Source organism: Homalodisca vitripennis, chromosome 3, assembly GCF_021130785.1.
Source record: "Homalodisca vitripennis isolate AUS2020 chromosome 3, UT_GWSS_2.1, whole genome shotgun sequence".
Classification (NCBI taxonomy): Eukaryota; Metazoa; Arthropoda; class Insecta; order Hemiptera; family Cicadellidae; genus Homalodisca; species Homalodisca vitripennis.
In genome coordinates, this window is record NC_060209.1 from 162,560,800 (window position 1) to 162,632,888 (window position 72,089).

A 72,089-nucleotide genomic window follows, 5' to 3' on the forward strand; every position below is an offset into this window, starting at 1 on the left:
GAGTATAAATTATATTAAAAATTAGTGAAAGTATATAATAAATTAGTGATAATATTAACTTAAATACACTACTGTAAGATGTGATACCATATGGAGGAACAAACAGACAAACAATAACAGTGCAAATAAACTATAAAAATTATTAACAACAATGAAAGATAAACTTTAAATGAGTAACAAGAGTAAAACATATTGCCATTAATGACTGATAGTGGTAAATAAAAAAAAATTGAAAAAAATAAAAAATATATAACTTAAATGCATGCACATTATTGTCTAAGACGTGACATATGAATAAATAAAGAGATAAATAGTAACTGTGCAAATAAACTATATAAAGTAAACAACAATGGGGAAAAATACTGTAAATAAATAACAAGAGTAAAATATATATAGGTACCAACAGAGAGAAAAAACTATAAAAACAACAAATGCAAGCAATAAGTTAAATGTAAATATAATAACCAAGAGGCACAGTCGTAATTATAAATGTGTAACAAAAGATAAGCAGAGACAATAACAGAGCAACACAACAAGAATAATGGGGTAAAAGTTCAGACGATATGTAAGTCATGACAGGCCAGTCTCAACTCTCTCTTGAAGGCATCACAGCTCATGTTAAAGAAGTCCAGATGTCTGGGGAGGTTGTTTGCCAGGCGTTGAAGACGTGGAAAAGCACTGTGAAACATGTACTGTGTGGTGTAGTGCCGCCTTGCAAACAGCTGGGGGTGACGAAGATGACGTGATGCCCGGAAGTCCAGCAATTCGAGCAGATCAGGTGCATCAATAACAGAGCAGATCAACTTCTTCAAGAAAAGCAGATCATGAACTATACGTCTTGAATGGAGAGGTTCCAAGTTAAACTGAACTCGAAGGTCATCAGTCGGCACATTACGGTACTCAAAGCCCAGCCGCAGCCCAATCAAACGAATGAAGCGGTTCTGTATGTTCTCAAGCCTATCAATGTGACCAACAAGGTAAGGGTTCCAGACAGTAGAAGAATATTCAAGTATGGGTCGAACAAGGTGAACGTAGAGGATGTTAAGGGCTCGGACAGAAAAAATATCACGACTGGTCCTAATAACAAAATAGAGTGCTGCATTAGCCTTTTTAGAAACCGAGCCTTAAGTTCAAACTTTCAATCCGACACGCTAAACTCAGTGTCATCCCGCTGGGTAATATCCACCATGCGTAAAGTTAAATATAAGACATATAAGTTTTTAAAACCCTGCCTACTATTCCTGTAATTTCATGTGTGAATGTGTAAAATATATTTAAACCCATGAAAGAAAATATTTTACTACTTTAATTTACCCAGTTGCTTTTCAAATAAATATAAATATGCTTTCGTTGTTAACAATAACAACACAGAGAACCTCGATTTTCTTGATTTATACTTTTTGTGAAAAGACCCATTATTTTTCACTAATATTCTCCTTTTATCGGTAACTGTATAAAATGCGTGGATTAACATTACAATATAATTTGTCTCCTACCCAAGCCTACCCATAAAATTGCCCTGCTCACTTTTTAGGACACCTGTCATATTCTGTTTTAGCATCTGCCTTAAGTACAAGCTGGCCAGCGATGAGCCACAAAACCAAATCATCAATAAAAACCACTTCTCATAGAACAGTAGTACTTATAATGTGAATCTTTAATATCTACTGAACAGTTTTAATACTAACAGGAGTCATTGAGCATTGTTTAAGTGCTCGAAAATTCCGCTAAAATATGCTTATATTTCCTTTTTTTTTTAGGAGAGGTCAATCCCTTTTAAATCTTATTCTACTAGACCTCTGGAACCATTTGTCTGTGCGGAGATCTTATCAAACCGAATAAGAGAGAGAGTTAATATACGAGTATATGGTCGATTGTAGTGATAAAAAGTGCTATGGTCACAAACAGGATTCAAACCTGTATTGCCTCTAGGTCAGGTCCAGAGTCCGACATCTGAGACCACTCGGCCATCGGGACTTCCAACCATGCTTAACATTAGCATGTTAACTATAATTGTTTTAATGTATACATTGAGCATGGCATTGATATAAGCACCTTTTTCTCCGCCGTTCCCCATATAAATCGTCTTGCACCCCAAAAGAACTTAAATTTCAAAATTAAACTTCATTTTCACACTATCTTCCAAGTTTTTTTTAAACTTTATTCAAATCATAAAAATCGTCTTATACCTATCTGTAGATTAGAACCAATACATATTTCACTTTTATGTTAATATGAGAGCAACAGTCAAACTCACTTTTCATGTAAAAATCACAAATAATGAAACTTAAAAAATTGTGACTATTAGTTGAAATGTACTAAAATCAGAAGTTCTTATATACAAGTTTAGTATTCATTGTTTATATTTAAAAAAACCTCTTTCAGTTCAGTTGCAACCTAATGGATTTCAAGTGTGTTTAAGCAGTAGGTGTTTGTTAGGTTCAATACTACTAAAAACATATTTAGCATATGCAACCCTAACCGAAACCACATTCGACTGGCAAGGAAGCCATCTTAACTCCGCGGAGTAGTCTGACACAGTATGCAAGGACATACTCTATGAGTAGTTTCAGTTTACAATAAAAAGGTTCGATGACAGATATATCATTACGCCGGCTTCGGTTGTGAGCACTGTATGAGAGCGTGTCCCGGGAACCGCAGCGGTTACTTTCACTGTCAACAGAGAGTAACTGTTCCTGTCATTAGCGAGGAGGTTTGGTGCTTTCGTACTCTTCAGCCTTGACCTACCGACGCTGTGCGGCCTAGTACAGTGGTAAGTCAGGTACTTTTCGTGTGTCTTCGTCGATTTAATATTGATATATCACATCGGAGATACTTAAGGGTCCTGGCAGTTAATTTTTACAACTCTGACGTTATGATAGATTTTTAAATTATTTTCAAACTAATTTAAAGCTCCACTATCCTGTGATTGTCTTCAATCATTATAAACACATAATTTATTTCTAAAAAAAATATTTTTTTACATTTTATACACCATAAGGTGGTCATAAAACTACGATAACAATATTGTATGAGGGGTAAAGGTCATTGTTTAAGAGCATTGAAATTAATATTCTGTTGTGCAACAGATAAGAAAACTTATTCGCAAATTAAGATAGTCGTCACAATAATGACTCTCAATTAAAGGGATAAATCTTTAGAAATTATGAAATAAAATCGTGTAATTTTTCAATCATTTAACAGTAACGCTTGTAAGCGTATTCACACGGACCACTTGACGTATAATTTTTAAAATTTACTACATTTCAACCTTACAGAATATCAAGCTGTTCAAGAATAAAAGCAGTAGAGTTGGAATTGAATCACGTTAATGAAGCCTATCACTAGATTGCTGGAAAAATTTTATTTATATTTGTCTATCGGCCTGTTCGCACAATATTTTGCCACCAAACTGACCTATAGACTTTAAATTTCTAATCAAACATTCATACATAAGCAATACTGAGTTTGATGATGGATGGGATTTGGCTAAGATTTAGCAACTATATTTTCATTGGCGTTATGAGTACCCATGATGGCAGCAAGAAAATAGTGGGATAAATAAATTTGTAAAGAAAGTGTATACAATTATATATTTTAAAAGTGATACTTTCATTCAATGAGTAAAACTAAAATACATTAGACTGGAGTCAATGTTAAAAGTCGGAGACAATATTTGACTTCAGTGCACTCTTGCGTTGTAGTACCCTCGCAAAGTGCCAATATATCTCGAGGAATATTTGATCTGTGCACTTTGAATTCTTAATGAAATTTCATTTCAACAAAGTGGAGGTTCTATGCACATGTCCAACCTTTTGCTTAGCGTCATTAATGCCTATCACACAGAAGGCTGACACAATTTCTTTTTGTCTACCGGGAAGATGTAAACATTTATCTTTTGCATATTAAATGTTATTTTCGGAAACTCACAAAAAAAACGCAGGAAACTCATACCATGCATTGTTAAATGTTTCTTTGAAAAGATAATAACATTTCAGGCGTTTGACATCTTTATATGTTACTAAATGTATCATAACATTGGATGTTATACATTTTGTAATATAAAGATTGAAATGTCTGAAATACTATTATCCTCTCAACACAAAAAATTGATATTAGAAACCAAATAACCTAAAGACGCTTTTGAAAAATGAGAGTTAGAAATCTAATTAAACCAAGAGAGTACAATGTCTGGAAACGTATCTGGATCGTGTTAATAAAACTAATCTCTAAAGATATCAAATGTATGAACGCAAGAGTAAAGATGAAGATCTCTCACCTGGGCTTGCTCTTGCACTTGCGTGCTCTTTTATACCATTTATAGAAGTCTGGATGGATCTAGATTATCCAGAACCTAGAGGAATTGCAATGAAAGATAGTATACAGAGCCTAGGGAAACACAGACACTGGGTGACCTTAGTCAGAAAAATGGGTGTTTCAGGGGGATAAGAGTCTTTAAGATTATAAAATAATAGTCCCGTTCCAGCTGTGTTAACAGGGCTATAAAATAATGCTTGGGACATGGAAAGAAGAGGCTAGAGCGTTAGGAGTGAGATCGTTATTTGAAGAACATTTAAGTATGTCATTAAAAATTGTGTACCAAGCAAATTCAAATATAAAAGTAAAACATATTTCAAGTACACTTAGATCGTTTGTTTTATAATTTTAAGATGGGTAAACCAGGCATCCTACGTTCTCGTTATTTAAACAGATTAAATTTGACGGTTTTAAATTATGCTAACGTACAAGGCTTGAAGTTCGGAATGTTATTTATGTACTATTAGCTGAGCCATAAATTTCTCCATGATCTGTAGAACACCACAACTTAAATTACTTAGCCTAAACTGTCGGGAGCCTTGATGGGTGATTCATGCTTATGAAACTTGCCCAAATATTTAATGTATACTTTTTCGGGTAATTGTATTACTATAAAGTAAGATCTGTTTAGTTAGATGCTTAGTTATTTTTGTCAACATGAATTTTTAATTGTGACATAAAATTTTACTTTTTCAATATTGATTTATAATATGTAGGACGGTGTTTATTTGTTTCAAACCGTTTTAAAAAGCTTCCGTATCATTTACTATAACCACCAAATGTATAAATAAAATTTAACCATACTATCTAAATTGTATTCATTATATCAAATGTACAGTCGCAACTCTATACCATCGGAAGGTTAATGAACTAGACGATATATCAATAACTTACAACTAAAGATTTATTCTAAAAGCATCATCGTTACAATTCTTTAAAATTACATAATATGATCAAAATATGTAACGGCTTGCAAATTTATTGGTTCATGTCAACAATGAGTTAGTGTATAAAAACTATTCCAAGGCCCTATTTCATTATCACATTTTCTTGCGGGTTACTAGGCAAAATTGTGCATTTGACCTCCTTGTTCTTTGTGTAGCTCAAAGTACTATAATGTCATAAAACAACACCTGTGGTCATTTATCAGGAGAGCATCACATGTCGTGGTGTTGCAAATCCAGGTAGTCAGGGACCTGCTAATCAATACTATTAATTACAGTTGGTGGGTGGTCTACAGGCATTTAAGCCCCGTCCACATTTCAAAGACTATTTAATTGAATTTCAAGGCAAACACCCGAAATATTCGTGTCCCACCATAACAAACGGAAAGAGGGTGAAAATGGAAGAGGCAATGAGGGCACTGCTAGAGACAATATTAGTCTTTTCTGTTTCCCCAAGTGGAATGGGATGGACGGACAGTCAGACCGCGTCGTGCTCATGCACTGGCGTCTCTCAACCATATACTAAATAGTGTATAGTAAAATTCGTATTATTGTCTCAGATACCCTTAATGTTTAATGAAACCTGCTAATCAATACTAATAATTGCAGAGGTGGGTGGCCACAGGCATTTAAGACCCGTCCACATTTCAAAGACTATTTAATTGAATCTCAAGGCAAACACCCTTAGCGGCGGTGGACGACGATATGACAATGTTATCAGTTGCAACACAATACTCCTAAGACAGAGCCTATAATAATTACAATTCTAGATACTAAAGTTCTTATTACTGTCTCAGAGATCCTTAATTTTTATCCCCGTTAGGAGACTAGGTGACGGTGGACGTCGATATGACGATGTATCAGCTGCGACAATAACCCTAAAACACAGCCAACCCGCAACGCAATCATCTGTTACTCTGGTACTTGGTGACTCTAAATGTGTAAACTACGTAACTCAGGAACTTCACCAACAATCTGAGTGTCATTGACATACAGCTAGGACATTCTTTTGCATACTGTATCGATAATATCAGAGTGGCAGTTTAATGAAGTAGTTTTAATGGCAGTATAAATTCTATGTTCTGTTTTTGTGTGGAATATTTCTGATAAGTATAAACGTTCTTCGGTTATTCGTTAGTTATTTCATGAACCAGCCACATTACATAAAAGCAGATCTAAGCATAAATGTGATCCTCATGCGAAATTTTTACCAACGAAATTAGAAGACAACCAGCGGCAGCAGTTGTGTCAACACAATTAAAATTAAAATTGCCAGTAATTTGTCAGATGTTTACAGGTGGAGTTTCCAGTCAAATTTGTAGCATCCGAGTGAGGTGATGAAGAACTTTCCGTGCAGGTAAATATAACACTTATTTTATATAAATTATAGTGCTTGTATTAATTGACAAGCAAAAATACTTATAATATAAAAAGTTCTAAAATGTTTATCAGTTTAATATTTTCAGCGTTTACAATTTATTAATACTAGATGTACGTAGTAATAAACCAAAATTCAGCTAAATCGTCTTAATATATTAAGGATTAAAAATAAAGATTTCGGGGAGAGGCATGAAGATAGTTAAGCACATTAAATTTAGATATGTAGTAATTTTCTGTAATAGAAATAAAACTGCCACATTGCATCTTTAGGCCTATAAATAAGTGGCTACTAGAATAATTTAATTTGAATGTAATAACTTAATTCATAATGTCCAATCAAATAAATCCTAAATTTAATTATAAGCTGGAATAAGATAGTCAAGTTAAAATGTGTAAATAAATCACTCCACTTTGTTTCTTGAGAGTTGTGCCTCTAAGGTACTAGTCGAGTGTTTTCCAAATTCAGATGTTATCAAAATTCATATATAGTGTTAAACTTAAGTATCGTGTACTATAATTCTTTGTGCGTTGATCATGAAAGATTTTTACCAGTGTGTTCAATTATGTTATGTAATATTTTAATTGATGATACGATTAGGTTCATTAATGACAGCAGTACATTAATGAAATCTGATGGCTAAGAGCACAAGGTGATAACAGTTATCCACTTAATAGGGCCGTTAAAATGTTAATAATTGTTGGGTATTAAATCTTAAGTTGTTTTATGATGTCTAGATGTTTAAGTACATGGAAAAATTAACAAGGGCAAATGGTTGACTCTCAAGAGAAGCGTAAGGGTGATTAATAGATAGATTCACCGAGGCTACTTACATAATAGAGTTAATCAGGTTCAAGAGTTTAAGAAAAATTCTACGTTCTTTAAAAATTGTTGGAATATAATTTTTAACCCTTTAACAAAGAAATGAATTGGTTATGAAGGTAAGTTTCTGCAAAGAATAAGTTACAGTGAGTATTACTTTGGCAGAGCTATATGTTAGAAGACGACTAAAAACCTGTGTGAGGCAGTTTTTAATTGTCAGCCATTAATAATTTAAAGATACATTAGAGTGCTAATATTTTAACTTTACCATCGTAATAAATGGTTCATGATAGGTTTAAAGTTATAATAATACAGATTACTAGTACTATAACAAATAAAAATATACAATTTAATTTGATTTAGTAGAATATTTGATGATTTACTTGAAATTTTAACTGGACTTTAGTTCATATAAATATTAACTTTTATTGATTACTTTTATTAGGATCAATTACTAATTTAAGTAATAATCAAGAAATTTAGAATAACGAAGAAACATTGTTGGTCATGGTTGGTTCATTATTTTTAAACGCAGTTTTAACAGAATTTGTTTGAATGGAAATCGAAAATCTATAGATTCCGCGTATGAACTTCATACACTTTTTTTAAGAATTCTTCGCGTAAACATTGGTATTATAAATAAACGGCTAATGCTTATGTAATGGAACCAATTTAAGTTTCTTTAAATGCAGTAATTATTATTGTTGGTAACACAATGCTTAAACTTTACCATAACTTGATTGAGTAAATAAATGTACTTACTGCGGTTTGCATCTCACACCAGTTGATTGGCAGAGGCTCAACACTACTGGCGGTATTTGACGTCCGGACACATTAGTAAACACCTTTCCCATTAACTCACGTACACAAAATAGCTGCGGGCCAGTATTACTAACCAGGAATAGCTGGCCTAGGTTCATCAATGGAGGATCTTCTTTCTATTTCTATGCGCTTAAGTAATGAGTACTGCTTAGAATTAAAGAATGGTTTGCTAAAAGCAAAACATGGTTCCTACCTTGTACTTTGGTTTTAAAACGTTCCTTAACATACTTAAAATACACATTTTAAGATGGGTGCCCAGCCTTCGTTTGTTTTTGTAATTTAAGCGGATTAAATATTACTGTTTCCAATTATGCTAATTTACCATGTCAGAAGTTAAGAAATTTATTTATTTCCCATTAGCTGAGCCATTTTTTATTGATTTCAAGTAGATTTCAACAGATTTTTAAGGGACTTTTCAATTATTTTTAAGGGATTTCTCATTGATTCCAAGCATATTTTTTACTTTTTTATAAACAAAAGTTTTACTTTAATTCCCTGCAATTTTTTATCCAATTCGTGACAGATTTATTACTTGATTTTTATTTTACTTTGGGCAGAATTTTACATTGGTTTACTGATGTTCCCAAAAGTGAGCCAGGAATCCCATATTACTATCTACTGATGGGTATCCAGGCATCCTATGTACTTGTTACTTAAGCAGATTAAATTTGGAGCTTTGTAATTATACTAACGTACAAGCTTGAAGTTCGGAATGTTATTTATGTACACGTACTATGAGATGAACAATAAATTTCTCCATAATCTGTAGAACACCACAACTTAAATTACTTGGCCTAACTCTCAGAAGCCTTGATGGGTGATTCATTGCCTAAATGTTTAATGTATAATGTTAATTAATTAACTATAAGTACCTTTTTTGAAGTAGCTTAGCTATTTTTACTAACTTACATTTTGTGTATATTTTATAAGTTTAATTGTTAATATTAGTTTATTATATAGGGTGAGTCTGACCACCCGTGCACTATTTACAGCTGTCTTAATAACTGACTTCCACACTTTTTCTATCTCTTTTCTCCATAATTTGGCCTCTTCTAATCCGATAAACTTATTTTAAATTTTGAAAAATGCCCCTAAAGGGCCCAATTTGGGGGGTAAGGGTGCTTTTTGGGGAATTTTCAAATTTAAACATGGCTCGTGTGATACATCAATTTAAAGGTCTAATTACACCGAACATTTTGGGGCAAACAAAAGTTACTTATCTTTAACGGTATGTACAGGGTGTACCAAAACGTTTTGAAATAAGTAGACCTCGCGCCCCTTGGGCCGTAACATGGGCTCTTATGGGAGGGAGAAATTCCCTCATTTGCTGGAGAAATCCCCTCATGTGAGGGAGAAATTCCCTGCTCACACTCTTATCCTATCAAAATGTTCCAAATTCTGGGTGTTTTGGGGTGATTTGGGGTGTCAAAATCGGTGTTTTTCGGTAAAATCGGTGATTTGTTGGGTCCTCACACTCCCCGTGAGGGAGAAACGAGGGACGGAGGGAATTCCAATATGGCTACCCCCATGAACTGGCGGGAAAAATTGGCAGGAACAGGGGAACCTAACCTCACTTTCTTGGTTTCCCGCGTATTCAATATGGCTGCGCCCATGAATTGGCGGGAAAAATTGGCGGGAACAGGGGAACATAACCTCACTTTCTTAGATAGCTGCGCCCAGTTGGCGGGAAAAATTGGCAGGAACAGGGGAACCTAACCTTACTTTCTTGGTTTCCCGCGTATTCAATATGGCTGTGCCCAGTTGGCGGGAACTGGGGAACATAACCTCAATTGTGAAAAGGGCGGGAACATAACCTCACTTTCTTAGATGGAGTAAACAAGAGAAATAAAGACGAATCGTACCTTATTGTGTGATGATTGAGTCGATGTGGGCCTGGATGTGGTTTCGGAACATCCGCACTACGTATAGTACCCAGGTTAAACATTATCCAGTATAGGAATTGGTCCAAAGAGCTGGTAGACATCCTACGACTGGATAATGTCCCGTCCCTTGGAAATTAAATTTGGAATATAAATTTTGAATGTGAAGCCAATTGAAGAAGCTTAATAATTAAGATAGAGGTAGAACTCTACCTGGGGAGATATATTGTGAATCTTCCCACAATCAGCTCACGGCACGTGGGGCATCTATCCCCCACTCTGTTGGAGCATGGACCACAGAGTGTATGCCCACACAGTCGTAGAGCGATTGTTGGTAGATTCGCAAAGCAAACGGGGCAGGACACTTCGCGGGGTTGAGTGGCAGGGGTTGATTCGTTGGACGGCGCAGCGGTGTTTCTACGTCGGGAGTCCTCCTCCATGCGGGTAGCCGTCTCGTATAGGAAATCCGCGAGGATGCTGCGGATTTCCTCCCAAGCGGCTGGAGCGGCGGCACGGAACTCCTCCTCGTCGGGTCTCCGCACCATCCACGGTTCGCTTTCGTAGATGGCCCCCTCACCAATGTGATGCACCTGAGTGATTAGACTCAAGGACCTTGACACCACCCTCATTGCCTCCCATTGGGGATCTCTGTCCTGTAACATAGGTAACTAATTAAACAGATGAAACACTACGTAATTTAAAATAAAGTACCGTGTTACCCTACCTACAATACGGAACAGCTCCAGATTGTTTTCATAACTTGATATTGACCTATTTTTCAATGAAATATGTGGTACGGGCATTTTTCACTGGATTTTCTAAATTTCTAAAAAAAATTAACTAAAGCCCCTAATGTAAAGAGTAGGAGTTGTATTGCAATTTGCAATTAAGTAATGAAGGAAATTAAATATTAAGTGGCACATTAATAAATATATTCTATCAAACACATCTCAACACTTTTAATTCAGTCCAAAAGCGTATCTCATTTATGACAAGATAACAGACTTCGCTGAGGCTCAATGCTAAAAGTCTATAGATCATTTCATTACTGACAGATGGAACGATAGACTATAATACGACAAAGGCATTTTACATCCTCTAACACACAAGATATGAATAGTGTCAGCTTACTGAATGATATACTTCAATGACCCTCAGCCAAATCCCATGGGTGGACATGCAACATCATAGAACTGATTCTTGTTTGTAGAAAGGGTTTCATCCATAATTTCAAATTTATAGATTTCTTACCACATGATACATTTTTATTTTTATTTCATAAAATGTGTTTTAATACTAGTTTTAAATAAAAGCCTACTCACCAAATAACCAACCATAAAACCATGTTGGAATAACTAGCCTACATTTGTTAATATATCTCATTTTAAACCTCCTGAGTGTAATGAGTTTGTTTACAAATTTATTTATTCCGATATTTTCTCGTTGCTATCATGCTTACCCATACGACAAAATCCCAAAGCAAAATCAAAATATTTGCTAACGCTCATCCAAACCCCATGGAATAACATGCACCGTAATCGAACTCGGTATTCCTCATAAGGAACTTAAGCTTTATGTACAATTTCAAGCCTATAAGTCAGTTCGTTTTCGTGATAACGACAGACAGACAGACAGACAGTCAGAGAGAAATTAAATTTTTCCAGCCCCACGATAATAGGTTTTGTTAATCCTCACTCAATTACTTAGACCACACGAACAAACATATCTTTTATCAAATGGTACATAATTATAACATTATTCAAACAGTGAAGCGTGTGCTGATGGCAGATACTGGAAAAACGTGTTCACAAGCTATCAAAGGATTTAAATTAGTTTTACGTTCAATACGTATGTTATTCCTTTTTGAATATGGAGGAGAAAGTATTTTTGGAAGTAATGTGTTTGTAAGGCAAGTAAAAATTGTATTTTAAATCTCATAATATCACATTATGTTTATACTTTCAATAGTATGTATGTGTATGTGTGCGTTTACGCACGCGCGGTTATGCGTAAGTCGTGTATTTTATTTCACTAATCATCTTAAGAAGAGATCAGATACTAGCTCTCGCAACGGTTTGGTTCTACTGTTGCAATATAACGATTGCAAATTTCCTTGATTCTTTTATTCTTTAAAATAATTCATCCTAAATAATGAGCTTTAAACAAAAAACTAAAATATGACAGAGGTATTAAGGCTCTCTGCTTAAGAAAGTCAATACAAGGTTTAGAAATCACTTCGTACATGGAACTAAATGCAAGTATTATACAAGTATTTCTCTCAAATTTATTTCATAATATTTCACTCTAAATTTAATGTCATAAATATCTGCCCTCGCCAGTATGACCGTGCCATGCGGCTGGCTGTATTTGTGGTTGATGACCCTTTAGAAGAAACTATTTGCGCAAAATCTTTGGGACATGATCCTGGATAGGGAGCTTACCCGGAGTGCTAATTTGGATATGGTTTGTGCTAGAGTAACCTTAGGCATCTGTGCCCGGCAGAATCTTCCCCGTAAATTTTAAAACTGGCATATTATGGCTTAATCGATTCACATTTTGCGTATGGAGTGAGACTTGCTTGTGAGGAGGTTTTACTAAAAAGAAAATAGAGCTAGTTCAAAATTAAATTACAAAAAAGGCTATTAGAATAATTGGCTTAATGAATGAGTCGTGTAGGGAGGCTTTGAGAGAGTTAGGATTGCTGACTTGCCTTGAATCTATATTCTTGATCATGTACTGCAGATTTAGATGAGCTTTAATTCTTGGCAGTGATGTCCGTCAATATAAAACAAGAGACAGAGACTTTAGAACCATCATAGTACACAATTACCTCAACACATACCGCAAAATGTTTTGTGACAAACCAATAAAAACCCTGAAAGAATACAAACTCTTTTAAATACAAAATAAATTAAATCGATTTAATACTCGTCTCAAACTCCTTTTGGTGTCCAATGCGCTTTGCTCTGTTGAAGAATTCATGATGAGCCGCTGGGATATTTGAAAGTGCTGGATCTGAAGTCAGTACGACTGAAGTGAATGTATCTGAGTGCAAATCTAAATCTGAATGTCTCAATGAAGGGACGACTTATTAAATGAATAAATTTATTGACCATTGTGGCTTAATTTATATTGTGAATATAATGCAATAAAAGGATTATTATTACGTAACGGTACTAAAACATAGATATTATACTCGTGTACCAAGGAAGTTTTAAATAGGATTAACAAGACAAGTTTTCTAAGTATGGTAAGTATTTGTATTTTGCTAATGTCTCCAAACTATTGTTTCCATTTATTTAAATATATTTTTTTAAATTATAAACTGCTTTTGCAAAACAAATCAAGTTGATCTCCAAAAGACCCTCAACATGTGTATGATATATGGAGTAATGGAATATTTAGGAAAATCAGCGTTTATATCTAACCTATAAAGAAGTTAAAATATATGTTGTGAATTAGTTTAAATTGATAATTTTATTACAACCAATTCTGAATTTTGCCTAAATGATAATTTTAATTTTTTAAAGTTAAAGTACATAAAGTGCACTTGCAGTTATAGTTATGATGAAAAGATTTTAAAGATAAGACTAATTGTACTATTACTATTACAAAACAATATATACAAATATGGATTTATAATACAGTTCTTGTATTATTGAATATGTATGCTTCATAAAAATTGGATTAATTAAATAGTTGATAGGATTTCAATAGTTGACAACCTATTACAAGAACATGCAGCGAGCAATAAGGAACTGAACTCAAGGATGTGCAAAATGACAAGAATAATGAGTTTAGCGGAAGCGTGGGGGAGAAAGTAGCGAAAATCGAGAAGCTAGTGGGAGATGGCACTGGCATGGCCCAGTACAGACAGATTTGCGGGAGTAGTGAGAGTAGTGTATCAATACTTGTATTGTTGTCAGGCCTCAGGATACAGTCATTGTGGAGGTACTAGTTCAGTTTGTGTATCACACGTATATTAGTTATTAATATCCAGTTTGGAAATAACTTATTTTTTAATTTTTATAATTACTTTATTATTGACTATTATTATTTTATCATTGATAATAATCAATCACACAATACCGAGGGGAAGCAAAACACTTTCCACACCCGGTTTTGTTAGTCAAAGTTACAATTTTCTTTTTAATTATATTTATTTTTCTAATATATTACTGTTGTTATTTTGAGATACAATTTATAAAATTCCTAGATACTTTGTAAATACAAATAAAAACAAAAATGTCAAATTTTAATTGCTTAAGTAAGTTAAATGATTAAGATCCTCTCAGTTAATCATGTCGCAATTTGAGTCTTGGGTATACATTGAGGTCTTAAATTCACTTGTAAAATTATCAGATTGGAGTATTATTTACCCTATGTATAATTTATTTGATGCTTTAGCTTCTATAACCTCTTATGTTAAAAATTCTTGTAAACAAATTAAATCCAGGATTTTAAACCAATTTTAGACATCGGGGGTTCTTACGGCCAAGGAGCCATATATCAGTAAGTTTAACGAAATGCAGCAAATTTCACAAAGATTGTCTAAACCTCTGAGGCAAACGAATAGATAGTATTTGTGTCAAAATAAAACTAATTTAAAACACAACATTCGTCCTCTAAAGGTCCTCTAAAGTTAGAAAACTTCTCTTTTATATAATAAATATACTATACAAATTCATTGATACGAATCGGGGTTTCCATGTCATGGTTGGCTTTATTATAGCTATCATCTTCTGATGATGAAGTGATGGACAAGTCATGATAGTTACTGCGTTTAAGATCTGGTTAAAAAAGCTTAATCTTTGTTTCTGACTTTGTGATGTACACAATAAATTAGTGAGAGGGCGCTTACGCGTGTGCATCACGAAGCCGATTGTTACAATGTTTCATTTGACATGAATTCTTTACTTCTCGTACAAACATTACTGTTGGGACTATTGTTGAATGTAGGGACCTCGATGTTGATTAGAGGCTATATAATTACTTCCTCCAATAATCATCATTGATTTATAGTATAATTTGAATATGTGTTCGTACCTAGAGCATTCGAGACTGTTGGGTGCTTTGTCGGATAACAACAATTTCGTTTAGAGACAAAAAAATTACAGTTCTGAACGCTGAGTTGGTAACATATGATTTTGTCGTTTGGCCGCTACCTCCGTTGGAGGTACACACGCAGAACCAGATGCGCTTGGGAGACCATGTGAAAAACACTTTACATTCACACATGGATAGATTAACTATACTAAAGTATAGTAATATATTTTGCTGTATTACGAGATTGATATATCCTCAAAATAAAACATTCTACCAGAATCACTAAGTTGGTCCAATCTTTCAGAAAATTAGTGCTGTTCAAAATTTAATATTCTTATTTAACAGTACATAGTATTTTATGTACATATTACTTATTAAAGTTCTTCTTAAAATCATGTCGTTGTCTATATGTCGTATATACTGTAACTCTTGATATAAAGGCATTTGAATCTTCGCACATAGGGTAATCTTGGTGCAACGAAGAATCTTCTGTCGGACCCTTCAATTTTCAAGGGTATCGGTTTGTTCTGGGTAACTAATATTTTGTCAAGTTTGATCTAAAACTCCTTGTATTTTACTTACCAAGTCTGGAAGAATATAATTAAATAGAAATTGTGAATGAGATAAAGAAAAATTGTAAATAAATTTGGAAATTTAAATTTATAAATGGGACCTATTGTAAAAATATTGATGTAAATATGAACGTACTTATGAAAAGTATTAACCAAAATAAAATTCTTGTGTATCTGGTGTCCGAATAAAACATTTAAACAAAAATAATGTCTGTATAGCCAGAAAGTAAGTTTTGGGGCTAAGAGAACCTTACCGTTTCTTTAAAATAATATTGGAAATTAAGTAAAGAAAATTCTCAGCCTCCAGAAAGAACAGTGAGCGTACTCCTAGTTATATATAGAGTGTGTTAACGAGTGACGTATTCGTCTCCTCCAAGCGTCGTCGTCACGAGACAAAGTTTGCGGAGTTTCCATTGTTGACAGGCCGGGAGAGACCGCACCTCTACACTCCTCACCTCTCTATAGCCACAGCACGTTAACTTCTCAAGGACTTCCCAGTCACCTAAACAAACCGCTATGCGGACATCGAAGTTGTAATGGTTCTCAAAACTGAATAGCCCTTGAGATTTTTACTGTCTCGTATACACATTTTATCATGTAAATCTCGTTTTCTAATCTCTTATTTAGTTGCAGCAAATACCTGTTTGCCAAACAGTCTGTGAAAAGATTTTTTATTAACTTTGTGCCCGACATGTTTCATACAGGATCACGTCACGTGTCTCTTAACAGGCTTAACTGAGGTCGTTTGCAAAATTTAAAGTCTATAGCTCATTTTATTCTCGAGAGGTCCTGTGGATAGATAGACAGGCATTCATACAGAAAATAGAGTCTTAAACAGTAGACAAAACAGAAATATGTGCCTATTGAGTAAAAGACTTCAATGACGCTCAGAAAAAACACAAAGATCGATTAACTCAAATACTCGTATTATGTTACATGTGGTTAGATTTTAGGTTACATGAGTCACTGTTAAATCTCATATGAATATACTCTGTTGCTTACATTTTATTAATTCTGCTGATTTTTAGTTGCCGTCACGGCTACCCATACGACCGATTTAAAATATTCACTAGTGCTCAGCCAAAACCCATTGAGTTTACATGCACTATCATTAAATTTGATATCAATTATCATTGAGTCTATAGGTTAGTTTATTTTCGAGATATCGTGTTGAGACAAAGAGAGGGAACCAAGAAATGAACATTTTCTCGCCTCTTTGCTAACGCTCAGCTTTTAAATTACAACATAGTTCAGCAGTCCGGTATTGTTATTGTATTTTACTCGGACTATTTTGCCTTGTTATACCACTAATTTCATCGGAATTAATTGTGTTGTAATTATAATTGGTGTTATAGTTTATAATTAAGTCCCTGTGCGTATTATACTGTCCAGACTATTACTTGGACTTTTTCGGGTTAAAAAATATATTTTAAATTTACCTACTTATTTTGCGCAAGTAGGTAAAATTTAAAATATATTTTTTACTGAACAATACGTGAGTATGGTGTTTATTTTATATGTGTCACGTCATATTCAGAATTATGTGTGTTCAAGATATATTATTGGTAATTTCAAAATTAAACCAAAATAAAACAGTGGTAATACCTGACACACTATCAACATAGATATGGTCAGTAAAGACTTTAAAAGGGTATTTAATAAGTCAGCTTTATGTTCAAAGATATATCCAATCCAATTTAATTAAAGTACTATAAACTATGTAAACACACAGAATTCTAATGCCCCGTGATATAACCTGCCATCTGAAGTAATTAACGTCACCATGTCAAAAGGACTGGACAAACTGACAAACGGAAGTGTAATTTTCCGAGAGTAATTACGGTAAAACCTATTAAATTATTTGCTACCTCGCCCTATGTAAGCATTTGGTCAACAAGACCCTCTGCGTCCATTTCACAAATTGAAGTGATGTTTCAATGATTTTCATAATACCATTGCTCGTTTGAAATCATTTTCAATAATAATAATTGTCTGTCTTCATTACAGTCTACTCAATATATTTCATAAAAATATAGATAGTTCACTTTTATTTCATAGCCATCAATGTTTAAGTTTAAGAATTCAATTTTTTTATACAAATGTATTATCACGAGGCATAAGCATAAAAAAATAACTGACAACTTTCACATATGACCCTTAATGGAATTTATTGTGTAAATGAGGAAACCTTAAATAAGATAGCTATTTCACAGAGCCCAAGTCTCAGTTATAATTTGTACAAAATTCTACAATGTATGGTTCGTTAATTTTTAAGACTTCATAACCTACGAATAATGAGTAAGTTAGGAGGAGATTTTAGTTTATCACTCACAACATCTGTGGTGATAACAGACAATTTTTTATAATAATAATTATTTTATTATTTCAAATTATTACTACATTCCAAAATTACTTTGTACCATTACAATCAACTGATTCGAAACTGGTGTAGTTAATACTACACAGCCAAAAAAATAATTAAGTATTGATTTTAGTATATTCGCTGCACGTATATGTTATGTTCCCCGTATATATATTGTATGAGATGTGCAACTACAAATAGAATACCTTTTAAAGTCGATTCATATATTCTTACCAGTCCCTACGTAATTCCATAATACCTAATATTAAATTACTAGGATTAACTGCATGGATTATTACATTGAAATCTGTATACATTAACAAGTTATTTCATTGAAGAAGGAGCTCTTCTTTTCGGAAAAACTATTCTCTATAAAAGAAAACTCACAATTGTCCAATAATTTTAATGTTTTCACACGAGGCCTTTCGACACCTGATGATGACATCTTAGATATCGAAATGCCTCCTGTGAGGAAATTAAAATTATTGGACAATTGTGAGTTTTCTTTTATAGACAATTAACAAGTTGGTTTGTAAATTTTATTATTTAAGCAATTCTAAGCGTAAATTCGTTAAATTAATATATCACATAATAATTATTTGACATTGCCCAGTTAGCATTTTACAGTGACAGTTAGCATATTTACTCCCCCACTCTAAGAATGCAAAAGCCACTGCATTGTATGTTTATTTAGCCAACCTCTTCACTTAAAAATATTTCAGATAAAGAAAACTGAAATATATGTGTATATATACAAACCTCAAGAAGGGTGTAAATTTTTAGTCTTGGTATAAAAATATTAATGGCATGGTTAAAAAAGATTATCGGTGTTACATTTTTAACTTGAACGTAAAAAGCATCGAGACAGATTCGCGATTTCTAGTGACGCAATTCAGTAACACAATCCAAGAGCCGTGCTATGTCAGAATTAAGGTTGATAACGTTTTAGTTGAGGTTTTACAACCACCCCCTCACCTACCACCCAAACTCCAATTCCCTGTATTTTACGGCTATCGTGTCATCTGTGCAATCTGGTTTAATACAGAACTCCACAGATGAAAACAGGTAGGTTGCCTTTACTTATTGCATTTTGGCCAAATATTTACTTTAATAGGCGTATTTGAAGGTACATTTTTACTCTAACTAAAACTTTACTAACAGGTAAAATGTTGTGACAGGACACAAGCATACTCTTCAGTTTAGTGCGACATCTGACTCGAATTTGTTTATTGATTTTGAGTAAACGATCATAAGATCTCACGACTGTTTGGTCAAATTCAAGATCGTCATCAAAATGAGGTATTGCAGTACTGTTGAACTTTTTGTTTAAGAAATAAAATGAAGAACTAACCAGATATAGTGACAAACGTATATTTACAATTCAATGTATAACAATATCTACGTAATTCTTGAGGAAATGTTCAATAATTTAATGTTTTCACACGAGGTCTTTCGACACCTGATGATGACATCTTAGATATCGAAATGCTTCAGTGAGGAAATTAAAATTATTGGACAATTAATTGTGAGTTTTCTTGTATAAACAATTAACAAGTTTGTTTGTAAATTTTATTATTTAAGCAATTCTAAGCGTAAATTCGTTAAATTAATATATCACATAATAATTATTTGACATTGCCCAGTTAGCATTTTAACAGTGACAGAAAAACTAAATGAAAATAAATAATAAAAGTAATAATTTAATATTTCTTTTTGTTAAAGATTTTCCTCCTATACACTTTAGTTTCAATATGTTATAGCGTACAAAAAGAACTAACAACAATTGCATATAATAGAGCGTATTCTTGGTCGGATAACAAAGGCTATATTGGAATCCCGACAGTACCTGGAAATTTCGCACCCCTGTCTCATTTGCGTCTATTTTGTCACAGTTATCTGCTTGGTAGAATTGACGTTTGTGAAAGTTAACGTCACTGGGCCGCCCAAGGTTTTGTGCTGTGGTTAGAAGACAGTTGGGCTTTTCCATACAAACCGCGCATGTTTTTGCATAGGCTTTTGTATCTCCTCTTGATATGACTAGTTAGGTTGATTGACACAACCGCAATGCTGTTTTCATATAGGTGTCATGAACGTTCTTTAAGAGTTGTCTGTTAAGAGTGAGCTTAGAAACAGATTGTTTCGACTCAGACAAATTTACTTGCATCTATAGAGAACAATCATTTACCAATAATTACTTGCAAGAGAGGGGTTTACCTAAGTACATTTTGTAGACTGCTGACTTCTTTACTTGTGAGACTTTTTTCGTACCTGTAGCTTATATTTTATAACGGAGACTTTTGGAAATACTTTTCCACTATTACAAAAATAGGTTATTACCGCTTTTTCTTTTTGCCTATTTTTTATATTTTGTCTAGACTGTTTTATCAGTGGGTTGATAATCAGAAATGTCTTTTTGAAATTTGATCAAGAACATTACTAATTAATCTCCGCACAGAGAACCTCCTTAATACAAAACTTGTTAGTGAGAGCAAACGGAGCAAATGAATAAACAAGTTAGCGAATTGGGTGGCAGGATGATGGTAAGGTCGGAGGAGGCTGTTGATGTAGGGTTGTCGTGTTTAGTAGAGATGACCACTGACCAGGTTAGTGAGGTAGCTGCCGGTAAGTAACCTACAGTCGACAGGTTGGTTGTTGCTGAGCCAATGTGATGTTTACTCTGCGATCAACTGTCTGTTTGGCAAAGCTTGCAGTCTGATTCGGTGAGATCAGATATTATCTACTGTACATTCATGGAATCATATTTTCTAAAGTAATTCTATGATGATTTTATATTCCATAATGAGCTATTTGAATAAGTAATGTTGCACTACAATATATTGATGTGTTTTCGAATGTTTTAAAAAATCTACGTAAAATTAAAGGCTATTAAACATATTTAATTCAAGTTCAAAGTTTTTTCCGAGACACTATACAAGAAGTTTTGTAAAGATGACTTAAGCTACAGTATATGTTAGTTCTTTTGCCTAGAATTTAACAATAATGTAACTATATCAGAATAATTGCTGTTTGAATATAATATGGCATACGTTTTTTAGCCATATAAGTGTTTTGTATATTTGGATCTTGAAATGTGAAGTAGGTAAGCATTATTAATTTTTTCCGCAGTAAGTTATTAATGATCTGTAATGATTTCAGTTGCTCCCCTTCTTTTATAATGGACATAAAAAATCACTCTTATACGATTCGCGAGATCTTCAATTAGAGTATCCCAGACCACCCGTCTACTATTCATATAAGAAGAACTGTATTATCTAGAACCACCAAAATAAATTGCAAACCTAAATAAGCAATCATCTGCCTGATAGTTTTATTTTGTATATTTTATTTAAATTTATATCTTTATTGTAATAATCTAGATCTTCCTCTACTAACCATATAATATCAAAGGTAAAATCTTATTGAGTACATTACGTAGCAATCTTCAACTTTTAATTGAAATATATAAACAGGTTATTGTATCGTCATTATTTATTGCTCCTAAATAAAGCTTATGTGTATATAAAAATATATCTTGTTCTAGTTGCATTTGTGTTTTTCTTTCTTTGTATTATTTATTATAGATTTCACCTGACACTCCTTTATTTTCAAAATGCAAAGATGAAAATGAATTAATATACGTAACTAAAACAACTTCGAATAAAGAATTGCACATGTTTATTATTCTAGTGCAAACAAAATTTATTTGATTAACTCATTCCAAAGAGATATTTTTATTTATTATTCTGAAATCTAACTTAAAACTTTTCCTCGACAATTACGTAGGTATTTTATACATTCAATTATAAATATACTTTTGTCACTATATCTGGTTAGTTATTCATTTTATTTCTGAAACAAAATTACAACAAGACTGAAATACCTCATTTTGATGACGATCTTGAACTTGACCAAATAGTCGTAAGATCTTATGATCGTTTACCAAAAATCAATAAATATATACGTCAGATGTCGCACTAAACTAAATAGTTTGCTTGTGTCCTGTCACAACATTTTACACGTTAGAGTAAAAATGTACCTTCAAAAACGCTTGTTAAAGTAAATATTTCCCTAATGCAATAAATAAAAGCAACCTACCTGTTTTCATTTGTGGAGGTCTGTATTAAACCAGATTGCACAGATGACACGATAGCCGTAAAATACAGGGAATTGGAGTTTGGGTGGTAGGTGAGGGGGTGGTTGTAAAACCTCAACTAAAACGTTATCAACCTTAATTCTGACATAGCACGGCTCTTGGATTGTGTTACTGAATTGCGTCACTAGAAAACGCGAATCTGTCTCGATTCTTTACGATAAAGTTAAAAATGTAACACCGATAATCTTTTTTAATCATGCCATTAATACTTTTATACAGATATTTAGCAAGTTATATATTTTGACGAGGGGGCAACTCATAAATTTGAAATAAATTAAGCAGAGGATTAAAAAAAGACTGTTCCAAAGTTAAATTCACCAAATTAGCGAATTCCTTTTTATGTGGCTGATAAGAAAGCTACAACTACTTAGTACTTCACATTTTATGTGAATAATTCAACATTAAGACAATTTACTTATACATTTTGAGGTGCAATTAAGGTAATAAGAAATCCATGACAATTAAATGTACTTTATTTTATTATTAGACGTCTTGATAAGATAACATTGATTTAACAATGCTAAACAAAAACACAACTTAATCTTAAGTTACCGTAAATATTTCAAAAATTTTATGTAGATATATTTGTTACAGTTAGTTTCCAAAGTGTGCTAGTCCCGCTACCATGCAATAGTACATTCTTTGCCGGAATCCCTCTCTAATGCTTTGGAAGACCTGACTGTTTATATTCTCGCATTCCACTTTAATCTGTTGCTTAGATTTTCCGGCTTTGTTTTCTACAACATTTATTTTTAATTGGTTCACAAAGATCCAGGAATTTTAAAATCCAGGTAAAATTCTTGGTCATTCAATATTTCCTCTGATTACCCTGATTTGGAAACTGCTGATCTGCTTATATTTTGATTTTCATAATCTAATTAATTTAAATTAAATCGAAAGATGTGATTGCTTGATTATTCAAGAATTTAAATCAAAAAGCATTGTGTGCTAAGCACAACACAAAATTTCTTAATGGCAGAAAATCATAAACGAGTCAGTTTTGCTGTGAAGAGATAAACGATACAGATTAGCTATTTACAGTTTTAAATAATTCCAATACTGAACCAAGAAAATACGGTGATAGAAAGAACTAAGATACTATAGTGTACATTTAAATGCATTCATATACATTCATACCTTTGAAGATCTAATACTGAGGGTACAAGCAAAGACAGCGACCTAGGTATCCCGCACAGTAGGCATTCAATATTGTATGTTATTAGCATACATAAATGTTATTAGTACACCGAGATAGTTCACAAAGGCCTTGATGAGTGGTTGCCTGTGAATCCGTACACCATCTCAACCGTGTTATGTACAGTTGAGAGATTTGCCCATTCGGAAGTATATCTCGTTGATACCAAAGTAGCTTTCCTAGTACCAGAAGTAGGCGCTTTTTGAATGAACTAGGCTTCTTAAATTAATTATGTTTTCTTGATCGGTACAAGAAGGCAAACTCAACTGTGGAGACGGAAATATCGTTTATTCCAACGAGAAGAGCATGTTTAAAACCTGAAAAAATAATAGCCAATCACAACTTCGCTTCGTTAACTTAATTTTATCTTTTTACAGTAAACACTGGTATAAAATATAATTCATACATGGCTATTTCCGTTTAAAATCATCATAGGACATTTATCATATTACATTATAAATGTTTTTACTAAATTAATCTAAATTATTCGACGTTATTATTTACATCCCGATTATTTCAAGCGTTACATCAGTAATTGGAGATATTCTATTAAATATCATTGAAATTTGCAAATAAATTCTTTTTATTTCATTGGTAATTATAAAAGTTTTATCAATCTCGACTTCAGAGACTAAAAATACTACTCTGTAAAACCTGTAGTCCAATTATTTGAAAATGGATCAGTAGGTGTATCATCTAGTGACCGTCACTTATTACAAGAGTGTTTGGCCATTAAAAACGCCTATGCCTATAATGTCTCAGTTGTCCAGGAGGATATGTCATACGAAGCCGTGGGTTAACGGTTAGTGTAAACTAAATATGAAAATTAACTTAAACATTTGTTTTCAAACTCAAAGTTTGTACGCGTATTTTATACTATTGCAATCACTTTTGCCACCAATTTATTTTAAGAGAATTTTATTTTTCTCACATGCTAGGGATGTAAAAACTAGGAATGAATTGTTGAGGAAAAGGTAAAAATAATGAAATGATTCGTTGTAATACAAGAGATAAAATGTACGCTATACAACTCAAATCTGGAGAACAGTAGACATTTCACCGTATTACATTTCGTAATACAACTTTACTTCCTTTGGAAGATTGCGATCTTAAAACATAATTTAATAAGGATTTTTAACTGCGACCCCCAATATTTTGGATTATATGAACTTCCTACAGGGTTCGTTAGTCTAGTCTAAGTCATAGGGGCTGAAATAAAGTATAGTTGTTTGAAGTAATTATCATATCGTTATCAGATCCTTTTTTAGTAAATATCCCAAACCATCTGCTCGAAAGCCTTTTATATTCTCATTTATATTCCCCTCCTGCTTTCAATAGCGACTAAATTAAAAGAAGAAGATATTACGTAATATGCCATAATGATATCTTTAAGTTAAATTACTTATTATAAATACGATATTATATTTTCTAATTTAACTATTTTAAATTTATAATCTCAACTGCATGTTGTGTTCTTAAGAACCAGTCCAAAGCCAAGAATATAAAGCTCACTCTCGACGATTACCGCAACGGGGCTATAAAATTGTGAAAATGTTCGTCGAACACCCGATTTTATCTTTGCGATGTGTGGCTTGTATTTTGTATCTATTCAACTTTGTCTCCTAGACCAAGATGTTTACCTTATTTGAGCACGTAACCATGGTGCAAATTTAGCATCGAAACTAAGCTGTATTTTTACAAAGCTGAGGGCAATATTTATGTCAATTGCTTTTGTGTATAATTATACGCCTGTCTATCTGGCTGGAGGACATCTGAAGAATTAAAATGAGCTATAGATTAGAAATATTTAGCAAGTAATCTTGTCGAAGCCCATTGCACAACACGTGGTGTGGCGTACTCCTACATTGTAACAAGTAGGTTTTACTGTTTTGTTTACACATTTATTTATTCTGATATATTCTCATTATCATTGTTACAACCCATTATATCAATTGTAAAACATTTTCTAACGCTTAGCCAAATCTCATAGTGTATATGCGTCATTATTAAACTCAGTGATTTTTCATATAGAAAGAAGGTTCATGCAAAATTTCAGGTCTGGTTATCATTTTGTTTTCGAAATATCGTGCGGAAAGACAGACATAAGTAAAATTTTCAGGCCTCACAAGTAATAGTCTAGATACGTTGGTGTGCGGTATTTGCTCAAATCAATCTGACTGAATGGTGTTGTGAAATTCCTATATTCTACGAAACATTCTTTATGTAGAAGTGTTTTGAAAAGTTTAGTGCGGACATTTAAAATACAGTTGAAAGATGTGAAAGCTGGAGAAACAGTCGCAGCAGTAGACTTTCGAAATGATACATTTATTAAGTGATTTATACTTTCTCGTAAATTGTGTTGAGGGTAAATTTCGGTTAACTTTCCTACAGATAACCATGTAATAGTCTCGGCGACGACGACAGAGGAAATTGTCGCGGGGCGTCACGGATAAATCAGTTAACAGTAGCGTGGTGCTGAAAACATTGCGCTTATTGTGTCCAGGGAATCCATCCTGACGAGCGTTACTTCTGAACAATGTTTTCTATTTCTTGAAATCGGAAAAAATAAATTTTATAATGGTATTAAAAAGGGATACTTACATAAACTCAGCATCTATCTATACAAACAGCATACAAACTACTCACGAAAACATTTGTTATTTGTATTATTCTAACTTCAATGGAATTGGAGTAAATTCTAGAGCATGCAGACTAACTGCTATAAAGGTATGTTAAGATCAGTTACTAATTTTCCTAAGAAAAATATGAACACCATCTCTAATATCCTGGGACTGTATATTACAGTTGAAATTACGTATAATAATTATAATAATTGTAATACTCTTAAAATAACTCAGTGTAATACTCGAAGCGTTACAAATATGTTCTCGCTTTGACTATCCACGTCTCATGAATGACGTCTCATGAATGGCTTCACAAATTCCCACGATGAATATATTGTACTGAGTGATAATGTGTGTCGGGAATAAGAACATGAGCGGGTGTGCGGATCATAGACGCATCTATATTTACTGATATAATACTGATAAAAATACCAACTGTATTATTAGAATTATTTACTAAATCACGTATTTCATTACGAAACTCTTATGGCATAAATCTCGACCTTAACACATTCCCTGTGGCTCTACTGAGTAATCTTGAGTATTCTCACGTTACGGTACGCCCTAAGACGTCTACGTGTTAACTTCTGTTGGGGAACATTGAGTCTCTTAGCTGTTTACCACACGTACGCGTGTGATGTTCAAACTTGGTTGGCTCCTTAAAACATTATCTTTACAGTTAATTACAGACGACATTGTTAACTGTTGTGTAACTGTGTTAGTTTTGTTTTATTCGAAACAAACCGACCCATTTACTAACAAATTTTGGAAGAAAGTACTATAATAACCAACACTAGCTAACTTATAATTGTGTTATACTACGTAACGACGTGAACATCTTTACAGACAGACCAGAAAATTATGGGTTTCGTAATTTCTTTCATCATTACCTACAACATTATTCGTTATAGCCAACAGTTGCGCCACAAGTGACTGCACTGTTTCCAGTGATATTACCGAATGTAATTTTTCAAAAATGAAATATAAATTGTTTTTCATGCGATTGTTTTAATACTCGTGGTATGTGAAGCGATTTCTGAGGCTAGGAAAACGGTTAAAACATTGTCTAATTAAATAGATGGTTGGTTAAACAGAATGTTTTTCAACCAATCTTCAACTTCATTTTCAGAAATAATTATAGTGTTTTAAGATATTATATTATTATTTCAATACACATCTCTAAGATTACTTGGTAAAAATAACAACTACGTTATTATTGGACAAAAAAATATTGATCTAATCTCATGACATGGATGGATGAATATTTATTAGCTAATTTTTCAAAAGTACATTTATTCTATTTACGGTTATCCTTAACACAAGATAATATTTAAACTCAAAATATTGAAATAACCACAATTTTGGTGATCGCTGCAATAACGTAGTGCTTGTATCTAAATAGAGAAACTTTCATCGTACGAACACATGCCATAGCTGCTATGTTTGATTCTTTCATTGATTAGTAGGTTGCATTTTTTATTAAAGCAAGAAACTTTGTATTAAAAAAGATTATTTAATCAGCGTTGCTTTTAAAGGCCATTATGCTTATGAAGCCTCTTATAATATGGCGTTCCAGAGTAGAATGAGCCTCTGTCAGATCTTAATACCATAAACCTTACTTTACTAAGCTTAGAATTTATCACTCTACAGTAGATAGCGCTTCAAGTAATTATCGTTAAACTAAAAACCTATAACTATAAGACTTATTAACATGTATAAGTATTTTTGGCTGAATATTGTATTTAATCCAAAATGTTACATAACATATGCATGCAGAAACGTAACTAACCCTACTCATTAACATATACTTATTAAACATTGAGTAGTTTTTACATAGCAAATATTTTGTATCTCAATTTTGCCACTCAAATTAGTAATATCAAGCTATGTGATTCTCCCTTTCTTGAGATACTTCAGAAAAAGTAACAGAGTAGTTGATTTTTGCCAGCAGTAATGAGACCGAGACGCTCTTCTACACTGATTAGAAACAGATATAAACTTATCGAACCCCCCCCCCCACCCATCTCTTAGCGGTGTAATTTTTTGTGTTATATACAACTCTTTTAATTATTGTTATTTTTCATGGTCATTAATTTTATAAGTTTTACACGTTTTACATTTTTATAATATATCGTCCTCAAATTATCAGAATTTATTACCTTCACTATTCACTTATAGAATGTTTTGCTTACTTTTGACTAAAATATTTATAAATTAAAGACGTACTGCAACAGACAAATATTTTATCCATTATTCTAAGCACGTACTACAATACTCCTGTTGAATCTTCTCTTATAAATATATATCATAAATGTTGCATTGACTTGGTGGTCAGAAACTTTAAGAAACACTATTTATATATATTCAAAAAATATGTTTTTTTTATTTAAAATATTTTATTTTAGACTTTTATTTAACTTTTAAATTAATTTTTTAACATTTTTCATAAACATGCACATAAGTACTAAAATACATTGTCAATATTTTTCATCCAAATGCCAATTTTTGTCTTTCATTTATTTTACTATAGATATACGATTAATTTTTGTGAAATTTTGCTTAATTTAGGATTTAGTACATTGTATTTTTAAATATACAGATTCTATTACAGATGTGTTTTATCCTTTTAAATTCATGTACGAATTTTACAAAGAACCATTTATACTTTTTGATTACATAACAAAATGTAGTCTAAATAAACAGATAACTTAGATATGGATGCCTTTATCGCTCTACTGATATATGTGGATGAGCTTTGACAAGAATGAGGATTTTTTTTAAAATAGTCACGATATGCAGAAGGAGATGTTACCTAAACAAATATCTTATTTAGGATCTGATGAAGGCATAAATAGATATGGATGCCTTTATCGCTCTACTGATATATGTGGATGAGCTTTGACAAGAATGAGGATTTTTTTTAAAATAGTCACGATATGCAGAAGGAGATGTTACCTAAACAAATATCTTATTTAGGATCTGATGAAGGCATAAATAGTTCTTGTTATCTCAGCTTCAGGCCTATGACTTATCACACGGAATACATATTAACGTTCGCTGGTATATTAAATCTGTAACTTAGTGTGCAAACTAAACACACTGTCCGATTTAAGATGTCGATTGTTATCTGCAGAAATTTCGTTAATATTTCCTTAATAATATGAAACTTGGAAGATATCACAGGCATAATTCTTGATGAGGGTTTAAAGTTGCAATCTTCTAAGGGGTGTAAAACTGTATTAAGAATTGTAATACAATGCAATGTCTATTGTTCCTCAGATTCGAGTTTTATTACATAGTTTTATTTCTTACACTTCAACGAGACATTTCATCTTCTACCTTATTCACCAACAATGCAGTCCCCATTACTTAGATATCTTTTGTGAAGATATCAATATCTTGCAAGATATTGAAATGCATATATTAGAACAAAAATCTCAATAAATTTCGTGCTGAAAATAAAATAGTCACCTTTAATTACTTTTTAAATTTACTTTAAATGTACTATTTAATAATCTGTTTAATTACTCAATAGTAAGGAAATATTGCCTATTTTTTTTTATTATAAATCATATATTATACTTAATTAATTACATTTTAAGTTGTTACTAAGTTAATTTTTTTATTTATACGTAGAATATTACTTAAATTACGCCTTGCTATTATTAGCTTCAAATTATGAGACATAATTTTACTTATTTCCACTTAGTCCAGGAGTCTAGATCCAATTAGTACTGCATAAGCATATAAACTGAGTCTTTTAATTGATAGAGAAATGTCCTTTGGGAACAAATCGATCGTCAGCCGCTCTAAATTTGATGAAGGTCGAAATGTGACAGTATCAAAAGGGTTTGAAAAATAAAACAATAGGGTAGACTTTAATAAGTGGCCTTCACTCTTTATTCGGTTGTTTTTATCGAATGGTTTGATTTTTTTATCCGAATGAATAATTCGATATAACTATTTATTTAATAAAATATATGATTCCTAGTTATTAGTACAGTCAATTGTCATTTAGACAACAAGTAACTAATTTGTTGAGAATATGTAAATAACAATGAATATATGGAAATTGTGTGATAAAGTTCAAGATATGCATGTAGTTGCTCACTGCTACCCGCGCAATCTATAATTATTGTAACGTATTTCTGATCTGATGTGTAGGTCTAGACCATAGTTAGATTGTTAATTTCGTTTATATTATTAAATTTATGTTAATAAAAATTATAATGCATTATTCTTGCTGTTAATGAACTATAAACATTCTTGATCCATACGATTATTATATAATATCGAATTTGGATAGTATATCGAACAGTTCGATACTAACAATCGAACAACGAGTATAAGCCGCTTATGAAAGACTAATTTATCCCCAAACAATAATTTATGTCTGTATTCATATTTTTTTATTTGACACTTTTACAACCAATCGTTAGAAGTGTAAATAAATGTCAAATTAGCTTTAGTTAACGATATCTAGACCTTAAAATTGGCGACTTTCAACCTCTTTAGAACACTGTAATATATTTTAATAATAATTCTGGTAAATAAATGTACACTAATAAAACGCTGCTAGCTAAGAGTGTTTGTAAAGTGGATGGAATTAATGCTAGTGTTGAATCACATTATTATGTTTTATTTTCAACTCGCCAAACAAAACACAAAGAAGAAGTGTTGGTCTAAACCTCCCTTAAGAAAGCAATCTCAAAACAATAGGATGGATTTGTTAAAATAAACAACTGTTGTAACATGCCATGTACTAGTGCAATGGGCTTATGACTTTAACAAAGGATTTTGAACGAGTTACACGATTACGATTTGTTGTTGTAACGAGTGGTTGTTACGTACCGTACAGTAGTTCCCGGACAGTTATAACAAGCTGCTGAGCCTCGGAGTTGTGTTGGGATTGTTCTAAAGTAACTTAGACATTTTGTTATAGAAAGGAACGAAGCAGTTGTATAATAAGTTTACATTTTATATAAGCAACTTTTTCCAGAATAATAATATCGGGATGTTAGAAACACCTGATACTCAAGGTTAATGTACTTGTGTAATAGAGACGAATATATACAATAAACTTTTAGAAACTAATTTATTCTAAATTGTTCCAAATTAATTATGTGGAATTCTATCAATACTTAAATTTAATACTATTAATTTAACAATACTAATTTAAATTAACTTCCATTACATCAAGTCGAAAGTTATTTGCTTGTATTTGTGTACTATAAAAAGCAATATTATGTTTGTCTTTCCATTACTTAAACATTTACTGACCTGACTGAGGTGAAACTTACTACATTTAAACACAAGAGTATAATTTAGGATTATTCCAGTTTTAAAATTACTGCAGTGCTCTTTCTCAATGTTGTTAATATGTCTCACTTAAATGCAGCGAGGTAACGAAAATAGCAAGAAAGGCTGAATAATATGTTTACATTTGAAGTTCAAAAACTTGAAACCCCATATATTTGACCCACTCTCTGTAAGTGTTGTTGTGTAGGTATGGAACATACTTTTACATAAATAGTGAACTAACAAAAATGATGTAAAAAGGCGAATTTAAATATTTTAATGTACTGTTAGTATTAATTAAATACATATTTAAAACCCATATTAATAGACATACACATTTTTTATTCTTATTTCAAAATCATATAAAGAACATTAGTGACAAAAATAAGGGCATAAAAGTAAAACATTGTTCTTTTATTCAAAACCGACACAACACAATAGTGTCAATTCAAATATATTGGAAATTAATTATAAATAATTTGTATTACAGACACCTTTTGACTAACTGCTGTTTCTACAATTACTTATAAGCCAAACAAATAATAGAGAGCATTCTGCAATGTAACATTCTAACAACAGAAAATTATTTATCTCGTTATTGATGATTACACCATAAAAATATCTATTGAGAACACTGGTTGTATTTTTAGTCGCAACAGGAGTAATAATATCATTGTACTAAATATTTATGCATGTAAGAGGTTAATACCTTTTATGAAAGCATAACTCTTAAATATATTGAATTTTCCTTGCCAGCTAAGTTATTCTCTGGATGTCTTGAATACATATTACATGTTTCAATTGTGTTGTAATTTGTTTCTCAACCTTTTATATAATACGGCATTCCATCTCTAATTACATCGCCTGGTATTTTTACTTTTAATTAAAACATGGTGCTCATTTGAATAGTTTTATTTTTCTTCCATTTATTCCAGATTGTTGTTTGTATTTTACTACTAATTATTCATATCAAATCAAATCATACTTGTATTTGTTTTCTTTTCAAAGCTTAATATTGGTATCTTTTCAAACAAAACACATATAGTAAAACAAAAACATATAGTAAGATTAATTTTGTACAAGTCTAAATTTGAACACACACAACCTTTGTTTGTATCCCTAAGAATATTGCCTCTTAAGTATTTGTTTGTATATAAAGTTCTTAAACTGTTTTATTTAAAAAGTGGGAACATGCCCCAAAACGACAATGCTTATAAACAAAAACTAAGAAATGTTGATACTTTCATAGTACCTAAACCTAGAAATGTCTTTTTTACTAAAACCTACAGTTTTCTTGCGCCTAGAATGTTCAATTTGCTACCTAACAAAATTAAGGTTGCAAAAAACAAGTATTTTTTTCAGTTCAGATTAAAAAATGGCTTATTAAATTAGAAGATATAAGTTTTCTATTTGCAATTCAACAATAGGTTTGTCCTAGTTAATATTTTGGTCACAATTTATTTAATAAAACCAATTTAGCTCAAAGTTTTTTCTTACACACAAATGCAACAGTTTGTTCAAGCTAAAGTTAGTTTAAGTAAAGAACACATATTATTGCCATATCTTTAGTAATTAGAGGCTTTTTTGAAAAACCGACAACATTGTAAACTATTGCTTTCTGAACGCTCAATTTTCAATGTTTAATGTGAGCAGAAGGAACCTCTAATCAGGCTCTGCCTTAGAGGCCCTATATTTTCTTGAGAAAAATTGCAGTGTTTTTAAAAAATACGTATTAGTAGTTTATAAGTATACATTGTTATTAGTGTGTAGTTAAATACTCAAATGTAACTAATTCTTGATCAGTGCTGTATTTTGTATTTGTTGTAAAAATGTGTTCTCAAGAAATAAAATCATTCTTCTTCTTCTTCTTCTTCTTTTTCACTTGGAAACCACAAGTTCAAACTAGCATGTATTTCGAGAAGTAGTTACGTAATTTTTCTAGAGAATCAGCCAACTTTACAAAGATCACTCCACCAAATCAGAACCGATTTAATGTCAGTTCTTATTGAATTTACTTGTGGAGTGTCATCTGAATCTATGACATAAACCGCAAAAATCCGGACGAAATACTTTTTTGTTATGTTTTCTTTGGTTCTCTCCCTCATAAAGCTCCAGTAAAAATGTGATATTTCGTTTCTTAGTTGCAGAACTACTTACCATGTAGTTCTGTTCATTTAGCCAGTTTTACGGAATGTCATAATAACTAATTATGTTATGATAAATTAGTTTGACATTCCAAGAATTGAAATCGACCTCAAGTATATAATTGTCCAAAAGCCAATGAAATTATAGATATTTATCTATACTTAATAAAATTTGATATTTTCAGAAGAAATTAACAAGTTGATATAATGCTGGAGATCCATCTGGTGACCATTCTATTCTGCATGGGCATGGTCAACTCCGCCAACATCCTGATGTTGACTCTCGGCGGTACCAAGAGTCACAAGGTACCGTTCCTCGCCCTCGGCCAGGGTCTGGTCTCCAGAGGTCATCAGGTCACTCTGGTCAGCGCCTTCCCCAAGGACGGTGACTCTCCGGTCGAGGAGGTCTCTCCACTGGGGCTCGTGTTGTACGTGAGAAACTTCACCAACTGGGATCTCCTGGGGCCCAAGCTGCGTGGTGAAGAGGCTGTATCTATCATAGACGTGATAAGGTACAGTTATCAGGTAAAGTGCACAACAGTAACCCCCTTTTTGAATATCTTGATCCTCTTTAAAAAAAAACAAAATCCCTTTTGATTGTAAGCATTTTTATACTTATTTTGGTTTATATAACAACCCAATATGTAACACATACTTAAAACTTGTATTATAATGAAAAGTAAATAATCGTTATAAGGTATAAAGCCACAGTGCTTTCAATTTGTTCTTGAAGTTTACACTAAGAAGAACCTTTAAGGATTAGTATTCGGAGAGATAATGATACTACTCATTATTATACTCTTCGCTATGTTAAATTCATCAAGTCGTGGCAACTACATATTTTCATGGCAAAATTATTCGCCTCGTGTGTGATCGAGGAGGAGAATATGTTTTATCATATATTCTTCACTTGTCCTAGAACACTTAAATCTTGGTGAATACTAAAAATAAAGGTGTCCAGTTTGTATACAATATATCATACACCTCAGAGCAAAATGAAGTTCCCGAAAAATCAATAAACTTGTTGTAAAGAAAACTATCTGTGTGCTCTTGAGATGTAATGAGACGAATTTCCTGTTGAAGTAGTAAAATCAGCCGTTTACTTATTCATTCGTAGCTCAATTTTTGAATTGAAAGATAACGTGCCAGCAACTTTTGGACTCCAGAAACCAAATTTGTATGTCAACAAATTAAACATATTTTGTTAACTTGCTTATCTACATAAACTAATAAAAAGAGAGTGATATCTAGGCAAGGAAATTTTAGTTAGTTGGTTATTGTTGGAATACATATCGAGTTTGGTACCCTTCAATAAGTCATTGAAGAAAGATAAGTGATTTTTTATGAAAAATCTAACCTAAATAACAAAGTTAGTATTGATAGTCGATCCAATTATAGTTGAATATAGATTACATAAACAGACTTGAACATTAATGTAATTCATTTTTATTGGCTTTGTGTAAAACAGTAATTAAATAAGAAAGAATAAATGTTACAAATTTCATTCTCTTTTTTACGCTCAAAAGTACAGACATTTTCATTTTTGGGAGAAAACGTAATTTTTCTGTTCAAACACACATTTAAATTTTAAATCGTGTTGTGATATTCTACTTTGCTTGAATACTATTTAGATGGTTAAATATTAGTTTATGTACAATAAAAAGGTGCTGTAGAAATTACTAGAAACCTTTGTTTATTAATTTTTTTAAATTTTGGTCCCAATGATAGTCTGTCTAAGGGGAAAAGAGAGATAATAGTAATGGGTTAGTAGGAGAGTCTGCAAACGAATTTTTATGTTAAAAAATTAGTGACGTTACAAATACAAAGGAACAGTCATTGACCTTTTTGAGTCCTTACAGAAAAACATATGAAACAAAGGAATAATTTAAACGACAACGAGGATGATAACTAAAGCTCAGATAAATAAGGACATAGTTTAAATTATGTCAAGCAACATTCATGTGAATTGTCATGAGAAATTTTTATTTTTTTTAATAAATAAATATCTTTATTCTCCTCATGAAGTCATACTTTACAAAACATATTTAGCATTTTTAAATCTCAATACAATGGAATAATAAAATTATACATATTCTAAGACCCAGGCTGACCTCAAAAGGAAAATAATAGGGCCCCTAAGGCTTACTAATTAGCCCATCTAGGGGTTCCATCATAATAACTATAACTATTAAAAATCAATGAGTTCAGGAGCATTAGTTTATAATTTATTAACAACTCTACTGTGATATAACAAACAAAAACTAAAAACAAAAAATGTGCTTCTATGCCAAAACCTTATACATTTCAATGTACTAATCTACCATCTGAAGTAATTAATTAGCCTAAAAACAAAACAAAGCATTATACCTTTTTGCATTTACTAAAAATAGAACTAATTACAATAATCAAGTACAACATACAAAAAACAAAATACTTTCTCTTCTTAACAAAATGCTTAATCAATCATATTTTACACGCACACACACACACTCGCACACACACACACACTTATACAGATTACATACCTATACAAACATACCGCATACATACATAGGTACACATGAAACCTGTATGAATGCCTACCATTGTTACCTAACAATGTCTCCTTAAAAAAAAACCTATTTTGTCAATTTATTCATGTAATCATGTAATGTCATCGCACAACACACAATAATAGTCTCAGGATTCTCCTGAGTTAGCAACCACACCCTGACTAGTTTAACAAATAATCTATAGTTTGTTTGTAATTTAATATCATCACTCAGTTTATTAAATAGCCATGGTGCTAAGAAGTTAAATGTTTTAGTATATAAAAGTTAAATTAGGTTTCGGAACAAAAATATTAAAAAGTGCTTCTTGTATTCATTGTATGCAAAATTTCATTATTATTAAATTTTTTATTATTAAATACGAATTTCATGGTTTTAAATATGAAAAGAGTTCTCAATGGTAATATTCTTAGCTGGATAAAACATGGAAAAGACGAATCAAGTCTACTTTTCTTCAGAATTAATTCTTACAAACACTTTCTGCAAAGTAACAAGTGGTTTCAAATTTGTAATATAGGTTCCTCCCCAACATGTAATACCATACTCTAATCTACTATTAACTAGAGCAAAGTAAAGAGTTCTTAGAATACTCTGGGGACACATGTCGCGGACAAAATAGAACAGACGTATACTTTGTAGAATTTTATTTTTCAATTTTGTAAGATGTAACTTTCCAATTTAAATCTTGGGACCAATAAAACTCCTAAATATTTTGTACTGGTACCTTTTTTGAACTTTTAGCACAATTATCACATACAATTCCACTTTCTATTCAGACTTGACATTTATAAACTAAGTCATTTTGTACATTAAAATGTTGTCTCAAAGAAAAATTAATATAGGTAGTCTTTTTCAGTACTCAAGACCAATTTATTCTTTCTAAACCACCAGTTAAGAGCATTTAAATCCATTCTCATATTGCAAGTTATACGTTCCCTTGTCTTATCCTTATAGCAGAGAGCAGTATCATCTCTGCAAAAGCTGTTAATTCCCCCTTGAATTTTCCATTACACAAATCATTAATAAAAATTATAAACAAGATTGCACCCAATACAGAACCTTGTGGCACTCCACAAATAACTTCCCCTCTTTCGCTAAAACTATTTTCCACTTTGACACATTGCTGTCGTTTGCTTAAATAACTACTAAACCACTTTTGAGCTGTACCTCTAAATCCACAGTTACCCAATTTTTCTAGCAAAATCTCATGATCTACGGTGTCAAATGCCTTCTTAATATCAATAAACAGTCCAGTTACAAATTTCCCATCGTTTTATCCCCGCATTAATCTTCTCCATACAGCTGCACAAGGCTAACTCAGTACTTAGTCCTGCCCTAAACCCGTACTGATTCTTTGAAAAAAAAAATTATTTTTATTTAAGAAAAGCAACATTTTTTCTTTCATAATCTTTTCAAAAACCTTAGAAAAGGTTGAAACTAAAAGATATGGGTCTAAAATTAGAGCATACATTAGACGGACCCGCTTTGTAAATAGGTATGACAACTGCATGTTTCAACTTTTGGGAGAAAACCCCTGTTTCGAAACTTAAATTCACAATGAAAGTTAAAAATGTCCAATATTGCTGGATATATTATTTTTATCATGTTAGAATGGACACCATCTAATCCTGGTGATTTACCGTTTTTTTAAGGTTTTAATAACCCTCTCTACATCTGAACTTAAAACTGGCTCCATAAAAAAACTAGTTCACTTCATAATGTGCCGGAAAACTATTGGAATAGGTCATACTTTGAAAATTTTCACTTAGCGTATAGCTTCCCACAACTTCTTGAACAACACCAAGAAAATACCTATTAAACTCTTCAGCTATATCCTTACAATTATCATTAATTTGTCCATTAATATTTAAAGATATCTTATTACTAGAATTTACTCTGACATGTTATTCTGTTTATAGTGTTCCATATGGCCTTAGCATTACCTACATTTTTTTTCAAACTCATTTGCATAATACGATAGCTTTGCAAGTCTTATATCTTTCCTTAGCTTGTTTCTATAATTTAAATAAATATTTCCTAAATTTAATCCTCCTAAAGGTCTATTTTATATTTTATTATATAAATAATTTCTTTTCTCAATCCTTCTGCATATATTAGTTGAGATCCATGGTTTAAGTTTTTTATCAAAGCTGTATTTACATTCAGATTCTACCGTACAAGCAGATATACAAGTGTTAAGCTGTGTTTCAAACAGATCAAATATGCATAAGATGCATCAGTCTGTGATCTAACGATTGACCAGTCTACAGTACGAAGTATACTTATCAGTTTATCATAACTGACCCTACGCCGCATGACGCGGGGCGCGGGCGGGGGAGGACCGAGGCGGGGCAGTCAGCTGTTAGACCGGCCCGGCCTACCACCCTCCCCTCACACCCGCACACCCCAGCCGCAGTACCGTCATGTAATGGTCCGTTACCTGAGTCTGCAGAACCTGTGCTTCAAACTCAATCTCACGTTTGCTTACTAATCTAATAAACACATGATCAATACATGTCTGTGACATATTGGTTTACCCGGGTCGGCTCATTTATCAATGATTCAAAGCCAAAACTGGCCATTAATATTTTATAATTGTCTATATCGTTACTCTCTAAAGAAAGCAAATCCAAATTAATATCTCCCAAAAAATATTTAAATTCTTAAAGTGTTTGTCAAATTTATTTTTCACTAAATACATACGTAACTCATCCAAAAAGTAATGCGCTGTAAATTGCAGCAATCTATAGATTGCCAAAATATGAAATTCCCTACCTAAATACATAAAACTAATTTTGATCATGTCAGCTGATAATAATTTTGGTATTCCCTGTTCTAATACATTAATATCACTTTTTACGTAAATAGCTACTCCACCAGAACGACTATTATCGTTGGCATTTATTATCAAATCATAATAAGGAATGTTATAATAATTTGTCTCATAAGAGTTAATCCATATTTTCAGTAAAGATTAATATTATCCGGGTACCTATCCCAGGTTGTAATTTCGGCTAGAAAAGCGTCAAAATTTTGATCTCATACTGCGGAGATTTTTGCTGTACAATATTTAAAGTAATATTGGATTCGTCAAAATTCGACATTAAATTCAGATTAAATCGACATGAAATTAGATTAGATTGAAATTAAATTAGATTACATCAACATTAAATTAGATTAGATCGACATTTAATTAGATTAACTACATCAAATCAGAATAGATCGACATTATCATTAGATTAAATCGATTGTAATTAAATTGAACAATACAGCAAAAAATGTTTTCATTTTAATTACATTATTTAAGCTACAACCCATTGAGGTCAGCCTGGGTTCTTATCTCTACTACTGGTGCTTTTTCTTCCTCCCTCAGCAAGATGTTGCCGTTCCGCAGCCAGATGTACTTGTATCCCCGTTCCTTCCTCAGCTGCCGTGCCTGGGCGAGCAGCCTCCTCCGCGCCGGTGACAGGGATTCATTCAAGTAGATAGGGATGTCCGTGGTCAGACCAAGGTGTCGCGTGGAAAAGTCCATTTTCTTTTCTCGCCTCTTCTTCATCAGTTCCTCCTTATAAGTCCGCCGCACGAATTTCACAACAATCCCTCTAGCCTGGGTTTTCTCTCCGAGGTTTTCTTGCCGATACGATGACAGGCGTTCAATCATTGCTGTCGGTGATGTTTACGTCTAGGGCTTTTCCTACCTTCTTAACAAGCTCTGAAACTTGTTCTTTTCTTTTTCTTCCGGTATTCCTGAATTTTCCACACAGTTCTTTCTAGATTAATTTTCACCAAGTCTTCAATTCTTGACTCAAGTAAAAAAACATGTTTTTTTCAGAGCTACATTTTCGCTTTTAAGCTGTTCAATTTCTCTTAGGTAGTGTTCAATTTATCCTCATGCCATCTCGTAAACGTTACAGTATTTCTTCCACCTTGCTGTATAAACATTTCATAAGATCTATTGAAATCGGCCGTGTTGGTTTTCTGCTCTTCACGCATCTCTTTCAGGGTGTTCATGATGGTCTCCAAGGTCAAACCTTCTGCCGCGTACTCCAACCTCATGCTCTTTCTCCTCGTCTTGTTGCAGGGATCACACCTCCATCCCGTACCTTGCTCGTTCAGGTAGTCCACATCCGGTTGTCCTATATTTACACATTTGCCGTGATGATACTCTTGAGAACAATCAATGCACTGCACTTTAAAACTGATTTTTCTTAATTATTACTAAACATATTTTGCAATTAGCCATTACTAAAATTAATTAAAAATTAAAATCAGACTATTAATCACTTTTATACAGGCAAAAGCACGCACGCCACTATTATAGCACAGCTACGCTGATAAGATAAGCTCCGCACTGATAAAAACGTCTGCTCCGCTTGAACTCTGACTCATCACTGATGGGTTTGGTCGGGATTGCTCTAACAAATTTATTATTTAAACAGCGCCCAACACAGCTGCTAGTTTTAAATGTACGTTCAATTACTGATTTGTCTCAATATTTTGGAATTAACAAATATCATTAGTTCTTACCATAAAGAAATATAGATAATTTGATTTCATTGATCTGTTTTTCAGACAAAATCTAAATCAAACAGACGATAGTAACCATACCACGTCATAAAGGGAGAACAAATGGTGGTCAGTAGCGAAATTGCAGCACCGACTATTTTGGTCCTGTCTACTCTAGTACATAAATCCTTGTTTAATTTCAATTTTTGTAGGTATGCGACGCTTTCTACTCAACTCCAGAGGCCAGGCTTCTTCTGTCGCGCAAGACAGACCTGCTGGTGCTGGATGGTGCCTACCCAGAGTGTTTGCTGGGTTTAGCACACCACTTCGGCGTTCCTTTTATCTACCTCAACACCGTGGCCTTCTACACCACACATCTGTCTCTCGCGGGAAACCCCACCATGTTCTCGGTCACCCCTTATATGGACTACCCGCACTCTGACCGCATGGACTTTTGGGAACGGTCCAAGAACGGTCTCTTCCACCTCTTGAGCCGGGGAATGCTTGTATTCGCCACCAAGTTCTTCGTGGAGCCGGTGATCAGGCAACACCTCGGAGGTGGCGCTCCTCCTGTACACTCCATAGGCAGAAATGTTAGCCTCATCCTGCAACATGGACACCATTCTGTAACCTACCCCCGCCCGCTCTTGCCAGGGGTAGTGGAAGTTGCTTGTTTACACTGTAGACCAGCCAGGCCTCTCACAGAGGTAATATAGATTTCACGCTTTTCTCATATTTTTAAACGTACAGTTTTAATAAAAAGGGAATAATGAGTACCATAATAAGAACTAATGTCATGATTATATTAAAACGTGCCATATTTTCGGTAAATAGTTTTCAACCTCATAATATATTATATTCAATCCCTGGTAAAAAGCACCTTTTTGGTTGTAGCCCCTTAGAAATGTTGAAGTAAAAAGCTGATAGTTGCCTGAAGAAAAAATTCAATAAAATGTGAATTGAAAACGATTTTAGTAATTATTTATATTAAATTTTATTCTTATACTTCAGATATTTTTGGTATTAAAATACATCTTTGAGGAAAATAATTATGATTGTATATTTACAACCAAATAACTAGTAATGAGGCAGGTAAGATATAAAAGGCAGGAGAAAGAAATTATAAGATAAACAAAGATGCACGCAATATTGATACCGTTTATAGCTCACACTACAACTTCACGTGGGAAAGGATAATGAGTTATCTATCTAACTCGCGTAGATCCTAAAGCTGTCCGGTAATTGTTTTATACACTCCTGAAGTTCCTAATAATGTCCATAAACTTCATAGATCGGATTCACCTGAACTGTCGAGATGTTTGCGCTTGGCAGGCTATTAGACGATAGACGAGAGGAGAAAGACGAACGGATAGTTTGTAAAACACCGCTAGGTGCACAAAAAATTCCCACTTTTCTAAATTTGAGGTCCTCAAAAGTACACATCTACATAATTTAAGTTAGCAAATCACAAGGAACGACCAAATAATGTTCGTAACATGTGTACAGTTGTGATTCGAGGGCATTGGGGTATTAAATTAAACTCAGAGACAAATTCAATTTTCATTTAGAAAATTGAATTTGGGAACACAGGTTCCAAGAACTACTTCTTGGAAATTATTGGTACATAAATTACGTTTATACATGAATATTATAAGATTGCACTGATTGTAAATTTCAGTGGCTGGACCGCCCGAGTATGTAGTAGTGTCCTGCTGTCAAATATAGCAAGGATACTATTCATTAATTACTTTTGCTGTATCCTGCTTGTGACATCACATCGACTAATACACGATACGAGCTAATATGTCTAATTAAGATCCGCTGTTTGTTATGAAAACTGTTTAAGTCATAGAAGCAAAGAATTTATCACTCTACGATATAATTTTTACTAGGCTATAGAAGTTTTACTTTATTACGGCAAGGTGAAAGGATTTACGAGCATTTCTTAGTTCTTTGTTTAAGGTTCACTATTGACTATGTATGATTTAAAACTTTCCAATATCTAACTTACAAACATGCTGAACGTAAAACAAAATAAAGTATATATATAGGTATAAAATCATATACCTATATATCGAAAACGGTCATCATAAGCACAAAACGTAAACGTACTCACAAGCTTGACGCAACGGAGAAGGTTAGATGCTTTCAACACGCATATATTTCCTGCTCCATAAATAATAATAATAATAATAATAATAACTTGTGCAAATTACGCCTGTTTTGTACATTGATTTATTGTGTGGTTACATTAACCGCTCTGAATACATCGGTGTAATATTATATTCTTTTTACTTACAAATTGTGTACTTTTGTGTGAACTTTTTCAAGATTTTCGCTAAAATTTGTTTGATTTTAAGTGATTATATAAGGATTTAAACTTAAGATTTTTTATACAAGAATAAGAGAAAATATTTCTATAATCGAAATGTCATGTTCTGTGTTTTGTACCAAACAACGGACGACAAATAACAGAAACATTATTATCTATTTCTCAATTCTTACATAGCTATTCTTCTAAAACACTTAATAAAAACCAACGCCTTATAAGTTACATTAAAAAGATTACATAGAATAGAAATGATAGCATTTGTCAGTAAACTTTAGAAGGGTAACATAAATTACTATAAACTGTTTTAAATTTGTAGGATTTAGAGAAGTTCGTAACTAGTGGAAAAAAGAAAGGATTTGTATACGTCAGTTTTGGCACTTCAATTAAAACTACTCAGATGCCAGAGATAATGCGAGTGTTGATGGTGAAAGCCTTCAGTGAGCTACCGTACCAGGTGTTGTGGAAGTACGAAGACGAAGGCGACTCTATGCCGGACTTGCCGGACAACGTGCGCCTAAGTCGGTGGCTGCCTCAGCAAGACTTGCTTGGTAAGTTTTATTTTTTTAGGAGAGGCCAATTCACTTTTAGCCAATTTTGCCCGCTCTCACGGGCCACTGTCCTGTGCGAAGAGCTTATCAAACAGAGTAAGGAGAAGAATCGACACAGTACAAGGTCGATGGTACTGATAACAATTGCAACAATCACATATATTATTTGAAGCTGCGCTATCTGTAACTCTGATCCAAAGTCCGACGCTTTAAACATTGAGGCTTTCCACAATTCCACGACTTGGCTAAATTTCTAAGTATGGTAAGCAAGACCACTTAGAAAATTGATATGCATTGAATAATTCGGCCTTTTCGGATAAGTTAATTCACGTCCTGGATTCTATTTACTATTCTACTTAATTCCTTTTTCCGATAAAATATTGCAATAATCTTGAAACAAGTCAAGTATGTTATTTTTATTTTTTCGTTTTTTTGTTATATCTTAGATCCTCAAAAACAAAACAAAACATGAACTAAATATTTTTAGATAATACTTAGTTTTGGCTTATATTCAATGAAAAAAAACATGCGTTTTTCGTAAATAAAACACAAAACTTTCAAATTGATATTCCATATGGAACAAGCAATAACAACTCTTGATTCTTATGATTATGATCTTGGAGCTAATGACACAATAAAATCCTATTGATATTCAATGTTTTCAGATTTTAAATGCAACACTTATTATACATTTTTATACATATGTTGTTTTATTTTTTGTAGTTGTTTTTAAGTATAGTATCATGAAAATGCAAGGGATTTTTAAGTATGTATTCGAGAATGTGTAATAAAAATTTCACTCTCCTGTATTTTATAGTTCTTGAGAAATATCACTTCTTATATCAGAAAACATAAAAAACAAACTTTCGGATAGTTGCTTGGTTGGTGTTAGTTACATTATGACTTTTAATCATGTCTTATCATTCAACTTATTATGATATTCTTATACAGTGAGTAAGTTTTAAAATACTTATTTAACAAATACTTAATAAACATGTATTATTTTAAAAAACCGCTATGAGTAACACACTAATATACAAATTAGCAGACACTTTCTTTTGATTTGGCTCCATAAAATTACAGCTGTTTTAGTTGCCATACATACGGCCTTAAGAATATTTTTTTTTTCTTTTTGAATTAAATGAAGAACAATAATCTGCAATAAAAAATTCGAGTTTCTGCCTATTTCTAGCAATTTTAGGTGCAAATTTCCCATAAATTTTAAGAGGCTCTTTCAAATTGTAATATGTGTTTGCTGCTGTTAATTTTTTACGGAACTCGTAATATTCAGGAATATTTGCAACTGTAGAGGTCGTTTAATGGTTCTGGTAGTGTCTCAAACTTGTGTAGTTGCACTTTACCTGATAAACACAAACATGCCGGCTGATTCATGCTTAAATTTGAGCGCATATCAGTAGGGACATTCTTTTTTCCTACCAGCACTTCCGGATGAGTGAAGTATTCAACAGTTGACTCGTATTCGCTTTCGTATTCGAAATATATATATATATATAAATAATGTGAACTTTTTCACGCATCGAATTGTTATTCATTACATATGCAAATGAAATGTCTACGTAATGCGACACTTTAAGGCAATGATCAACTTCAAATTATTAGATTATTTCTCATACAAAAATAATACAGTCTAATCGCTATTGAAAGTAGAGACGAGGAGTAGGATGGTAAACATTTTGGTTCGTAGTAATTCTGTCATGCCAAATCAAAATAATAGGAAAAGTTTTTGACTATAGCACAACCTAATGAAATATATTTTACGGCCTACTCTCATACCTACCAAATATATATATATATATATATATATATATATATATATATATATATATACAAATTCGGATGAGTGCCACCAGAAACACCGTGAGACAACATTTTTGTATATTACATGTACAATTTTCTTATGTACATTTAAAATTTCACATAAAACGGGGCAACGTAAAACTACATGAATAAGAATATTTTCCACAGTTAAAGATATAATACTAAACAATATAAACATTAGGAAATTATCACTTTTCCAAGTAATTTTAATAAGGAGATAAAATAAGTACGATCACTTCAAAAGGACTTGTTGGGTTTCACTTCCTCAAATCAGCCAGATTCCAAAAATACAATGAAGAAAATTGCTTCTTGTAAGATCTCGGCCTAATCTTGTTGTCGCATTTTACGACTGGAGGGGACAATGGTATTATCCTGATGTGAGTCGTTACACTGGTGTTGGAAAGAGGCGTTTTCTCACAAGTTTTGAACACGACTACACGATACTACACCATAAAATAAGTACTATGATTATTTATATTACACAGTTTATTTAAAGACAAATTAAAGCAATAACAAATATATTAAAACAAAAACCAAACGATACTTAGTTTTTGGCCTGATAGTTAACGTTAATAGATCAGTTTTTGACGTGACAACGTCTTAAATTAGGTTGCGGCTCGGAGTCACTCATGAAAAAGTGTAACGCCCGGTAACGTTACGATGCCCGTCCAGTGGGTCCGCCGCACGGGATCCGCACGGGATAAAGCAGATAACTGTGGGTCCGCCGCACGGGATAAAGCAGATAACTATGTTTATTCGTGAAAATGTGGAGTGCTTAGATTCGTCATTTACAACAACTACAACAATAAAGGTAAATAATTGTACACTGATATTTCATTATCGTAAACTATGATTGATTGATTAATTGTTAGATTGACACAAAAGTTGAGAGAAACTGAGTTTATAGGTTATGTCATACTATTGACAAATGTTGATAGTGTTAAGTAAATTATTAGTTTAAATCACTCTGCAATCAATCGTAATTCAGTCGATTGAGAAGAAACAGCGCGTATTGCTAGTCAAACATTTAAAATAACAAATTATAACCTCTAACCTGTCATAACAGTGCGACCAAACCAACGAACTAAACCGACCAATCACCACGCGCGGAGTTAGAATTTAACTGTGTTTAGCAAGAATTTCAAATTCCAATTTTAGTAAATGTTTTATTCAACTTTACCATTTACAATAACAAATATTAATTAATTTCAAATTATGTACAATGTTTTAGTAAACAAAATATATTTCTATAGTTAAAATTTGTGCAATTCTTATTTTCATTCAATTCCTTGTTCCTATTGTGCAATTTAATAATATTCATATCAATAAATATTCTACCGAGAAAAAGACATTGTCACGTAAAATCTTCGCCCGTAAAACCGACTTTACAGGCAACCATAATTTTTTAAATTATGCATTGTAATTCCCTTGTTGAGAATTAATTATTTTTAAGCTACTGTAGCATTTAGTAACAGAATGGACTAACAGCTGATTATTCACCACTAGTAAGAATGTGATATTCTCAATAGTGAGAGTAGGCTAATATTTATTGAAACGGCTAATCGACGAACTGGTAATATCGTGAACAAACGAATTTTCACTTCAGGCATGCAAATTTTCCTCTCACCATAAATTTATATTTTTAATTTTTTGTTATTGTTTTTAAATCTGTGTTTAATATTTCACCTTTAACGTATTAATATTTTTAAACCTGTATGATGAAATTCCTTAGCTATTAGTTTATATTACTCATAATTTCACAATCTGTACACATTACCTTTCATATTCATATTATTGTTCGATCGTAGGCCACTCCAAGATCCGAGCGTTCGTCAGTCACGGGGGCCTACACGGTGTCATGGAGTCTATCTACCACGCCGTGCCCATGGTGAACCTTCCCGTATTCTGTGACCATGCTGCCAACAGTTTCAAGGCGGAAAGGGAAGGCATCTCAGTTAGTCTGAACTTCAGAGACCTCAACGTAGAAAGTTTCCTAGCAGCTATAAACAGAGTTATTAACGATATCAGGTAAAATTATATACCTATAATTACTCCTAAAATAGAGAACGCTGACCAAGGGACCACAAATAAAGCATTTTGAATAATAGCATTTAACTATTACATCGAAATTTTATTTCCATTTGAGCAAAGTATTGTGAACTTCATTATTTTGTTCTTGCACGAAAATATTATAAAACATGGGAAATTTTGAGTGAAAATGGAACAAAGTTTATGTCATCTTTTTAATTCTATTAATAATAAATATAAATTAATTATTTATGTATTTCAGAAATATTCACCCTCAAATATAAAACTATTTGTTGCCGAAATTAGGAAACTATTCCATACCTATAGTTAATTTTTAACCAGTGTGCTAGGTAGTTAGGGTGATGTATGTATGTAATGAGTTAACCAGTATTTGCACATTTCGTTTAACTTTGTATTTGCCGGTATGATTTATGATACACGTACTAGTATACCCATTATACTCCAACTCTAGGTCCAACGCAATGTAACATAGTTATTATTTGTTATACATACAAACGAGTTGGTAATTCTGTTTATTATACATTATGCAAAAATTAATAGTATTACTATATTAATAAAAAATAATGAAAACTGGAAACAAATATATTTATCATAATTTGGTTTAAAAACAGCACACAAACTATGACACAATAGTATTTGCATCATTTTTATCGACAGCTATGTCCTGTCAAAGGATTATTGAACATATGAGAATACAGTAAACACGTAGTTTTTATAATGGACGAACACATCACTGTCATAAAGCTCGGTCCTCAAAGGATTGCATAAATAAAACCTTTGCGTTTAGCTTATTAATACGTAAATTCTGACGAGATAAAATGTACAGCTTTATATAAAAATATATACTTTTGATAATTTTGTTACTACTATTAGTAAAAAATAACATTGCATATTAAAGTTAGGGAAAACACAGTTAGTTTAATAGAGTATTTATATTTACGAAAAATATTTAAGTATAAAGTAATTCATTGTTTCATGCAATATTTTAGCTGCATTAATGGTATTTTCATTAACCCACTATTTTTATGCTGTCTCAATTTTCTGATTCCAGTTCTGTGTAAAACCGTAATTTCTAAAGATAATTTATTATTAGAAAAAAATAAAATCAATTCTTTAAATACTAGTATTTATAATGCCACACCTTCCAATTGAAATAATTGTTTTATTCTACTATAATGAGGTTTTTAGCTATGCAAAGTAAATTAGAATAAAGGTTTGTAGTTCCTATCGCATAGTTCGCTTTATAAATAAATAGCATAATAAGTAATCATTTATTACTAAATTTATAAAAGTGTTGTAATAGGTATTATATGTAACAAAACCATTTGAATACAATACTATATTCTTGTCCACCAGATCTAACTAATTATTAAAAAACCCACCGTAGAGCCTTCTTAAAATCGTGTCGTTGCTAATCCTTGTGCCCGTCTGTCCATCTCTGTCTCTTGATAGCAAATTTCTAATGATTTCAAACTCAGTACATAGGTTTTTCTTGACCCAAGGAAGAACTAACTTTGGGATCAAAATGTCCGACCGTCTATTTGCTCACCTGTGTTATAACTCGTTTGGTACATTCTATCTGGTCCTTTGATACTTCGTTGTGTAAGAGTTAGTTTTATAAACTAGGTTTTGTTTCTTCTCAAAATAAAAAGCCAAGAGTTTTTAACAGGTATTCTGGCCAGGTATGCTGGTACATAAAACACACAAATACCGTACATTAACACCAAAGCTATACTCTGTTAGATAGGTTCTCACACAATTTTTACATCGATTACTAGGAGACATGCACAAAAAATGTACCAAGGTTTTTAAAACCCCTAGCACAAGAGCGGGAATTTAATCAACTAAGAGCTTTATATCTGGAGACTACACTGGACATTCTTATATGTTTTGAGAGCATATTTAACTAAATAACTTGATTCCAACATCGTAATAATTATTCATTCCTCAACGAAAGTTTCGTAATTAAAACGTATAGTTGAACACTGTGCGAATGATTCTTGTTGATTATTTATTTATATATAACTTGTTTTAATAAAATAAAATGTTTGTACGATCGATACAAATTTTAACTTTAGGGAATAGATGAAGGTGGACATAAGATAAAAAAATTATTTGGAAAATTGGTGAAATATTGAATTTGACTTCGGGATCTTGCTAAAAATCGCAAAGATCCTGCACTAGGATTCAGCCAATATCCTGTTCGGACTTGTGCACCTCTATCAGCACTATTTACCTCCAACTGTTTGAACTCTTCCCGCCTTCACTTATTTGAAGTCTTTAGCGAATGAACAAAGTAAGGCAACACTAGATCGGTCTTTTCTATATTAGATAAAATTAAACTGTAATGTATTTACAATACCCACTTTAGGTTATCTCATTAGGACGTGTTTGTGACTGTTATAGTTATAAGAAGAACGTACAATACCGCTCCTTGTTGTTGAGGGACCAGCCAGAACCACCTCTTGACAGAGCACTCTACTGGGTACAATATGTACTACGTCATCACGGCGCTACTCAGCATCTGCAGAGTCCTGCAAAGGATCTTTCGCTCACTCAATACTTTATGCTGGATACTATTATGATGGTAGCAGGTGCTGTTTATATCTCTTGGGTTATTTGCTAGTGATATGCTGGCGTAAAACCTTCACGAGGAAGAATATTTCTAAATTAAAAACTAATTAATAAAATGAATATTTAATTCAATATTGTGTACTCTTTTTGCCCTATATTTTATAATGATTAGTGATATGCCAGAACTATGGTTCGCTTCAAACTACAGTCTCCTGAATGATCTTGACAATAACAATAATCTGCTACTAATTCTAGAAAAGTTTGACCTGTCTGACTTTTTGACAGGTTTTGACAGAACTTTTATTTCTTTATATTTAATTTATTGTTCTCTTGCACTGGAATAATGCATTTTGAATTCTTCTAATTGGCTAGTGATAAAAATAAAGTATTGTCTATTAACAATTAAACTATATTACATAACAATTAAGCTAATTATTACGCCTTTAATTGTTTCAATATACTTTTCTTTCCATAAATTTATAAATAACTAGCGGGCCCGGCGCGCTTTGCTGCGCATTTCAATAATTTTTTGCAAAAGTTGCCCGCGGCTTCGCACGCAATTTCCCGTTGAAAACAGTACACTATATTCACTTATTCTTTTTCTATCACATTCTAAACATTGCTGAGATAATTGATAGTCGTTCCATCGTGAGCCTCTTGGGCGTATTATGAAGGTATGTACCATATTCCTGCCTCTATCTAGCTGTTACCCACGGCTTCGCACGCAAATCTTAAGAACCGAAGTCCTTATATTACTTAGTAAATTTTTTTTTTTACTATAATAAATTTTAGATTAAATTAGTTATATCTCCGATGCCACGATTGAGCTTGCTTTGTTGTCTCGATCGAGAGAATATGTACACACGGAGTTTTGAGAACCATACTTCTGTCAAAAAAAACAACTAAGGTTGATTTTATGACATTCTTTATATTTGTAGCCAACGTAAGATAGTAATTATGATATCTGCATTGCTCTTCTGATCAAGCATGAGCATGGTTTATATTAAATAAATATTGCACTTAAAGGTGAATTTTTACGTCAAATTTGAATTGTATTATCTGGATAGTAAAGTCTATGTTTAACAGTGATTGCAGAAACAGTTTAAACAAAATTTGTCGTTTCTCTTAAGCTTACTCTATGCTTTAAAACTATAAGTGTAATATATGTTTACAAAGAACAGCTGATTAAAAATTTGAAAAGACGTTAACATATGTTTGCTGCAATGCATTTCTTATGGGTATTTCTGTAACCAATGGGGCGGAATCCTGAATCGGGAAAGGGATGGGCATAGCTTATAAACCTTCTCCGTGGAAAAATACATATACGTACAAATTTTCATCATGATCGGTCCAATAGTTCACGATTCCATAAAGGACAAACATACAAACATTCATTTTTATATATATAGACTAGCGGGCCCGGCGCGCTTTGCTGCGCATTTCAATAATTTTTTGCAAAAGTTGCCCGCGGCTTCGCACGCAATTTCCCGTTGAAAACAGTACACTATATTCACTTATTCTTTTTTCTATCACATTCTAAACATTGCTGAGATAATTGATAGTCGTTCCATCGTGAGCCTCTTGGGCGTATTATGAAGGTATGTACCATATTCCTGCCTCTATCTAGCTGTTACCCACGGCTTCGCACGCAAATCTTAAGAACCGAAGTCCTTATATTACTTAGTAAATTTTTTTTTTTACTATAATAAATTTTAGATTAAATTAGTTATATCTCCGATGCCACGATTGAGCTTGCTTTGTTGTCTCGATCGAGAGAATATGTACACACGGAGTTTTGAGAACCATACTTCTGTCAAAAAAAACAACTAAGGTTGATTTTATAACATTCTTTATATTTGTAGCCAACGTAAGATAGTAATTATGATATCTGCATTACTCTTCTGATCAAGCATGAGCATGGTTTATATTAAATAAATATTGCAGTTAAAGGTGAATTTTTACGTCAAATTTGAATTGTATTATCTGGATAGTAAAGTCTATGTTTAACAGTGATTGCAAAAACAGTTTAAACAAAATTTGTCGTTTCTCTTAAGCTTACTCTATGCTTTAAAACTATAAGTGTAATATATGTTTACAAAGAACAGCTGATTAAAAATTTGAAAAGACGTTAACATATGTTTGCTGCAATGCATTTCTTATGGGTATTTCTGTAACCAGTGGGGCGGAATCCTGAATCGGGAAAGGGATGGGCATAGCTTATAAACCTTCTCCGTGGAAAAATACATATACGTACAAATTTTCATCATGATCGGTCCAATAGTTCACGATTCCATAAAGGACAAACATACAAACATGCATTTATATATATATAGATTTGTTAACATTCAATCCAGACAATGACTGTTTTAATGACATGCACATAACGTGTGTGTGTGTGTGTGTGTGTGTGTGTGTGTGTGTGTGTGTGTGTGTGTGTGTGTGTGTGTGTGTGTGTGTGTGTGTGTGTGTGTGTGTGTGTGTGCGCGCGCGCGCGCGCGCGGTCGTGTGTGTAAGGCCAGGCTAAAACACTTTGTTAAAATCCTATTGAAACCTGTAATTAAAAATAGGAGGAAATACCTGGATGGCATTTGGTCAACGTAAAGATAAAATAGACCAAGTTTTCAAATATTTATTAGTTGTGTTAAAATCACAGGAAACTGAAACCATTCGGGACAAAGTAATTCGTAGAAATACCTAATGAACTTTTTTCATTGGCACAGCAAATGCAGTTCCATTACTGTAATTGAACGAGTCTACACCTAGGTTAGAAATATGCGCATAGTAAAAGTTATATTTTTTAATCAGTATGGCATACATTTGAGTTTTAATAAAAGCAGATCTACCGCTTAAATATTTGAAAATATGTTGTGGTGATAAGCAAATAAAGACGCTTAGATTAACGGAAATTAATTAGTACTTCATACGATGTATTGGTTTATGTGCTCCTGGCGGAGGGTAAAGATCTTTGGTTTGGTAGAGACATCAGGAATGAATGAGACTTTTTTCCATGTTCACCACAATCCTACGAGAACAGCCGGCCGCCATGTTGCAGTGACTAGCCGATGTTCTTCATTAAGAGGGTGTTTGAAGACGATGCTGCTCCATCTATTATGGATTCCAGGACTGTTAGAACTCTCTCCAGGTCTAGACAAAGATAATAGATAACGTCCCGGGTAAAAGTCACGTAAATCGTGCTCTCATCCAATGAGACAAGAAGGAGATTGGAAATCGGGTTAAAGTCATCACGCAGCAAAATGAACGCTCAATTAGTCATCAGCGTTTTCAGAACGCTTGCAATTAGTAATGCATAAACCGCAAAAGACTGCAGTTTCAAAATAACTTGCATAACTTTTTAAAACTATCCAAATACGGAGCATTGTAGATAGATACACAATATTTAGTAACACATCTCGTCTCACTAAAGCGTTTTATCTCGTCAAAAATTTACATTTGAGCCACGTATTAGTCTACATATAGGTTTAAAGCACGTGTTTTTAACCACATTGGAAAATTTTATGTATTAATCCTCATAAGTTTTCGTTTGAAAACAAATCGTAACAATCAATTTCCAACCAATGACTTTCATACACACACAACGTTGCTTTCAGAGCCAACACAAAGCTAAGGACAAACGAAGGCGTGTGCCATTTACCAATCCCACTCGCACTATCACCGTCCTGTTCTCTTTCTTCGGAAGACGCGCCGCGATACTACAGGAAGTGCCGATATTGATTTTAGCCCAGTCTTTCATCTACCTTGTTGCGAGCAATATGTATTTTGTATCTTGATTCTGTGTTGTGAAATCGCTTGAGTTTATTCTCATCAGTATTGACTTAGGTGTGTGCGTGGTTTTATTACATGCAAGATCTTTTGTTGTCAGTTACAGACTGTAGTGACTTTATTTCATGTTGTGTGTATTAAAAGTTAAATATGATTTCATTAAATTAATCTTAGGATTTTCTAACACTTCTTAAGAAGTGGTTACATGTTAATTCTAGAAACATAGTGCTCTGTTTATTTAATGTAACGATGGAAATGTCCGAATTCTGATTACGACTCTATATTATTCTGTTTTCAATTTTTATATGCCATTGAAGTGGAAAATTCATAATATTCATTATAGCGCCGCGTAAGCTAAGGATTAAGGAATTATCAACTGTGGTAATTGCTGGAATATTATATTCCAGAGAGCAAAATATGTTGAACCTATTGGAACTATTGAATATAATGTGAACGAAGAAAGGTTTTATTATCTTAACTATAAGCACTGTCTCACTTACATTTTAAATAACAGTAGAATCAACTAAAATATAAGAAACAATTGAAACACATTCAAGTTAGTTCGTGTTCTGTAAGAAAAAGGCTCTAATAATTCATTAAGGCTCTAATACATTGGTGGTATTAATTTTAATCATTAAATGAGTTCCAAATATGGTAATTTCTTTCAATTAAAATACCAGAAGAATATTTAGATTACAGTTCTTTTAGTTTATTCCTTGTTTGGGGCTCCCTACAACACAGCTGATATATTTTGGAAACAGTTTGAAGCAACATTTTATATCTATGTGTTATACACATATTATGACACAGACATACTTTAATTTAAGAAGAATATTCTTTTTAAATGTTACCGTCCTGAAAAATTAGATAAATTTTATTGTTAAAATTGTTTTTCTGAACGAATTACTTGTAAATTCCACAGTTTAAATTTTGTCGGTAATACCAACAAGACTCTCCATAAGATAACACCATAAGACAAAGAATTTTTTGAAACAATGTAATAAAAAACAAACTCAACAAAGCAGATTTGTCAGATTTATCAAATTACTTAGCTCAGTGTATAAAAACAGAGAGGAATAAAGAACATGATTACAGTAATGGTCCCTCGTAATGGCAGAAAGTAACGAAGTCGGGGTCTCGGGTTACTCGTTTCTATAACGAATACACATATGGGCTAATCTGTTTACATTCGTTAAATTCCTTGTTGAGAAGGTCGAAGAATGCAATTAACTTCATTAAGCAATCTAGAGTTACATAATTAAAATTTACGTCGATCGCTTTCCTATTTAATGCAACTTCACACATCTTTGAACTATTGTTATAGTATAGTAAATGCTTTAATAGTACTGAAAAATGCGTTTCCAATCTTTTTTATGCCTAACCCGTTTATTCGATTTTGGACTGAAAAATCATTTTAACTACGATGTATGAACAATACTTTTGATCACACTACAAATTATAATACATAATAATACAATTAATAATAATAACAAATAATACATACCATAATACTACACAATACATACACAATAATAATAACAATTTGTGGACATATTTCCATTTATAAATAAATACAATTATAACTTATTTATAGAAATGTAGTGTTATTATTAGTTTATTACCTAATTTAATTAAAGAAACTATGTGTTAAGTAATTATAATGTCGCATTGAAATCTAACAGACATTTTTATCAATTTCGCACAGTAGTAGTATTTGTCATAAAATAATGAGAATGATAATGTTTTGAAAATACTGTTTTAAATTTAATACTACTAATTATAAAAACAACAGATACTGCTGATTTCAAATATATTACTACTGCTGATACAAGGAACGGCTAATAGCGCCTATTTAATATGGTAATTACAATGTCACATTTAAATATGTAACACATTTTTATCAGGATTACACATAAATATTTGTTATTAAATAATTTATATGCTTCAAATGCAAAAAGAACCAAACACACACAGCAGTACGGAAAAAACTTCCAGCTTTTTTTTTCGCGATCTAAACCAGGAAATGCAACTTTGGGTACTCATAACTACTATCGGAAATTCCTTCATCGGTACAGTATGATGAAAAATTATACAAAAACACATTTAAAAACTGCACACTGAAAATTGTGTTTTTAACAACATAGAACGTTTGGCTCCGGGGAAAAGGCGGAACAATTCAATTAATTGCATTAATTTGATGCCATATCTGAAACATCGACATATTAAACGACAGTTTCCTATCTCACTAGCGACTCTTCTCTATTTCGTTTTGTGATACATGCAATTAGAGGTATCCACATACAAGTTGCTCCACGTCATGTTGGTGCAAACTAATTAAACTGCATAGATAGTACTGATTACAGTTTGTTTGTGGAGAGTAGAAACACGACCTCAGCTAGTTTCACGTTGAGATAAAATGTTTATCATACTGTAGGTGTCGTACATAGAGAACCACTGATCAATATTATAAATAACCACTTTGTATTATCTTACAAATAAAGCTTTACTATTTTATTTTATTTTTTATGTTGCTGATGTAAACATTTATTGCCGTTGAAGGAAAAACGTTCCACCAGGCAATTTTAAAGATAACATTATCTTTAACCAACTACTTACCCAGTTGTTCAGTTTTAATTATGGTTCTAGTTTATGAGACAGAATTTGAGTTACACTCTGTACCTTATTTATGTTAAATTTATTTTAATAAGATTTATTATAAATATTACGTCATGAAACCTTTTTAAATTAAATCAAATGGGAATTCAAATAAGAACTAAGAAGGTATATAAAACAAGACTTAATATGTAATTCATACATAGAATAATTTTGATTGAAGAACTAGATGAATTGTATAAATATAAAAGGGCTGAAACCCCCAAAGGAAAGACGATGCAATTTAAAGAACTGTTGTAGTTCGTTCTTCATGCCCGAGCGGCAAAGCTACACACGTCATCCAAACCCAGCCCGTTATTAAAGGTATTAGAAATGTGATTTATATATTGCAAAGGTCTAAAATATGCTATAAAAATGAACTAATATTGGCTGGCTGGAGCATTTTTTTACACAATTATTTATTAGAAAAGTATTGCATTAAGTTGTTTCAAAGATTTAGTTAGTAATCAGGACTGAATTGCATAAACTCCATATGTATAGATATTTGACGTCTATGCCTTAGTGAGATGGCGATCGGGTAAATAATTTTCACTTTGAAATTATATTATGGACTCTGATATATTTATTATTTAGGCTCTGATTATTATTCGGATAAATACATATTAGGATGGGCTTTTCAAATGTACTTTTTGTTTCATTAAATAAACTGATACAACCAAGTATCAAGGGATAGATCTGTAATACCAAGTCATCAAAACCTTTCTAACAAGCATTACCGCACAGTTGGGCAAACGGAAAGACTGCCAAACGGATTGCTCTTTGACCTATTAACCTCAAAATTTAAAGGTTCTTCCTAGGAACAAGAAGAGGATCCCATGTGGCAAGTCTCTAGGATTTTCCATTGCAAAACGGACCGACTGACGGACGTACAAGGATACCATTCCAATAAGCTCTTACCTGGTCCTTAATGAATGAGCAGTATCCATTATATAATATTAATAATCTGTAAATGTCGATATCATAATGTTTTAATGATTCAAAATTTAAATGTATTTTAATTTAAGGTAAAATAATACGATGAAACCAGGATAGAGTTCATGGAGTTGTTATCAACGGCCTTGTTCACATTATTCTGCAGTATGATTTGTTCACTAGTTTCAACACTCATTGCTGATTAGGTACGGTACCCACTGATTACATATCGACTGAGATATCATAACATTGAAATAAGGCATTATCAGGACACTCTCACTAATTTCTGTCATAAGAGGCTAATTTGATTGGGAAATTATAGATAAATAAAATATTGATTTTTAAAAGTAGTTCATATCGTGTTAATAAAGTAGTTAAATATATATTTTAAAATATATATTTAAAAAAGTTCGTAATATCATTTATGTGATACGATCATGAGTATGCATGCGCGCCCGTTTTTTCACCAGAAATGCAAGGTCACTGACTCCAATTGACAATTGCTTGAACCATAACACAAAATGTCACTAATTATTGTAATGGATCCCAAGTAATCTTGAAAACACTCTTAGACTTCCTGACAATGGTAAGTCTCCCATTTAAATTTCAGGGGAAAAAACTATGAGCGAAAAGTTTTCAGGTTTCAAAATCAATTTAAATGCATGAAAACTCTACTCTTGTATCGTGGTATTCCCTGTTTATTTCTGAAATCCGTGAATCTCTATAGTATAAGTTCTTACCTCTGTGCACAATCTCATTTCACAGCACGAAGTCTGTAAGATCTAAACCACCAGCTGAGATAATACTGGAATCCTCGGAAACCCTCAACAATTGTAAATTGTCTTGAGATATCCATTGTCATAAGTATCCCCAACCGTAACTTAACCTGATTCGCTAATCCACCCTGGACGTCAAGGATTTCTAAAAATAATATCGTCACAAATATTGGCAAATATTGATTGGATTCGTCAGAATCTTTAAGCATCCATTGGCTCATGATTATCATTAAATGACTATTCAAATTATCGACGTTTAGACCTTATCAGCTACTGATAAAACTACTGATTATAATCTTCAATTATTTCGGAATAGCAGTAGTCATCGTTAATCAATAAACGGGTCTTAAATCCTAATGATAGAAACTTCCTAAGGTCGCGTCATCGTCGCTCTCCCACAGTATCTCGCCACTGATAAAACCAACGAAGTACGTAGTATAATTTGTCGTAAGATCTCCGATAAAATTTATATAAATAAATAAAATAAACATGCCTTAATTTTACGAGCGTTCCTCAGTTTCAAACTGTTTTATAAAACTAAGTCAATATAAAACAGAAGGCATTGAATTTATAACAAACTTAATAGATGTTTTAAAATGTGTGTTTTTTTACTACGTATCTACCTTATTCTATTTACTTTTGTTTCTAAAAAATAGTCTCTTCAATTTTCTTTCTTTTTAATAATTTTATTTGCCATACATTAGTTGCTGTGTCACAGTTAGCTCATGAATTATGTTTCCAAAACTAAACTACATTTATTTTAAATTTATGTTACAAATGACTAACAATTATGCTTGGTTGCTAGCTTAGGTAGATCTCGATATACTTCAGGCTTACGTACACGGCCACTTAGGCGTAGTCCTGAGATAAGGAATGTAGACTTGTTAATACATTTTGTAAAGCATTTTTAATATAAAGTTAATTTTTAATTTTAAGTTTTAATATTTCAATTACGCGCAAGTATTATTTGTATTTATTTATTTATTTTACATTTAAGAACTTTTATTTGCTCAAAACATTCTTGTAATTATATATTATGCCTCTTTCACTAGAATAAATGTATTCTTAACTCGAAAATTAAGTGTAAATACAATCATAACAAATTCCATTGTAAGAATGAATGCTTGTGTATAAATTCGTAAATGATAGGTGACGTTAAGACTTTGAATCGAAAATCTGTAATGTATTGCTTAGGTTTTACATAGTAACATAAATACTTCTTATTTGATTTTTGTAATGTAACAGAGCAGCCACCAGTGACACAGTTCTAATGTTCAAATCTAACTTATGATTGATCTTCTGACCCACTTTAGAAGTGGCTCAATACGAAATCACAGCCATTACTATTATATTCCTGTCCATGTAATCATGGAAATTCGATCACACTTTGCAAGTTTTGTTGTGTTTCTTATTCAGATCGAGTAGTTTTATTTAAATATTTTTACAGCTCACGTGGTAGCCACGCCTCATAAAATTTTATTTAAAAAAAGTTTATACCACATAACGAGGTTGTATCTCGTAACCTCATTCTTAGTAGAGGTTGTATCAGAATTAGCTTTCCCTAAGAAGGAAAAGAACGAGCCATCACAGAATGGTAGAGAAACCAAAAGCGCCACTATCCCTAGTTAAGGTGCCTCTTCCATGGGATCTCAGCTGGAAGTGATCCCAGTTACTCATCCTTACCATCAGAGGATAATGTCACTTCGGGAGCCACTGCAGGAGACCTTTTAGGTTTAAGTGCAGTAGACATTATCACAACTGCATTTCCTAGAGAAAAAATAAGTGAGTAATCGAAAAGGTAACGTACATAAAAGGTAATAGTTACCTAAGAGGTTTAAAATAGTTCGCTCTTGAGAATGGACTGGTAACAGGTCTAATACAACCATTGGTAGTGAGTAATAAGCGCAAAATAACTCAAAAAGTAAAACAACAGAGGAATGATAGTTATAAATGGTAATCATTGCTTATTGCTATCTTTGACCAACAATTTGTGCATTAAATACTACTACATAATGAAACATAACGTTTTTCACAACTTAATTGACATATTTTTACAGCTCACATGGTAGCCACGTCTCATAAAATTTTGTTTTAAAAAAGTTTATACCTCATAACGAAGGATGTGCCTATCATCAGGAGACCGAGGGTAAGGGAGGCCCAACGACCGCCAAAACACCCATCGCAGCGGCCGGAATAGGCTCTTGTCAAGGATGTCCAAAGAATATCTGGTCCAAGACTACACAAAAACGAATTTACATAGCTAAATTCCTCTTATGACTATTTTAACTTTACACACATAAAGAATAAACTTATTTTGGTGCATTTTATAAAATAGTAATTTAAGGTCAAAACGATTTATTTATGTTATTAATCCATCCAGTACTTAAAGTCACTTTAGTGTGATAGAGACAACATTTACATAGTACTCTAAGACATAATACTCTAAGTAGCCAATAGCTGGCTTCAGTAGAAAATATCAAACATAACAAATAAGGTAACGTATTATTATGAGTTAATTCATGATAAATTGTTTTGTTCGTTGTTTTGAGGGCTCTGTCCCATAAGCGTTAACTCTTCCTTGTCTATTTAGTGGAAGTCTATTTGTCTAAAACTAGTCATCTTTATTTCTTTTCTATTTTTTGAGTCCTTTACCTTTACAGTTCTAATTAACACGTAATACACAATCTCGCTTTTAAAACAATTTTATCACAGTTAACTTACCATATCATGTCAAATCTAAGTTTTTAAATAAATATAAGTTGTCCAAAAACATCATATTTACACGTTTTATGCATTAATTTCAAACTGACACTATTTGCTATAGATTTAAACTAAAATGTTCCCTGAGATTTAGACAAAAATTAATTAAAAGAGCTGAGAAGGGTTGGGACGTTCATAACAAGTAAGATTATAAACAAGTTAGTAATTGATAGGACATTATCAGATTAAGCTTAATAGGATAAACAAGGCTTTTCTCTGTCTCAAGATTATAGCATTTAAGAATAGTTTTAGAGGTTCATTTTAAAATTAGATTTAGCTCTAACAAAGACATGATTTCATAGAGACGTTCATTTTACAATCTGCCTTCAATTTTTGGTTAGTTTTATATATGTCCCTCTTACAATTACATAATATTATAAAATTATCTTTAACTTTATCCAAGTTTGTTTATTAAAGCCAAGTTAAACTCTTAATAATGTATAAGCTGTAATATGGACTGTGTGTCCTGTACCTCTAGTGTTAAATTTCCAGCAAAATAGAAACTGTATATCAGTTACCGATGGAAATTTCTACTTTGGTGGATATTTATATATAATATAGAATCATATAAGCTGTATGATTGTATTAGGACTGATTCGATTAGCCAAACTAATGAATCTATGTCACTGTATGTTAATGTCCATATCAGCCTTTACGTTTACTCCTACTACTTGACTGAAACTTATGTTTCTGCTTTATCTGAAATGTCGCCCAGTTTGAAATCCGGAGTATCGAGTTCTACATTTGAACAGAAATAACCACTTCATTTGTCAACTATTTGATATTATGTCATAACTCTTAGGAGTTCCAACTATTAGGTGAATTGTTACTGTAACTGTAGCAACATTTTTACATACTGTAAATGTGCAATGTGATAGGTTTCTGAAGATTGGTGAGAAGTGGAGAGCTATTCAGGGTCAAATGTACAATGGGATATTCGATTTTCTCACTTCGGTCACTCTTCAGGGAAAGTCCTATTCTAAAATTTTCAATGTATTTTACCTCAAAATATACATTTATTATTTTTGCACGTACATCATCTAACCCCATGCCAAAATAGAGTTTATTATTAGAAGCATACATTACAGATTAGAAGTAGTTTACGCAGTATAATAAAAGTATCTGCACTTGTGCGCACTCCATGATCTATACCACAGACCACTTTGGAGATCTTAAAGAAAACAAATTTTTATTGGAATAAGTCCTTATTTTAAAAACAAATCTCATTAAAAAAATATTCTTGTCTTTTGCCCGACCGATTAAAACATTCAAGTAGATTTCTGATGTTGGTCATACGATCTAGTATTTTCTCTAATCACCGACACTGAGCAATTTCCTCTTGAAACCCTCTAGAGTGTACACTACATCTCTGCAACAACCTGATTTCTGAACGCCCGCAGCTTTACTGATTATTTGGATAGTTAGACACTAGACACTAGCAACCCCCCGGCTTTACCTATGCTTATTTATTCATTGCAGTATGTATTATGTATTGTACGATACCACCGAGTAATTACTATAATAGATCTCGGTGAGTTCAACTAAGTTATTGTGAGTGATTTAACAAAAAGCCCATATATTATATTTAACAAACAGTACGAGGCTAGAATATATGTGGTTTTATATGACGTAATGATCAAGACAACTTTCGTTATGACACTTGTATTAGTTTTATGGGTTTAGTTTTTTCATAGTGAATTGGTAATTTTGATATTGTTCACTAAGTATCTAGTGGTAAACCAGCCGATTCCTGATAAGTTTTTAAATAAAATATTCTTCATAAGGGAGATTAAACCATTTTACTAAAGAATAAAACTAATACAATATGTACGTAATACAGTAAACTCAAGCAAAACATTATAGGTGTAAAACCTACAAAGTATAAAGAATATTTAAATATTAAATTTCACTTATATGGCAATATGTTGCCTGCACAACATTATTTGTTTTGGAAATGTTTTATCTAGTTACCATACTGATTTATTGAAATATATGGTTTGATGGTGAATATATGAACACGGGCTTGAAACTTAATCTTGATATCAAATGTGAACACTTATCGCACATACGGACAGATGGACAAACGACTGACATGATTTTAGGAAAGACCTGTTGGGTCCCTAATACTGAGCTTATCCATACCTAAGATTTTAATGCAACATAATATATTACAGGATTTGAGGATAAATAGGATTTTTCTTTTAGGACGCTTAATTAATTAAATTCCATGGTTTGACATACACCATCGTAAAATTCATGCTTAAATATATAAACATGAATTTTAATGCAAATTTACTTAGAGGGGTCTTTGATTTAGAATTTTATTATTGGTTAGCTATATTTGACATTGTCTTTTATGTTTTCTGAAATAAAAACATTCTTTGCAGCACTGGATTTGTGATAAGCAATGAAAAAATCCATTCGTTTAAAAAAGAATCGTGGTCTAGAATTGGGCACTGTGACAATTCTTGAAATCAGGCGCGACACTAACAATCTCGTCAGTATTTGCAATCAAGAAGGGAACTTCAGAAAGGCAATTTTGCAGTGGACATCCTCTTCAGATGTTTAGTGTAGCTGGAAGTTGTGAGGTGTTTACATCCTCTTAAATGATCCTTAGTTTGCAGTCTCGTGTAACCTAACCTCAACACATACCCAGGGGGATTCAGTTCTGGTTGGTTTTTATCTTCCGGTGAACCCACACTAGGTATAGCCAAAACCAATGTGTCACTTAAATCTGGCCAATCTTATGGATGTCCAGGAATGGCAAACCACTAACCGCAAATGTCGGGATTCTGGTGCGACAGGTCTAGTCTACTGCGGGACATGACTGTTGGAGTTGCTGGGGCTACCTAAATGTCAAAGGTTCTTGCAAGACATAAGGGCGTGCTACCCCTACCTACTTTGACTGGAGATTCTGATACAGAGTTGACTTTCTCTTCTCCCAAGGAGACATGATTGGGATAAATGGCAAACATTCTTCCTCATAGATCTTGAATGAAGTCAGCCCATACCCCCAAACCTAACTCATCCAGAATATCCTGTCACACCGAAAGCAGTAGCCTACAAAAGTCCTTTTAGGACTAAGTCCAATTTTTTAAGCTTCTTGTCTTAAAAGAACATTAAAAACCTGTACACTATTTCATTCAATCTATTTCATTGAAATATCAATCCAACTCAATGTATTTTAATGTTAATAACATACCATTTGATTTATATCACTTTTTACTATTATTGTGATTTATGTTGAAATGTGGATGTGTTATAGTAATGCACTGTTAAATAAAGTAAACAAAATTATAGCTCAAATATAAGATATCATTGTTTAAATTTTATGAGAATTGTTCCATACTCTATTATCCTTTATAATACGACTCAGAATCTGTGTCGTATTGCAGGCAATACTTTGTTCAACTGCATTCTTAACATTATCGTTTACTTAGATTTATGCATATAGTACATCATTTACAACATAATTAGTTGAGAGCTATAATGACCTTCAAAAGTAGTTTTTAACTAATATTTCCTTTAAAACTGGCTAATATTGATTTTTTTGGTCGCCTACATTAGTAAATAAGTATATTATTTATTTATTTTGAAGTCACTTCAAAGTTGAATCGAAATCCATATATTTAACCTCAACTAATTTTTAGTTTAAAACATAAACCATTTTTATGTTTATTATTTTTATCAAGGTGATCCCAGCCATACGTAACCAAAAAGGTAATAAAGCCATATGACCAGTGCTGTTCCATCGTTCGGTAGAGTCCTTTGTTTCCGATACCAATATGTAACAGAACCGCATTCATCTCATTGTTTGAATGAGGCAAGAGTCTTTCATCCAAAGGGAGCGGATTTTACAACTTTCAACACAACATTAGATGGAGTAAATCACCAATAAAACTGTTAAAAAACAAATATTATTCATCTTTCAGATTATTATACAATATTAATGTAATTTTCGTCTCTTTATACATAAAACTCCTCACCATGCTTGTATCAACGTCTGAGTAGTTCCATCGTTTCCCTGACTATGGGTACGTATTACAATGTTCTCATATCATACAAAAAATATTAGATAAATGTTTAATCTCCAATGTTTCAAAATATCACCTTTTGTTTGTGTAAAAATCCCTAAATATCGTCACGAATACGTTCATTATTCTTAATGGATATTAAAGAAGCTCGTCATGGACTTTCTTTAAAAATCTTATTTTTGTGACCAATCGAACTAAAAAGCTGCCACCTGGTTCCAAAATCTGTTCTATACAATTATTTCTAGGGTATTTTAGTCGAAAGATCATTACCAACATTCTGCAAAAACGCTTTATACAGTAAATTATAACTGAGAATGCTCTACAATTCATATACCATTAACGTACATTTTTCACTACTTTAAATACACAACTGACAACTAATAAAGTAAAACGAATTAAGGAGAAATTAATAGACTTATATACGAGTATACAACCCAACAGAGATCATGTTTTAGCAATGTTCACTGGATGCAGCCTCCTAAAATAAATTATGGATCGTGTTTAAGGGGCAAGTATTTGGGGATCAGAATTTATATAAACATTTAATGTAGCAAATAAATTGACACTAGTCTTTGAACGCTTTTTGGGCCATTTGGATCTCCATTGTAAGATATTGTAATGCATTTTTCATGGAAGCAAAAAATTATAAATGAAATAACTGAACGTTGTATGACATAAATTTTAATTTGGCAAACAAATAAATGTCTCAGATTACAATCTTAAATACAATCTTACAAAAAAGTGGAGTCCAGGGTTTATACAACTTTTTCATCACGTGGTTTGGGCGTTAAGGTTGTAACAAAAATAATGCTCTGTGAGATGCGTAGATTTTAACCAAGTTTCATTTTACACTCGTAATTTCTACAACTTTGCTTAGAGTAACATGTGGTAGCAAGTAATTTAGACTCAATCTTGTCGTAATGTTGGCGAAGCAACTTAAATTGATAGTATTGTAACATCTGTTACAAGTGACATAGTTAACAGCTGTTACCGCTTACGTTCATTAGCTGCTTATAACAATGTATAATATATTGTAGAATAAAACGATTTACGATAGCACAAATCATAAACACATTTTTGTGGCTGAGCCAAAATCTTCTGGTAGAGGTGAGGTTATTCGTTCTTCCGAATATATACGTCCTCGTGTGAGCTACACTAACAGTTATTACAAATTAATCCAGGTTATAAATGAAAAGTCTACTCTCCTGAAAAATGTTATATACCCGAGTTTTAAAGTTACCCACAAACTAACTAAATAAAGTTACAGTAACTTGGATTACATTGTCTAAGTCTGCATTTATACATTTGAAACAAGTTATTGACATACAATAAACGTCATTTCATACTTCTACAACTAAAAATGTGCCGGTCTTTTGGCGCTTTTCAACCAAACTGCAGCTTTTAACATTTATAACTCAGAAACTTGTGATATGACAATGACCAAATTTGTTTAAAGGATAATTATACGGTTTTGAGTGCGGCATTCCAGAATTATTATTTTTTTTTTTTTTATTAAATTACCAGCTTAATTTTTATCCTCAACCAGGCGTTGTTGTATCGGCAGTCTGACTGTGTGTTCAAAAAAAAAATATTTTTGCAAATAAGTATGATCTGAGTGTAATGCAGGAATATTAATTATTGGATATTGGAAGGCGTCTCAAACCCGTCAGTCACTTCTGCATTGATAGGATGGTATTATATTCTCCGAAGGCGCCAAGTCAATTGACAACCTTGCGTGTTCAGAAAGGTTACTGAAATCTGCCGAAACCATATAACTTATATATATAACTGTTACACCATATAACATTATATAGAGAACATTTAGGTCATAAATAAATTCCAAGGACAATTTTGGCCATAGAGTAATACCAACTTAAATTTTCTTTTTTATACGTACGCTTAATGGAGCAACCTTTTTATACAAATTATACATTTTGGTTAGTGTTTATAAATCTGTAAAGATTTCAGAAAAAGCAACTATTTTTTTTATAATTATAATATTTTTTTTAAGTAAGTTACGGTATTTCATGAGCAAATAAAGAAATTATATATTATTCATGTATATAACATTTATATCGTGTAGCAATTGACATAGCTATTTGCGGGGTTTCATCGTTAAAAGATTATCATGATATAGATGTGATAAACGAGTTAAAGGTATGAAATACATATTACAAGTATATGCGTAAATGTGTATATGAATAAAAACTAATACAACACAAATAAACACATAAATAAATAACAAATAAACTAATATGTCCAAATGGGTGAAAAGATTGCAAAATGTTATTATTAAATTATATATATAAATTTAATTTTTTGAAACAAATTGTTTGAAGTCGAACAAAAATAATAAATTTTGTTTATTTCATGATTTTAACTTTTTAAATGCATATTGAATTAGCGTGAGCAGAACAGACAACAATCTTTGACTATACACCATCGATAGTTGAGTCGGATATTGATGAATTGAATAGTCGAATGAATAGATGAATTCACAAATAAATCGATTTGCATGTTCCATCTTGGTAATTACTCGTTAGCACATATGTCTTTCATTACATTAATAAAACATAAGGGACCATGCATCATCAATTACTCTCTGTATTAGTTCAGCTTTTGTAGGATGTGTTATAATGGCTAGGAATTTCAGATTCACGGGCTGGACATTACCCACTTCATCTTCTAAATAGTAGCGCTAAAGAATTAAAATACTTCATCATTTATCATCCCTCCAAAAATATTATATTATTATGATACAGTTTTTACATTTACTGAATTAATTATTATTTATAAAAGAAGAATACATATTTTTAGAACCAATGTGCACGTTTCTTTCGGGACTTGATTTCAACTATACAAATTTTAAAATGAAAAATATCTTTATTAAAGAGACAGAGTTAGGGCTGTAAGCCCCTCTTTACCACTCAACCTCTTTTTCCCTATATGGATGTTGGAAATACGGATGAAAGAGATTTAATTAATATTTTTGGTATAGAATTAAGACAAATACAAAATTATTTCAATCTAATAATCATAAAAATCCGAATTTAATCCATTTCTTCGAACCATAATTTCGAATATGAGTATTTAAAACACTTTCTATATAAAAGATAGTATTTCATATTGATTTACTAACATACAATAATCTGTTACCAATGAAATCAATCTAATTTAAATCACGACGTAATTGACACGGCTAATTCATATATTTTATTTTATTCGTTTAAATGTTAAATTAATTCTAAGTTAATATATAAAAGTGAATAGAAATAATCAACATAGCGCATATTCAAAATCAAAACGTTAATTTAAATATTATAATGTTTTTAACCCGAAGTCGGAGTATAAATTCAGTAACGGTTCAGCCGTTTGAGTAATTTACACAAGCCGCGCTTGACCTCGATATCTCGCAAGAATACGAGTGACATACTTGTGTTAATACTGACAGCGTGTATAGTGCGGTGTGTTCCGTAATACGAGAATAAAAGTTTTGAACTTAATATAACCTAATATTGTTTTTATGGCAGTTCTCTCTATTGATAAAACTTATAACGCGGATTTCATATTTGTCCACAGTAGAACGAATTTTATAACATGAAAAGATCAAATAAAAGACTGAGAATGCTAGTTATTATAAACCCTTCAACTGTAATACGTTATTACGGATTATAACTTTACTTATGCAAAAAAATATGTCAGCTGATCGTTTTGTTAAATTAACTGAAACTTGTATGAACCATCCCACGGGGTTGAAATGCACTATAATCAATTTAGAAACGAAGTTTCATACAAAATTTCAAGTCTATAAGTCAGTTCGTTTTGAGATATTGTGCGGAGAAACAGACCGACAAACATTTAGAATTTATATTTTTCAAGCCTCTCTGCTAATCTCAAGCATTAAATTACAACAACGTCCAACATTCTAGTATTATTGCGGCCCTTTGTGGGCTATTTCGATTTGGTATACAACTTGTTTCTCAGAATTAATAGTGTTGTAACGTTTAAGCGTCTGCTTAAAGTGATGTTAGTGGTAGTTCAAAAATCAAATGATAAATTTTGTAATTCCTTACACACTTTAAGCATAGATATGACCAGAAAAGACTGTGATATAATAAGTTAACTTTCTGTAGCAACACATATTGTAACCCAATTTAATTAAGGTACAAGATACTGGATAAATGCACAGAATTCTAATGCCCCGTGATAGAACCTACCATTTGAAGTAATTAACGTCACCATGTCAAAAGGACTAAATAAACTGACAAATGGATGTGTAATTTTCTAAGAGTAATTACGGTAAAACGTATTAAATTATTTGCTACCTCGCCCTATGTAAGCATTTGGTCAACAAGACCCTCTGCGTCCATTTCACAAATTGAAGTGATGTTTCAATGATTTCCATAATACCATTGCTCGTTTGGAGTCATCATTAAAAATATTCAATAATTATGATTGTCTCTATTGATTTCTACTCAATATAGGTCATCCACTTTTCATAGCCGTCAATGTTTAATCATATTAAAAAGTACATTATGGTAGAACTTTTCATTTATTGCAGCCTTTACTGATAGATCTATTAACAACTTGCGCAGATGTTGTAATCATTTTGTTGAGCACATCTTAAGATTAAAAGAACTGCTCTTGAAACATATACATCCAAAGAGTAAAGCCCTAATTTTTATAACTATAGCAACTTCATACAACCAAAGTCTCAGTTATAATCTGTACCAAATTCTAGAATGTATAGTTCATTAATTTTTGCTATTTCATAACCTAAGAGTGATGAATAACTTAGGAGGAAATTGTAATTTACCACTCACATCATCTGTAATGATAATAGGCAAGTTTATTAATAATAATTATGTTATTACTTTAAATTATTATTACATTCCAAAACTAAATTGTAACACTACAATCAACTAATGCGAAACTGGTGTAGTTGTACAAAGCCAAAAAATGAATTATATATTGCTTTTAGTATATTTGCTATACGTATATTTATCATGCTACATTCACCGTGGACAACAATATCAGATTAAGCTTAATAGGATAACAAGGCTTTTCTCTGTCTCAAGATAGTCTGCATTTTAAGAATAGTTTTAGAGGTTCATTTTATATAGATTTAGAATCTCTAACAAGACATGATTAACATTCATAGAGACGTTCATTTTACCAATCTGCCTTCAATTTTTGGTTAGTTCTTATATATGTCCCTCTTACAATTACATAATATTATAAAAATTATCTTTTACTTTATCCAAGTTTGTTTATTAAAGCCAAGTTAAACTCTTAAATAATGTATAAGCTGTAATATGGACTGTGTGTCCTGTACCTCTAGTGTTATTTCCAGCAAAATAGAAACCCTGTATATAGTTACCGATGGAAATTCAACTTTGGTGAGTCTATATTTGAATCAGAATATAGAATCTTCATGAGCTGTCAATGATTTGTATTAGGACTGATTAGGAGTTAGCCAAACTATTAGTTGAATTTTTACTGTAACTGTAGCATAACCTTTTTACGTTTACTCCTACTAATGTGCAATGTGATAGGTTTCTGAATTTGATTGCACCCAAGTTGAAATCCGGGATCGAGTTCTATATTTCAGATTTGTCAACTATTTGTACAACTCTTAGGATATAGTTGAATTTTTACTGTAACTGTAGCAACATTTTTTACATACTGTAAATGTGCAATGTGATAGGTTTCTGAAGATTGGTGAGAAGTGGAGAGCTATTCAGGGTCAAATGTACAATGGGATATTCGATTTTATCACTTCGGTCACTCTTCAGGGAAAGTCCTATTCTAAAATTTCCAATGTATTTATCCTCAAATTTTACATTCATTATTTTTGCACGTACATCATCTAACCCCATGCCAAAATAGAGTTTATTATTAAAAGCATACATTACAGATTAGAAGTAGTTTACGCAGTATAATAAAAGTATCTGCACTTGTGCGCACTCCATGATCTATACCACAGACCCACTTTGGAGATCTTAAAGAAAAACAAATTTTTATTGGAATAAGTCCTTATTTTAAAAACAAATCTCATTTGCCCGACCGATCAAAACATTTAAGTAGATTTCTGATGTAGGTCATACTATCTGGTATTTTTCTCAATCACCGACACTGAGCAATTTCCTCTTGAAACCCTCTAGAGTGTACACTACATCTCTGGAACAACATGATTTCTGGACGCCCGCAGCTTTTACTAATTGTTTGGATCATATCCAGTTATTGCCACTACTAGACACTAGCAAACCCCCCCCACCGGCTTTAGCTATGCTTATTTATTGATTGCAGTATATATCATGTATTGTACGATACCACCGAGTAATTAATATAATAGATCTCGGTGAGTTCAACTAAGTTATTGTGAGTGATTTAACAAAAAGCCCATATATTATTATTTAACAAAAACAGTACGAGGCTAGAATATATGTGGTTTTATATGACGTAATGATCAAGACAACTTTCGTTATGGACACTTGTATTTAGTTTTATGGGTTTAGATTTTTCATAGTGAATTGGTAATTTTGATATTGTTCACTAAGTATCTAGTGGTAAACCAGCCGATTCCTGATAAGTTTTTAAATAAAATATTCTTCATAAGTGAGATTAAACCAGTTTACTGAAGAAATAAAACTAATACAATATGTACGTAATACAGTAAACTCAAGCAAAACATTATAGGTGTAAAACCTACAAAGTATAAAGAATATTTAAATATTAAATTTTACTTATATGTCAATATGTTGCTGCACAACATTATTTGTTTTGGAAATGTTTTATCTAATTACCATACCGATTTATTGAAATATATGGTTTGATGGTGAATATATGAACACGGACTTGAATCTTAATCTTGATAACAAATGTGAACACTTATCGCACATACGGACAGACGGACAAACGGCTGACATGATTTTAGGAAAGACCTGTTGGGTCCCTAATACTGATCTTATCCATACCTAAGATTTTTAATGCAACATAATATATTACAGGATTTTGAGGATAAATAGGATTTTTCTTTTAGGGACGCTTAATTAATTAAATTCCATGGTTTGACATACACCCATCGTAAAATTCATGCTTAAATATATAAACATGAATTTTAATGCAAATTTACTTAGAGGGGTCTTTGATTTAGAACTTTTATTATTGGTTAGCGATATTTGACATTGTCTTTTATGT

At 32.3% G+C, this 72,089-nt stretch overlaps 1 protein-coding gene across 1 annotated transcript; it reads left to right on the forward strand.

The window, feature by feature from the left end:
• Window positions 1-6,564: 6,564 nt before the first annotated feature.
• On the forward strand, window positions 6,565-50,080 carry LOC124357714 (UDP-glucosyltransferase 2-like). The gene is made up of 6 exons (XM_046809723.1): window positions 6,565-6,618; window positions 33,743-34,082; window positions 40,825-41,319; window positions 43,261-43,492; window positions 47,140-47,359; window positions 49,787-50,080. Exons 2-6 carry the CDS (start codon window positions 33,765-33,767, stop codon window positions 50,004-50,006), a joined length of 1,485 nt encoding a protein of 494 aa, XP_046665679.1. The 5' UTR covers window positions 6,565-6,618; window positions 33,743-33,764; the 3' UTR covers window positions 50,007-50,080.
• Window positions 50,081-72,089: the final 22,009 nt, after the last annotated feature.

Coding starts and splice junctions, on each gene's coding strand:
- LOC124357714 (XM_046809723.1), top strand. CDS start 33,765: ATGCTGGAGATCCATCTGGTGACCATTCTATTCTGCATGGGCATGGTC. Junction 41,320..43,260: donor CAGCCAGGCCTCTCACAGAG/GTAATATAGATT, acceptor TTAAATTTGTAG/GATTTAGAGAAGTTCGTAAC. Junction 43,493..47,139: donor GCCTCAGCAAGACTTGCTTG/GTAAGTTTTATT, acceptor GTTCGATCGTAG/GCCACTCCAAGATCCGAGCG.